At 34.4% G+C, this 71,936-nt stretch overlaps 2 protein-coding genes across 2 annotated transcripts in view; one reads left to right on the plus strand and one right to left on the minus strand.

Annotated features, from left to right (window-relative positions):
- LOC130241083 (G protein-regulated inducer of neurite outgrowth 1) overlaps positions 1–497 on the plus strand; it is a 2,788-nt gene extending 2,291 nt beyond the window's left edge. Inside the window, exon 2 of the mRNA XM_056472806.1 lies at positions 1–497. This exon is cut by the window's left edge and continues 1,446 nt beyond it. Coding sequence (XP_056328781.1) covers positions 1–221 — 221 coding nt within the window. The 3' untranslated portion in view covers positions 222–497.
- Positions 498–9,246: 8,749 nt separating this feature from the next.
- cdhr2 (cadherin related family member 2) lies at positions 9,247–60,441 on the minus strand. The gene is made up of 31 exons (XM_056472732.1): positions 60,407–60,441; positions 54,450–54,515; positions 51,109–51,177; positions 50,887–51,026; positions 49,142–49,195; positions 48,976–49,065; positions 47,593–47,682; positions 47,393–47,512; positions 47,113–47,256; positions 46,656–46,731; positions 45,334–45,452; positions 42,174–42,392; positions 41,932–42,087; positions 37,197–37,364; positions 37,052–37,113; positions 34,282–34,525; positions 32,443–32,685; positions 29,331–29,403; positions 28,666–29,250; positions 25,455–25,526; positions 24,885–24,934; positions 21,761–21,918; positions 21,202–21,295; positions 19,520–19,608; positions 18,613–18,681; positions 17,896–18,043; positions 17,636–17,757; positions 16,362–16,475; positions 14,333–14,416; positions 12,341–12,404; positions 9,247–9,888 (listed from the first exon to the last, which is right to left on the minus strand). Exons 2-31 carry the CDS (start codon positions 54,490–54,492, stop codon positions 9,733–9,735), a joined length of 3,915 nt encoding a protein of 1,304 aa, XP_056328707.1. The 5' UTR covers positions 54,493–54,515; positions 60,407–60,441; the 3' UTR covers positions 9,247–9,732.
- Between the last annotated feature and the right edge of the window lie 11,495 nt (positions 60,442–71,936).

Here is a 71,936-nt window from a genome sequence, read left to right on the forward strand (position 1 = left end):
GTCCGATTGATGTCCCGTCTGTGGATCTGAGCGAAATTTCCACGCCGATGCCTTCCAGTCCTCCTCCAATTTCAGATTCTGCTGAAAACATCCAGGATAAAGGAGAAAGTGAGGAGAAGCCAGTGCAGATCAAAAGACGTCGACAGAATCATGTCCGTCAGTGGTTTAGGAGCATCCGGAGGCCGAGTTGTTGCTCAAGACCACGTCAAGAGGAGGAATAAAACTAAAAACATCAGTCGAAACTATTGTAATAGTCCAAACCAGACAATCTCTACTAGTCTTGAGCAGCTTTGTCTAATGAGACGCACCTTTAACATTCTTAAAGGGACAGTTTACACAATTTTTTATTTCCTCATCATTTGCTTACGATGGTGACATCCATAACAGGAATAAAAACACTATGGAAGTCAATGGCTGTTTTTATCCAGCATTCTTCAGTATATCTTTCTTCAGCAGAACAAGAAGCTCAAACAGGTCTGGAACAGGTTGAGGATGAAAGAAAGACAGAATTTTCATTGTTTTATTGAACTGTCTCATTAACACATTGAAAATGACCCCAGAATCGTCATTATTGATTGTTTTTTGGCTTGATTTTATATACATTTGGACAATCACAATTCAATCAGAAACACCTGGACACACACCTTTCTCCAGGTGAAGAAGCAGAAGATACAGCCTGCTCCAGTTGATGTCCCATCTGTGGATCTGACCAAAATATCAACTTCGATGCCTTCCAGTGCTCCTCCAATGTCAGATTCTGGTGAAAAAAATGTCAAGGATAAAGGAGAAGTGAGGAAAAGATGGTCCGCCATTGCTTTAGGAACATCCGGAGGCTGAGTTGTTGCTCAAGACTGCGTTAAGATGAGGAATAAAACTAAAAACATTAATCGAAACTGTTTTAATAGTGCAAACCAGACAATCTATCCCAATTTTAAAGAGTTTTGTTTAATTTTACGCCCCTTTAACATTCTTAAAGTGACAAGTTTACACAATTTTTTATTTCCTCACCATTTACTTACACTGTTGACATCTACAGTATAAAAACACTATGGAAGTCAATGGTGAGTTTTTTTAATCCAGCATTCTTGAGTATATCTTTTTTCAGCAAAAATAGAAGCTTGAATAAGTGTGGAACAAGTTGAGGATGAATGAAGGACAGAATTTGCATTGTTCGGTGAACTATCCCTTTAGAAATTACTTGAGATCAACTTTGATGTGCTCCTGCAATGTCAGATTCTTGGGAAAACATCCAGGATAAAGGAGAAAGTGAGGAAAATATGGTGCAGAGCAAATGATGTCGACAGAATCAAGTCTGCCTGTGGTTCAGGAGCATCCGGCGGCTGAGTTGTTGCTCAAGACCACGTCAAAATGAGGAGTACAACTAAAAACATCAGTAGAAACTATTGTAATAGTCCAAACCAGACAATCTCCCTCAGTTTTGAGACGTTTGTTTAATTTTATGCCCCTTTAACATTCTTAAAGTGACAGTTTACTCTTGTTTTTATTTGCCCACCATTTACTTTCCTTGTTAACATCTATAAGAATAAAAACACTGTGGAAGTCAATAGCTGTTTTTCTATCCAGCATTCTTCAGTATATCTTTTTTCAGCAGAAAAATAAGCTCAAACAGGTCTGGAACAGGTTGAGGATGAAAGAAAGACAGAATTTATATTGCTTCATTGAACTGTCCCATTAACACATTGAAAATGACCTTAAAACCCTCTTTATTGATAGTTTTTTGGTTGATTTCATATACTTTGGACAATTACAATTCATTCACATGGAGAAACAGGTGAAGCAGAAGATACAGCCTGCTCTGATTGATGTCCCATCTGTGGATCTGACCAAAATATCAACTTCGATGCCTTCCCGTGCTCCTCTAATGTCAGATTCTGGTGGAAAAAGTCCAGGATAAAGGAGAAAGTGAGGAGAAGATGTCGACAGAATCATGTCCGTAAGTGGTTTGGGAGCATCCAGAGGTCAAGTTGTTGCTCAAGACCACGTCAAGATGAGGAATAAAACTAAAAACATCAGTCGAAACTATTGTAATAGTCCAAACCAGACAATCTCTACTAGTCTTGAGCAGCTTTGTCTAATGAGATGCACCTTGAACATTCTTAAAGGGACAGTTTACACAATTTTTTATTTCCTCACCATTTACTTACGATGGTGACATCCATAACAGGAATAAAAACACTATGGAAGTCAATGGCTGTTTTTATCCAGCATTCTTCAGTATATCTTTCTTCAGCAGAACTAGAAGCTCAAACAGGTCTGGAACAGGTTGAGGATGGGCGAAAGTCATTGTTTCATTGTTTTATTGAACTGTCCCATTAACACATTGAAAATGACATTAGAAACCTCATTATTGATTGTTTTTTTGGTTTGATTTTATATACTTCGGAAACACCTGCAGAAACAGGTGAAGAAGCAGAAGATACAGTCTGCTCCGATTGATGTCCCGTCTGTGGATCTGAGCGAAATTTCCACGCCGATGCCTTCCAGTCCTCCTCCAATATCAGATTCTGCTGAAAACATTCAGGATAAAGGAGAAAGTGAGGAGAAGACGGTGCAGAGCAAAAGATGTCAAAAGAATCATGTCCGCCAGTGGTTTAGGAGCATCCGGAGGCCGAGTCGTTGTCCAAGACCACGTCAAGATGAGGAATAAATCTGTTAATTTATAAGGTTCATTGAAACCATTGTAATATTTCAAACCAGACAATTTCTACGAGTATTGAGCAGCTTTGTCAAATGAGACGCACCTTTTACATTCTTAAAGTGACAGTTCACTCAAAATGTTTATTTTCTCACTATTTACTTACCCTATTGACATATATCCACAATAGGAATAAAACACTATGGAAGTCAATGGCAGGTTTTTTATACAGAATTGAGTATATCTTTATTTCAGCAGAAAAAGAAGCTTGAATAAGTGTGGAACAAGTTGAGGATGAATGGAGGGCAGAATTGTCATTGTTTGGTGAACTATCCCTTTAAGACATTAGAATTGACTTGAGAATCCCCTATAGTTTCATTTATGTTTTGATTTGGTATACGTCTGACAATTACAGTCCATTCAGAAACTCCTGGAGAAACAGGTCAAAAGCAGAAGATACAGCCTGCTCCGACTGATGTCCCATCTGTGGATTTTTGAGTGAACTGTTCCTTTAAGACAGTTCTAATGACTCAAGAACCCACTTTGTCATTTGTTTTGTTTTGGTATACTTCATACAAATACTGTCAGAAACTCCAATTGATGTCTCCAAATGAAGTCAGTGAATCTGACCAAAATATCAACTCCGATGCCTTCCAGTCCTCCAATTTCAGATTCAGGTGAAAATGTCCAGGATGAAGGGGAAAGTGAGGAGAAGATGGTGAGGAGCAAAAGACGTTGACAGAATCACGTCCGCCAGTGGTTTAGGAGCATCCGGAACTAATAACATCAGTCGAAAACCAGACAATGTCTCCCAGTTTTAAGGAGTTTTGTTTAATTTCACGCCTCTTTAACATTCTTAAAGGGACAGTTCTCCCAAAATTGAAAGTTTCCTCATCATTTAGAACCACTTGGTTGTGATTAAATGAGGGCAGAATTTGAATTTTTGGGTGAACTGTCCCTTTAAGACAGTTCAAATGACTCAAGAATCCCCTTTATCAATTGTTTTGATTTGGTATACTCCATAAGAATACAGACCAGTCAGTGGATCTGAGCAAAATTTCCACTCCGATGCCTTCCAGTCCTTCTTCAATTCAGTCCAAATCAGATTCTGGTGAAAACATCCAGGAGAAAGTGAGAATAAGACGGTGCAGAGCAAAAGACATCGACAGAATCATGTCCGTCAGTATTTTAGGAACATTCAGTGACCAAGTTGTTGATCAAGACCATGTCAAGATGAGGAATGAAATTAAAAACATCAGTAGAAACTATTGTAATAGTCCAAAGAGGACAATCTCTACTAGTTTTGAGGAGCTTTGTTTAATGATACACCCCTTAAACATTCTTGAGGGACAGTTCTCCCAAAACTGAAAGTTTCCTCATCATTTACTTGGAGGGATGTAACTTTTAATTGAGGAATAAAACGGAAAACATCAGTCATCATACCCCAGTTTTGAGGACCTTTATTTAATGAGACAGCCCTTTAACATACTTAAAGGCATAGTTTTCACAAAAATGAGTTTCCTCACACTCACGTGGTCCTAAACTTGAATACGTTTCTTTCTTTTTGATCACAAAACAAGACATTCTGAAGACAATTGTCATTTTGGGGAAACTACCCTTTAATACGTTCAAAAATGACTTGGAAATCCCCTAATTCTCTTTATTTTTTATTTTTATTTTTTTTTATTTGTTTGGTTGTTTTATTTGATGCACTTTGGACAAATACAATCCAGTCAGAAACTCTGATTGATTATTCAGTGGATCTATAAATATCGACTCTGATGCCTTCCAGTCCTCCTCTGACATGAAACTGCCAACCATGTCCTGGCTTAAAGGACAAAACTTGGAAAAGAGCAACAGACATCGGGAGATTATTGTTTTGGGGATGTCCGAAGGCCGAGTTGTTGTTCAAGATCATGTCAAGATGAGGAATAAAACTAAAAACATCAGTCAAAACCATTGTAATACTTCAAACAACATAATCTCTCCCAGTTTTGAGGAGCTTTGTTTAATGATACACCCCTTTAACATTCTTAAGACATTGGAAATGACTCGAAAATCCCCTATAATTGTTTTTGGTTTGGTCTGATGTACTTCGAACCAGGGGCAGTTCCAGATGCTTTTTTATTATTTCAATGATTTAAATAAATATAAAATGAACTTGAAAATATATGATTGTAAAGATTTTGTTAATGAAATTAAATAATGAATGAATGAAAATCGATGAGAAAAACTGTTAACTTTGTTTTGCTGTTCTGCGCATGCGTGGTAATTCAGGCGCGATTGTTTGTTGTGCTGCTGCGTCAGCTAAGAGGCCACTTGACGTGAAATTCACCCTAATTGACGTCTTTTTTTTAGGTTAGTAAATGTATTTATTTCTAACACTTATTTGACTTGTTTAGCCGTCCTTAATGCATTCATTTTATAGCAACAACATCAGCATCTGATGAAACACCCACGAAATCCTTATAAATGGTCGTGATTTGCATATGTTTATTAATCTTTCTCTTTGAGGTGTTTACAAATCGGCATTTGACCCACAGAGAGGTTCAGTTTTAAGTAACGTTAACGTTATTTTCATCGAGTATTTTAATTTCTGAGTTACAAACTATCAAATTGTCACAGAAGTTTTGGAAAAACTGATTATAGTTGAGATTAATTACCGTTCAAAATCAACACGATATTCCAAATTAATGTAGAAATTACATTGTTTAGCCAATAAGTGGCGACATTCAACCATCAAAAACATTGAGTAATTAATTAAAAATGATTAATCTAGTAATTAAACATAAAGTTTTGAGTAAATTATTGATAAATAAATATAACTAATATATATAAAAAATATATATAATGTTTTTTTTCAAGATTATTAAGCTAAATTTTGAACGTAAATTTACATTATTTACTCTAGAGCTGCCCTTGCTTCGTACAACAGTCGTCTTGATTTATTGCTCTTGAAAAATTCTAAACCAGCTTTATTGCTATGTGTTTTTTGCTTGCTTTTGTCAAGATTGTGTTATCCTGATGTTGTGGTCAGTGAGGATCACTTTTTTAAAGTGCCCTTTTACACAGATGATTTTACTTCTAATATTTATACATTTCAAACATGTAAATAAGAGTTTGTCATGTACTTTAGGGAGTGTTAGAAAACATTTATAGAGTGGCAGTACCAAGATAAAAAAAACACTAGAAATTCTTGGTGTTTCAGACAACAAGTAATAATTATGTCTCTTTTTAACAGTGAAATATTTGGTGTTCTTTGAGTTTCAGATTCATCTTTTTCTATCGGCTTTTTGTATAACCCCAAAATACTAAATGGTTTTGTCTTGTATCTTCAGTTCAGCAATCCTGTAACAAACACAAACTTACAAGTCTTATGTTCCCTGTGATGTTTTGTGAATTGTGAGAGCTGTATAGTGAGTTTTTGACATTAAATCATGTGTACAAAGGAAAAGCAAACGCTCGATTTCTCAGTCATTTTGATGACGAGATCAGTTTTATTTAATTGCAAAAAATTGCATATCCACAAAACACGTTATCATACAATTGCACTTAAAATATATCAAAACAACAGATATAGACAGTTCATATTATATACATCCTGGCCACCAATCTGGCTTAGCAAGATGTGAGATTTTCTTGCTTTGATCAAACCTGAAGTAAGCAGCTAGTGCCAGGTAATATTTGGCAGGGTACACACACAGAGACACACACAATAATGTGAAGCGTTAGTTTCTGTATATGCTTTTGTTCAGAGACAGAGAATAATACAAAAATAATTAGTTAAAGATTCCAAAAGAGCAGAATTTAAAAGGAGAAAATGACAGATGATAGAAAATAACAATGCCGAATAAAATTAGGCATCAAAGACTATTTGAATTGCCTCATATAGAAATATAATATATAGAAACATATGCAAATTACATATGACAAGCATAACAAATATAAAATATGTCATATGTGCAATATGGATTTCAAAATATTGCACAAATGTGTTTACACATTGTTTTCAACTATTTAAATTACAAATATGTTCAAATATAATAGATATAATTATATATATGGCTATAGATCTACACATATTGAAATTATGGACCATTTTGAGAAATGTAAACAGTAGTAATGATCCTAACTTATTTCCTGTTTTACATTTTTAATTTTCATAGCTTCTGAAAATCAAATAAGGTCCACATATTGATAAATAATGTTATGAAAGCTGTTTTAACTTGAAGATATGATCAAATTACCACAGTTAAGATATAGTATGATAAGAAGCAGGCCAATGACATGACCACATTGAAATGGTTATAGTTATATATTAGAACATGTATGTTAGAGCTCCACGATTCTGGCTAAAGTGAGAATCACGATATTTTTTGCTTATAATCAAGATCACGTTTTTCTCACGGTTCTGTAGATGTAAAATAAAGGTTAATATGAGCAGGCTATTATTATTGTTATTTCTCAAAAATATAGTTAAACAGCAATAATAGTAATACTAATAGGCCTATGTAGGTCTACTATTGGTTATAAGACTTCATTTTATATAGATTTTGAATATGTCCTGATTGTTAATTAAGTGATGCATCAGAATACAGAAATATTCATAATTCTGAAGTTTATTATGTTTGAGACATGTGCTTGTCATTTGTCATTGACAACATTATTATACTATTTTTTCCACTAATAAAATGAGACATTTGTCATTATCAGATTCAACATTTGCACCATATTCAACATTATATAGGCTAGAGTAGTTATACTGACCCAGTAAACATTTATTTTCATGCACAACTCTTTGTGTTCGCTATGAAAGAAAAAATATATCAAATGCTTACTGTAATCATAACTCTAAAATGCGATATGATCATTTAGTGAGGTGCGCGCTTTCGGTTTCACTTTAACTGGCGAGTGCGGCTCATGTCATGGCTGCCGTGGCGCATCCTCTCAGTAGTAAACAAACAGTGCGTCAGCTCATGTGGGATTTTGCGGCTGCGAATGCATCATAACATTAAGCAAAAATGACAATTTTGGGTGAATTATACCTTTATAAATGCAGTATGTGAGTGCATTTGGAGGTGTCCATGTTGCTGAGCAAGGAATATAAAACAACGTGAAGACTTCACATGGGCCGGTATAAGATTCTAAAGGTATGATAACCTTGGATAAAAATATCACAGTTTCGCAGTATTGTGATTACTGCTCTAAAATAAATTCTTTTTAAATGTCAGGATAAAAAACTAAAACTTGTTTCCTTTCTGAATACAGTATATTTTATTTGGGAAACATTTCAAATAATTTGGAACAGTAAACGTGTCAGGCTAAATGAATTGACTTCTGCTGTCTTCATTTGTTTCAGATTTTCTTTACAATTTCACACGACATCTTTTCTGTTGTATATATTGTTGTCCTAAAAAACTAACAAAAAAAAAATCTTACACACACCTTAGGAACGATATTGCAGAAAATTTTGATGGTTTTAAAACCTTGCCTTTTCCAAACCGCAGTATACCTTAAAACGGTTATCATCCCATGGCTACTTGTGTGACCACCTTTACACTTCTCTCCTGACCTTGAGTATATAATTGGCTGAATTGTAGAAAAAGTCTTTTATGATTAATCGTGCAGCCCTAACATGGCTATAAATCTACACATAAATAAATTATATGTAATATATTTGAACATGTATGTACATAATTGTAAATCTAATGGTTAAAAATTATATGTAAACAGATTTATTCACATTTATATTTGTATTTTAGCTATATTTAGACATAAATTACATTTTATAAACTTCATGATTTTTGTAAACTACACAGTATTTAACTGTAACATAAGATGTATTTTACTGTAGTAAAGTTATGCAGTATGTTACTGTATTTTAAAGTTGCATTGTGGAAATTTTACAGTAGGGCTGTGCGATTTGGGGATAATATCTAATTGTGATTTTTATTTTATTTTTTGACAGATATTGCGATATGATTTACGATTTAATTCAAGCGAATTTTAGTTTAATTCAAGCTTCAGCTCAATAATCTGAAAGCAGTGGAAACAATTCTGTAACAGCGCCTAAAAATTACCTGTTTTTGTTCGGTGTCTGTACTTTGAAACCAAAATATTCCCATATTACAAATGCTGTTTTTCTTTGACATTAATTCGTCTATTAATGCTTCTGAAGCATAATCCTACTCAGTGCTTTCCTGTTTGTTTTCTTTTTTAATTATGGGTGTAGTTCAGTTGCGCAGTTCCAATTGGGCAGAATGAAAGTGTGCTCACTCAATTGTCTAGTTATAAAACCCCGTCAGATCACACGATTTCTGCATGATTTTCTTGACGTAGGGTGTTGTCCGAGTCGCAAACGACAAATGGACGTTGTGACTTTCGTGTAATGTGCCATAGTTCACGACAACCGATACCATGTCTGCGATTCCTCACGAAACCATCGCAGAAAGTCTAGCATGTTTAATTTTCTGAAGCATAGCGCACTGGTTTTGAAGATTGTTCACTATTTTTGTTTACACATATATATATATATATATATATATATATATATATATATATATATATATATATATATATATATATATATATATATATATATATATATAATATTGCAGCCTCTTGCGATTAACTAATCGCAATGTTTCAAATTGCATTTTGATTTCGATTAATCGCACAGCCCTAGTTTAGAGTAAAATTTTACAATGCTGTAAATACATATAGAGCAAGATCAATTGTGCTGTAAATGTAAATAGTGTTTTTGCTGTCTGTGAGTTACTGGCGAACTGCTGCCGGTAAGTTATTGTAGATTCTTCAGAAAATTGTTAACAGTGTTTGTAAAATCCAAATATGAACTGGTATATCATATATGTAATTTGCATATCAGCCTTACATTAGATTTCTATATGAGGTTGCTTGCTTTTAGTGCATTCGCCAAATCATTGTGTGTGTTTTTTCTTCACATTTGATAGTGCAGGTATTATTGTTCAGAGTTTTCTGTCTCTTTTCTTTTGGCAGGAGCACATACATGTGACTTGGCAGACAGGTGGAGGTGGGAGTGATTGATTTGCTGAATGTTAGAGGTCAGTGGTGTCTACTGAATGGTTTGTAAAAGTGAGACCGGGACCGTCTGCTCCTCTTTTCTTCTCTCGCTGAGCCAAAGCGGCACCCAGAGGCTCGATGTACGGAGATTCGCTCCTCTCTTCATCCTCTTCTTCTTCCTCCTGAATCACCTGCAGAACAGCAGAAAACACACACTCAAAACAGATGCCACAGGTATATTGGGTATTATTATATATTTGTTTAATTGAGAAAAACTTTTTTTCAATACGTTTATGAACATATTAGTTTTAATAACTCATTTCTGATAACTGATTTCTTTTCTCTTTGCCATGATGACAGTAAATAATATTTGACTAGATATTGTTTAAGTTACTAGTATTCAGCTTAACGTGACATTTAAAGACTTAACTAGGTTAATTAGAGTAAAGTTAGGGTAATTAGGCAAGTCATTGTATAATAGTAGTTTGTTCTGTAGACCAGTGTTTCCCAACCCTGTTCCTGGAGGTACTCTAGGTTTTGGAGTCTCTTCTAATGTTCTGATTAGTTGTTTCAGGTGTGTTTGATAAGGGAGAGGATGAAAATGTGTACTGTTGGCGTGCCTTCAGGAACAGGGTTGGGAAACTCTGCTGTAGACTATCCAAAACAAATATTGCTTATTGAACTTAAAAAGGTTTTAAAAAATTTTAAAAACTGCTTTCATTCTAGCCGAAATAAAAAAGTAAGACTTTCTCCAGAAGAAAAAATATTATAGGAAATACTGTGAAATATTTTTTTGAATCTATTAAATATCACTTGAGAAATATTTGATGAAGAATAAATATTGCACATGAAGGTAAATTTGTCCCCAATTGTATATGTACATCTTTTTCGATTTAAAGATTAACAAAACGAAACAAATAACATTTATTTTCTTCAGTGCATTAATTTAGCATGGATTAATTGTTCACTTTAATACTGCAATAGTAAAATATACTTTGTTTATTTTGATTTCATGCGGATTTAATGCAGATACATCTCTTGTTGATTTTGACTAGTAGTCTTGAGTTTTATGCACTCAAAGAAATGTTGCTGCTTGTTCAAACTAATTTAAAATCAGTTGAAACAACACAAGTCTTAGATATTTTTGGGACAACTTATTGTTTTGGTTAATCCATATAAATTTGTGAAAACAATTAAGTTAACTTAATCGATTTGTGTTGGAACAACATAAAGAACTTGTGTGGAAGCCAACATTTATGCTCAAAAGAAGTTTTTTTTGCTGCTTGTTCAAATTACCTATTTAAAATAAGCTGAATCAACACTATTGTTGAGTTTTTAAAGGGGACAACTTGTTTGTTTTATGTTTAATACACTTAAATTTGTAAAAATATAAAAATCTTAATCTTACATTTACATTTTACATTTAGTCATTTAGCAGACGCTTTTATCCAAAGCGACTTACAAATGAGGACAAGGAAGCAATTTACTCAACTATAAGAGCAGCAGTGAACAAGTGCTACAGACAAGTTTCAGGTGTGTAAAGTCTAAGAAGCTTAAATTTTGTAGTGGGACTATTTTGTGTAGATTGTGTGGAATCCAGCATTTTTACAGTGTAGAGCAATTCCATGCAAATGTCAACCTTGCCCAGAGGCGCAAAAAGGGGGTATGCAGTATATGCATCACATAGGGGCGCTTCACATGGGGGGCGCCATTGTGCCAAAACGATTTTCGAAATTATCCTTATTAAAAGTTTCAAATAACAAAAATAAATAAATATGTTTTGTTAAAAATGTTTTATTTTGCATTTTATGCGAGTATAATATTGTATTTTATTAAATAAAAAATTATACCATGAGTTGCATACGTTGGCACACACGTTTTAATTCAAAATCATTTAACACAATAACATGCAGTCACACAGCCAAGTTTTAAGTGCTCATGTAGACGTAACTGTTTAGATTTTTTACATTTTTATAAACTGAAATAAACTGTCAAATCATACATACAGTCCAATTTGAACTTGAACCCACATACCCCTCAGTAAATGTGTAGTTGCACCCCTGACCTTGCCATGAAAAAAAATAAGTTTTCACCAAAATAGTGAAACCCTTTCTAGGTTTTTTGTGTACATTTTTACAGTACTTGAAAAATACTCTAAAATATCTCTGTCAATTTTTTACAAATTATTATATTTGATTTACCAAAGTCACACAAGTGCCAATATCACATCTGTCTCATCCATAATGAAGCTTTTTCCTCATAAATGCAACAATATAAAATAAAATCAATCATTTTGTTATCTATACAGAGCTGACTCCTCTCCTTTTGATTAGCATTATTTATTTGGGTTGTGCAGTTTAATTCACAGAATTTCTACAAAGTATATTGTGTACTGCAAACTCGCATACTTTTCAGTCACATCCATAATGCATGTTTATTTTCCTCATTTAAAATATGTTTACAGATTGATCTGATTTCATAACCTTGTAGTTAGTTGTTTTGTAAAATATAAGCAGATGTTTCAATATAATGTTAACATATACTTTCTGTGTGAGTTTATTGTTTGAGGTTTTACTGCAAATGTCACATGCATAACGCTGAGATTGCTCTGTAACATCATCTTCATTTTAATAATGCATTTACCATCATGGGCATATTGTCTTTCTCTGCCATGGCCATGTCAATGTTGTAGTCCAGGGAATTAAGGCTAAAAGAGAAGAGAAACAGCACACAAATACAAATTCAGAAACACACAAAGCTAATCTACTGAAGACATACAAGACATTATGAAAAACGAGTTACCAGGAGAGAAATTTTCCACCAGTTACGCAGCTTGAAAGAAATCCATAAAACCATAATGTTTCATTTGCTGTACTTTAGGGTGATTATGATATATTAGAATAAATATACATTATTTATTTATTTATATATATATATATATATATATATATATATATATATATATATATATATATATATATATATATATATATATATATATATATATATTACACACACACACATAAGTTTAGTCAGTACTAAAGCCAAAGCTTGAGCTAATGTAACAAAATAACTGAAGAACACAGTCCAAATTACTGCACCCAAATTAATATGTTGGGGAAAAATATTAAATAACATTTAAAAAACAGGAAAAATCAAGAAAAACATAAAAAAAACATCGAATTTAGTTGAAATAATGTAGTTTGAATTGTTTTTTCAATAACTTAAATGTAAATGTATTATTTTTCTATTCCTGAAGATGTTTGGTGACCAAACCCTTTTTTTAATGCATGTTACTGTTTAATAAAATGATTTTGTTTAAATGCACTACAAATTATTGGTTAAATTCACTGAGAGAGGCAAAGAAATGGTGATTTTCAAAAGTGTGTACTTGTTTATGCAGAGCCCTGTATGTAGAATTGCTGATTTCACAATTTAAACTATTAATAGTGAACAAATATCACCAGTCTTTTCAACTTGTGTTATGATTTCAGAGTTACAAAGAATCAAATAGACACAGAACTACCAGGAGGACAGTTTAGCTCAAATACAAACACTGAATTTTTTAGATTCAAATCATATTTAAATCATGAATTTAAAGCATGATGCTCCAAATGAAGCTGAAAAGCATCTGCTAAAATGCTTTAATGTAAAAATAAAGGATGTAGCAATTACATAATGTACACATTACATAATATCAGTGTGTTTACAGTATTGAGTGTGAAATGCAGCCTTGATTTCATTTCTATCACAAGCATACAATATTTTTACTAATCTACAAACTGTAATACAGTGGTGCTTGCTCTTACAATACTTTAACAGCCCAATTAATGAGGTAATGGGTAATTAAGTGCAAACTGAATGAAAATGACTAGATGAAAAGTCTAAATCAGCAATTTTTTTGCAAGATGTGAAATAAGTCTAATGTCCCTAGCGTGTATGTATGACGTTTCGGCTTAAAATACCACACAAATATAATACAGATTTTTTTCTAACTCACTGAAACTGACCTTTTTAGACTTCAATCCAATGTGTGTCATTCTGGTGACTGTCGCTTTAAATTCAAATGAGATTTTAAAAAGAGGGTGGAGCTACAAATGTCTATGCATCACCATGGCAGCAGATTCAAAACAGGACTAACGTTATCAGTGTGAAAAACTGAAAGAGTCAAAAGCAGTGGCTCAGAAGACACCTATAAAGCTCCACATCTATAATCCTCTTAGTCTATGCTGACATTATCTTCAGTATCTCAAACACTCTGATGGCTGATGGACAGACGGCTGCTTCTCACTCAGGGCTGCTGTTTATGCTAATGAGGGAGAGATGGCCACTAGTGGGCGGGGCGTTCCCCCTCTGATGACATGTACAAATGGAGAATGTCAATCAAAGTGTTTTTGCAAGTCTGATTATAAAAAAAATACGACTAAAGCATTTTTACCATCAGAAGCGGGTTATATTCTCACACTGCTGCCTCACAACTGTGTTAAAACCCCTTATAAAAGTGATTAATGCATAACAGGTAACCTCTAATGGACTTTTTCAATAATGAAAGCATTCTTCTTTTCTCTCTCTTTTCTAATGCATTCAAAGCAATCTCCAGCACTGATGTCTATGGTGTGTGCTGTAAAGATGTACCTCTCTCTGTCTGCACTGGATCCGTCTTCATCAAAGCCCAGGTCTGTGGCCGTATCAATATTCATATTCAGCACTGGGTTTGCTCTGTGGATCAAATCAGACAGAATCACTCACTTTCCATAGCACAAAGTGTTTCATGCTTTCTCTGGGGTCTGATTTAAAAACGTTGTGTAGAAACCTTCCTAAAAGTGAACGTACACCTGAATAAAATTGAATTAATGGCTCACATGATGATTTAAAGTGGTTAAATTAAGTCATATTAAGTTAAATACTCATGTTAAGTTAAATACTCAGAGTTTATTTACAGCTTTATAACACATTCTCTGGGCAAGTTTGTTGTTTATATATAGTAACTTTTGTGGAAAGTGCCGTTTTTTTTTTTTTTTTTTTTGGGGGGGGGGGGGGGGGGGGGGGGGGGGGGGTGGGGGGTTGGGGGTCTTTGTAAAGGAGACCCCTAGTGTGACAAAAGTAATTACTAAATACATCTTTCAAATTGTAATTAAATTACTTTTCTAATTACTTTATTTGAAGTAAGGTAAAACTCACATAAATATCAGTGCATAGAAAATAAACTCCTAATTTAAAAAATGTTAATCAAACAAGACCATTTAGATTTGTTTAAAACAAAAATCTGGGTTTCCGCAGGGTCTTAAAAAGTCTGAAATTAGACAAATTAAAGTCTTAAAGTCTTAAATTGGCTGTTCTAGATCTTAAATATTTTTGCACAGGTCTTATTTTTCCGATGTCCACGTAATGATACATCTAATGCTCATTTAAATAATTTTTTGTTGCTGTTTCTTGGTTTTTATGGTGTTGTAGTTCTTTATTTTACTAGTCCTAATGTAATTCAAACACTGGGAGAACATGCAAATTCCACACAGAAACGCCAACTGACCCAGCCGAGGCTCGAACCAGTGACCTACTAGCTGTGAGGCAAGATCGCTACCCACTGCGCCACCCCGTCGCCCAACTTTGTAAGCATGAATTTGTTTTAAAATATTGAACCGTATTAATGATATGACGTAGTTCTGGAAACTTCCTACTGTTTATTAATTTGACTTTTTTGTTTGTTTTCCTGTAGTTCAATAGTGCATCTAACATGTCTTTAGCACTGTTCAATTAGAATCATCTTATTTTACCACAAATTTTGTGATTTTGCATTTTCTCTCGTGTGTGTGATATAGGTCTTAAATTTAGTACTTAATGGTCTTGTGATATAGGTTGTAATATAGGTCTTAAATTTAATACTTAATGGTCTTGTGATATAGGTTGTGATATAGGTCTTAAATTTAATACTTAATGGTCTTGTGATATAGGTTGTGATAGAGGTCTTAAATTTAATACTTAATGGTCTTGTGATATAGGTTGTGATATAGGTCTTAAATTTAATACTTAATGGTCTTGTGATATAGGTCTTAAATATAGGTCTTAAATATATATATATATATTTGTATCAAAACAGAACATATCAAATGAATGAGATGTCATTTGACCAAACGGTTGACTATGTTTTTACTGTTTTAAATAATGTTAAAGTCATTTAAAGAATGACTGTTTTAAATAATGGTTTACAGCATTGTTGGTTTACAAAAGAAATTAAACTAACATAATCCTGTTGCGCTACTGCACTTGATTTTGGCTTTATTGTAAAAAAAAAACAAGAAAACATGATAAACGAGAATCTGAAATATTTTATGGCATACTTAAAAAAAATAAAGATGATTTAGAATTCCAAAAAGTTTTATTTTGAATATTTATTTTAATAAGTTGGTCTTACACTTCATATTTTCAGATTTTTCATAGTATATGTATTAATTCCAGTACTTTTACCACAAACCGACATATCAACCATTTGGTAGAGTATTTTAGAAATGATGGGATATTGAGTGTGTTAACTAGCAACATTAGGAGTTAAATGCAATCCAAACATTTTCTTTTCTCTGTGGGGTAGTTAAAGGGTTATAATAGTTATAATTTATAATTACCTAAAGATAAAAGTCATCTCTTAAAGTACATTTCAGTTTCTCACCCTTCTTTGGTGTATTTGTTGGTTCCAGGAACGACGGGTCCGCTCTTCTGGTTCTGGATGACCACCGTGGCTGCAGAGTTCATGGCTTTGGAGGCTTTCAGTTTCCTCTTGTAACTGAAGTGGGAAAACAGGTGGAAATTCAGCTGAGCAGGTGTGTGATTGTGTACATGTGTGTGTGAATACACTGGGTAGTTAATGAAAATTTGTTGTTAGTAATATAATCTTTTATAGACCATTCACACAGAAAGTGGCTTTGCATCCTAAAAAACTAGTGATTGCAGAAACAAAGCTTTTTAATGCGTTGAAACAATTGAACCGATTACTTTACCAAATGATTCACTGTTTCGAAGTGTTTGAAAAAGCAAATGCTAGGGACACCTGCTGGTCAAAACGGTGCAACAAAAACTCAGGCAAAACATGCATTAGAACTGACTTTTTCAAACATATTGTGAAGATCGGTATCGGCCGATAATCACATTCATGACTTGATCAGTACTCCCCAATCTGGCCTATCATGAACCGATCGCAGGTCACACAGCTGTCAAGTGAGTTTTGACGAAGAAAAACAATGGAAAAGCAGCACACGGAATGGAAACACTTTCAGTTCAGTGTGATCGGCCCCTTAGATCACACACATATGAAATTGTAATCTGATTACTTTTGGATTACATTTAGATTACTTTTGTGCCAATCTTTATTTGATATCACATATTCAAGTAGGATAATCTACTTGTACTTGTGGCCTCAACAGCTTCATCCGATGGTTATTTTTGGTATAACACCTATCAAATTGAAGGAAACTCAATTTTTTGTGATATCAAACTTAAATTTGAAGAACAGCTTGATTTAGATGTATGACTTTGATTTTATTGCCATTTTTAGATCCACATAATTTTGTATGATAAAGATGTTATGTAAAATAAAGGTTTAGTACTGTACATTTGCGTTAGAATTTAAGAAATATAGTTTTTGCACTTATTTTTTTGAATGTAGTGATAATCTGCTGACTTTTCCTCAAAATCCATTTTATTTTTTTCTCAAATTCTGTTTTTGTTTTGTTTTTTTGTTAATTTTTTTTTGCATTTAATTGTTTTCTGTTTCAATTTTCTGCGTTCCATTTTAATGGTTAAATTAAATTTTAGTAATCAAAAAACTGCAAGGCTGGACTCTCTGTAAAAACAATTGTTTTATAAATCATGTCTTCAAGTTAAAAAAGTTTAATAAACGAGATCGGAGATCAGTGCAAGCAGAAAGAGTAATTCAATAGTCCTTACTTTCTTCTGATGCACACCAGCGATGTGGTCATTACAACTAGAACGATGGCCAGCGCAGCCATCAGACCGATCATGATGTACACCTCAGCCTTCACACCAGTCGGATCTTCACCGGTTGTCGACTGTTAATAAAAATAAATATTTAATGTGGTGAAAATAACATCTTGATAATACCAGATACAGAGAAAAGCTTCAACAATTATTCGACACCATCAGAAGCCTAGACTTGAAAAATTATCATTTGTGCATTGTTTGCTTACAATGCCAGTAAATCCGAGCTGTGCTAGCTGCTGTCCAAACTCCTTATAGACCTCTTCAGAGTTGAGGATGGAGGTCACTGCGTCATAATCCAGCGCAGAGCCATTCGGGAACACAAAATACGCCTCTAGAATCGTCTTCTCTTCAGCTCTGCAAAAATAATTCTGCTTTTACTGGATGTTTATTATTTACATGCTGTATTAATTCATATTTTGAATCTGCATATTCATATTTTCGGATTATATGCAACATTTTAATCAGAAAAAGAAATCTTAGCTTTTTTTTCTACAGTAAGTCATTGGCTAGTAAAAACATACCCAATATTCCCTCTGTAAAACCTTTGACTAATGAGTCAAACAAGTTAAAAGTGAATGTTAAACCTGATTTTATGCGATGTCTTTTTAGATTTAAAAGCAAAACTTTATGCAAATTAGCATGTATGTAATGAAACAATTCCTTAATGGCAAACTTATGCAATTTATAAATTCTTGTGTTTAATGGAATCAATTAATAGTGAAAGTCTGGTTATATAAATTACTTTATTAATTACCAGAATAGTGTAATTACAGTAGCACCGTCTAAAAAAAGTCCTAAAAAGACTTGTTTTCTACATTATTTTATGACATAAACGCCACCTGCTGGATCACATGATCACAGCACAGGGACAAACTCTTGAGTTTGGTGTGATTCAGTGTGTTTTTTTCTCTCTCCAGTCTTACCGCTGAATCCCCGAATCGCTGAACACGTTAAAGATTTCCACCATTGCTTTTGTGGCACTCTGCAGAATGCTGTAAGAGAAATATCACACATTGAAATAATAAATAACCATGAATCATATTCATCAGCAACTCCTCCAAATACACCAGTACATTGAGGAGTGCATTCAAGAGGAAAAACTATTGAAACCATCATAGAATTTGTAATGGTTTAGTGTAAAATATTGATGGTTAAATTGAGACTGCACTAGTCCTCTGGGTCTCTATAGGTCTTTTGTTTGTCTTCTATTGGTAAAAAATATATATTTTCTATTGAATATATGCCAATACACCCTAGAAACCAGTATTGATATCATTTATTACATTTACATTTAGTCATTTATGACAATATTGTCATAAATATTGATAATATTATGATAGATAGATAGATGATATATAGATGATAGATAAAATTATTAATATTTGATTGTTTGTACAGTTTTTAATGGTATTTGTAGTGAAAACCAGTGTTGGAGAAAATAACTTTCAAATGCAGTACAATCTTGCAGGCATTATTTTACTTTTGGACTTGCTTATTTGTCATAACACTTTTTAAATGTCTGCTTATGACAAATGTAAAGCCTGTTTACACCAGAAGTGAAATATGAATGCTGATTTCTCTCTGCATGGACAGGGGAATAAATGTCAGTCAATGCAGGAAAAACAAAGTAACCAGAGACTTTTAAAAATGTTCTTGGATATAAAAATGAATGCATTACTTTAGTAGTTGCTTAAATTGATCTGATTACATAACATGTTATGTGTAATGCATCACACACACACACACCCCTCCTCAACACTGGTTGTAAACATTGTGATCTTCTATGATGATTTCTGTAGTTTTTCTTTTGTTTTAACTGTGATTTCTTACCCTCTGACCTGCGGCAACGCCTCGTTTACTTCAGCAACAGTCTTATCAAACCTGAGACTGACCCTGAAGGAGCTGTCCACCGTCAGGAGCTGCAAAACAATGCAGTAGAGAATGAGCAAAACAATCCTAAGTGAGTGAATAAATGAATTGAGTGAGTGATTGAATTTTGTGAACAAGTGAGTGATTGAACTGAATGAATGAATGACTGAGTGAGTGAACTCAGTGAGTGATTGAACTGAGTGAACGAGTGAGTGAATAAATGAATGAATGACTGAGTGAACAGAGTGAGTGATTGAACAAGTGAGTGAGTGAATGAATGAGTGAGTGATTGAATGAACGAGTGAGTGAATGAATGAATGACTGAGTGAACAGAGTGAGTGATTGAACTGATTGAATGAGTGAGTGAGTGAATGAGTGAGTGATTGAATGAATAAGTGAGTGATTGATTGAATGACTAAGTGAGTGAACTGAGTGATTGATTGAACTGAGTGAACGAGTGAGTGAGTGAATGAATGAATGACTGAGTGAGTGAACAGAGTGAGTGATTGAACTGATTGAACGAGTGAGTGAGTGAACGAGTGAGTGATTGAGTGAATGACTGAGTAAATGAGTGAGTGAACTGAGTGAGGGATTGAACTGAGTGAGTGAGTGAGGTAATGAATGAGTGAGTGATTGAATGAACAAGTGAGTGAATGATTGAATGACTAAGTGAGTGAACTGAGTGATTGATTGAACTGAGTGAACGAGTGAGTGAGTGAATGAATGAATGACTGAGTGAGTGAACAGAGTGAGTGATTGAACTGATTGAACGAGTGAGTGAGTGAACGAGTGAGTGATTGAGTGAATGACTGAGTAAATGAGTGAGTGAACTGAGTGAGGGATTGAACTGAGTGAGTGAGTGAGGTAATGAATGAGTGAGTGATTGAATGAACAAGTGAGTGAATGATTGAATGACTAAGTGAGTGAACTGAGTGATTGATTGAACTGAGTGAACGAGTGAGTGAGTGAGTGAATGAATGAATGACTGAGTGAGTGAGTGAACAGAGTAAGTGATTGAACTGATTGAACGAATGAGTGAGTGATTGAGTGAATGACTGAGTAAATGAGTGAGTGAACTGAGTGAGGGATTGAACTGAGTGAGTGAGTGAATGAATGAGTGAGTGATTGAATGAACGAGTGAGTGAATGATTGAATGACTAAGGGAGTGAACTGAGTGAGTGAGTAAATGAATGAATGAATAAATGAGTGAGTGAGTAAACGAATGAGTGAGTGAGTGAGTGAATGAATGAATGAGCGGGTGAACGAACGAATGAATGACCGGGTGAATGAGTGAGTCAGTTAACAAATGGACGGGTGAGTGCCTAAATGAGTGAAGGAGTGAGTGAATAAATTGATTGAGTAAATGAATGAGTGAGTGAGTGCCTGAATGAGTGAACTGAGGGAATGAATAAATAAATAAATGAGTGAGTGAGTAAATGAATAAGTGAGTGAAATAATGAGGGAGTGAATGAGTGAGGGAGGGAGTGAGTGATTTAATTTGAGTGAGTCAGGGAATGAGTGAGTGAATGAATTAATAAATGAATGAATTGAGTGAGGGAATAATTGAGTGAATGAACGAGGAAGTGGGTGAATGAATTAATGAGTGAGTCAATGAATGATGTTTAATGATGGAAATGCTTTACCTCGACCACACCTGTGGTGCTGAGTTTACCATTAACGGCCTCCACCTCCACCATAAACTTCCCTCTTTTATTATTATCCATTGCCTTCTGAGACCTGGAAATTACAAAGAGGTTGGAGACAAGATTATTAGCCCTCCTATGAAATGTAAAGTCTTTTTCAGAGATTTCCCAAGTGCTGTTTAACAAATAAAAAATAAATAAATTATAAACATTTCTAATAATAATGTAATTAAGGGCGTGGGGGGTTATAGTTATGCTAAAACAGCACTATATGTGTTTTTCTACCAACCCGTAGACCCTTATAAAAAACATGCACCATAACACCCCAATACACAGTGAACAGATTTAATGAATAGTGCATCATTTGAGACACAACTATTGTCTTTTAGTCACACTTGAATGTGTTTACTAACATGAACAAACAATGAACAAAACATTTATTACAGTATCTATTCATCTTTGTTAACATTAGTAGATGAAAATAAAGTCATTCATAGTTCATGTTAACTCACGTTTCCTCATCGCACCACATGATTTAAAAACAAACAGCTTTTCTCACCGTATATATGCGGTGTATCTTCCTTCAGCATCTTCCTGATCAAAGTTATCAGCGTAGAGAAACAGACTCTCGGTTTTATTCCCTTCACTGTCGATAAAGGTAATTTTGTTGACTTGAAATTTGATTTTCTTGTTTTCTCCTGTGTCTCTGTCAGTGGCCTTAAAAGGGGGAAAATTAATACACAAATTAATAAATACTATTCAAAGACATTACGTTTTGACATTTTAAATAGTTGATTCAAGCATATTATAGTATAAGAAATAATGGATTTTTCGTGACATGTTAATTCAAAATGATCAGGTTGAATGTGCAATGTGCTTTTAAAAAATACAGTCAATTAAAAGCTCGTATTAAAAACATTGTGAGATGGTTTACAGTCCAAAAATGGACTACAATGACAGATCGTGAACAATAATAACAAATAAATTAACGAATAATTAGGGATGTAACGATTCACCGTGAGTCGGTTGAAAATTGATTAAAATATGTGATGATTCAAATAATGTTTTGAACAGAGGGGGCGCTGTGTTTACAAGCGCAAACTCACTTTACCGCAGCGCAATGGCCTAGTTAGTGCGCTGATATGTGGTGCAGTAGCACGTCAGGGCGTCCCGAGTTCGAATCCCGGCTCCAGGACATTTCCCTACCCTACCCCCCTTTCTCTATCTCCAACTTCGCTTCTTGTCTCAATACTGTCCCAGCTAATACAGCCAAAAAGGCCAAAAATAAATCTTTAAATAAAAAAAAAAGCTCGCTTTACCTGCACATCAGTGGCGAGCAAGAGGTGGTGCGGAGGAGTACAATGACAGCGGTGGTGTGCGCCAGACAAACGCAAACTGTGTGCAAATACTGCAAAAAGATGTTTACTAACAGAACAACGAATATGATGCTCGTATACCATCAGCACAGTGAAAATCTACTGTCACAGACATCTATACGCAAAAAAAACTGATATTATAATATCACACTGGTATTATACTTATTAATTATACTAGCAGGGCTTGACATTAACACTCCCCAAATGGCGGGTAGATTTTAGTATGTTTTATATTGAGGTTGAAAATAATTTTTAAATTGTAGTTTTCTTATTGTGTTCGACAATAAGGATGGGCCAATATTCATGCAAATGTGATCTTAGAATCGAGAAGCAACACGACTGACAAAAATAACTGTGTTCGCGCGAGCAAAAGAAAGCAGCTGAATATCGAATGAGAAGATGATCACTCGTTGCGCACAGGTGGTGTGATGCGCGAGACTGTTAAAAAGCGCGCGTGCCCCCGTTTACTTGCGCGAAGCAACCTGCCTAGAGGAAACGCAACTGGTGCTTTTAAGAGCTCAAGATTAAAAATAATAATTATATATATATATAATTATTATTAATAATATATATTTTAACATAACTATAACCCCCCACCCCCTTAATTACATTATTATTAGAAATGTTTATAATTAATTTATTTTTTATTTGTTAAACAGCACTTGGGAAATCTCTGAAAAAGACTTTACATTTCATAGGAGGGCTAATAATCTTGTCTCCAACCTCTTTGTAATTTCCAGGTCTCAGAAGGCAATGGATAATAATAAAAGAGGGAAGTTTATGGTGGAGGTGGAGGCCGTTAATGGTAAACTCAGCACCACAGGTGTGGTCGAGGTAAAGCATTTCCATCATTAAAAATCAGCATATTATTAATAATAATTATATACATATATACATATATATACATATATACATATACATATATACATATATACATTTTGTAAGCAACAGCGGTCACTGCTTTAATTTTAATTATTCTTTGAACAGATTATTAACAGGCCTAACGATAACTGTGTGCACGTAATCATCCTTTCATTAACACTCACTGTATGTTTTTTTTTTTACCTGCTTTCTTTTGCTTGGTTAATATAGTTAATATAGTTTAATTATCTTTTTTTACATCAAAATTGCTTTAATATGAGATTAACTCCCCATTTATGTGTAGTAACTGCTGATCTGGGACCTTCAGCCAGGACAGATTACTGTGCATATATCAAAAGATTTGTTGAATTAAAAAGTGCATGTATGCAGCTATATTTTCCTTGTTTTGACACATTTAAAACTTGTGGCTAAGAAATAATTGTTTATTTTTGGTGTGGTCAGAGATAAATTTGGTAAATCCTTAATTTTGAGCCCTGAAAAGTAATGTGAAATAAAAACTAAGTGCAATGCGACACAACCCATTTGCTCATGCACATTGAGCAAGCTTACACACGACAGGCAAAATGAATGAGGTGAAATGAATGAGGCGTAATCAAGTAATTTTAGCATGCCAAAGTCAAATTTATGTATATAAAATATATTTTCCCAACAACAAAATTGTGGCTAGTGAAAATAGCGAGTGGCTAGTGATGTTGGAAATATGTTGGAATGTTGGAATAGCCACAGTGGCTGGTGATCAAAAAAGTTAATGTCAAGCCCTGTATACTAGTGATATTAATTTTTCAGCTTCATAATCATGTTCAACTCCTGTCTCTATCCTACTATATAATTAGTCATTTTGTAATCAGTATTTTATGTCAGTGGCATGGATCAGAGGGCCTATTGACCACCTCAGTACAGACTGCTCTCTGGTTTAGGAATAGCTTTCCTCTCCACACCAGCCATCTCACCCCCCAATGAAAGACTTTTATCATCAGCAGGGGACATTGTAAATCTACCAAAATCTCAGCTTATGCCAGAAAACAGAGATATGCTGATAATTCCTTTTAAAAATGTAAAATCTCAGCACAGTCACAGTTGTAGTTTGTTTACATTAATGAGTCTTTAGTTTCAATTATTGTTTTTCTTTTTATTTGTTTTTAAAATAGCAATTTAGTTATGGCAAAAAATATATTATTTTGCAAAACAAAATGTGCAGTGTTTAAGAAAAAAAATTAAAGGGCTCTTCAACTTTGTTTCAAATAATTTTGTTAAAAAATCGTGACTAAATCGTGCGATTAGTATCGTGAATCGTATCTAATCACGAGTCAGGTGAATCGTTACATCCCTACTAATAATTTAACAACAAATTAGTAAGTAAATAGTAGTCAAATTAATTAATTAATTTTTAGAAATCAACAAATTATACTCAAATGTAACACTTACATAAACTCTGGCGACAGATGTGCCGGTGTCGACCTTTTCAATCACCACAACTAGAGATAATTAAAGAAATATGCATGTTTTTATTCACTTAAAAACAAGTTCAAGATTAGGGCTGCACAATATATCATTTGAGTATCTATGTTTCTATCCGCAATAGTCACATCACAGGATTAGATTATATATTAAAGACTACAAAAATAAATCATTCGTACAATGATGACCATGTTATTTTATGTTTGTTCAATTTCTACACCTAAACACTGGTAGACTCTCCAGAAAACCATAAAGCGCAGATTATTTCACTTTTATTTTGCTCTGTTTGATTTATTTATGCTTGTAATTTATTATAGTTTATACAAACACACTGCATAGAAAAAGACTTGATCATCCCAATCCATCCAAATGAAGGAAATCTTTTGAAACGGCTGTTCAATTCATCTGGTGAAATTATATTCATATCGCAATATATGTTGTTGAAAAGCTAAATATGGCAACGTTAGATTTTTCCAATATCATGCAGCCCTAGTCAAGATGATGGTCATTCATATTTATCATCTGATTTTCCTTTACCATAGAAGTCCTGTAGGAAGACAAACTCAGGGGCGTTGTCGTTGATATCCACAATATTAATAGTGACGATTCCTGCAAGCATGCAAACAATATTTCATTAATATCTAAAGACCACAATCATTATGAAGGAGCTGGTCAGTGTGAGAAATATGGAAAACATATTGATGATTTCAGTAATGCAATAAACTTAACTTATCAAAATTAGTAGCTTTAATAGTGATGCATTTTTCTCAATTTGTTTCTTTTATTTATTTTTTGATGAATTAAAATAAAGTTTGACGGTTTTTTTAACATGTTAGATTTTATGGATGAAAACTCCAAGGCATTTGAAAAATGTGGAAACAATATTAAAATGCCTTTATTCACATGGCCTTAAAACCGTCTCTGCAAACACTTGCCTTCATCAGGATAACAGAAATGAGGTGCATCTGGAGTTTCTTTTAAACCCTGTGGTCTCATGACTCATTAGAATATCTAAATAATATATTGATCTCTGTTACCCTGATGAAGGCAAGTGCTTGCCTAAATGCACAGGTGCAGTTTTAAGGAATAACCATGTCAATAAAGGCTTTTTCAAGAGTTCACACTTAGCTGATGATTAATTATAAGCTTGTTTGGCATGCTGTCCCGGGAGAGAGCCCTGAGCTCAGAAGATCCTCGAGCCCGGGGCTCCCTCCCATTGCAAGGCGAGAGGGGAGTTTGAGCTCAGGTAGATCTCGAGAACTCCCCTGCTGTAGTAGCTAATGAACAGATAGTGGATGCTCTTAAGAGATAACTACTTACTAGGAGCATGTCTATGGTGCTGATTTTTATTAGTCAATTAACTTAAGTTGCATGTTTTGGGACGGTGGGAGGAAACCGGGGAACCCACGTGAGCACGGGGAGAAAGTGCAAACTCCCCACAGAAACGTCTGTTGGTTTGGTAAAGCCTGGAACCAGAGACGTTCTTGCTTTGAGGCAACAGTGCTAAGCACTGGGCCACCGTGTCATCCATCTAGGAAGAAGGAGGAGTAGGGGTGGATGGGGGATTCTTCAAAACGAAGATAGCGGTGGTACGTCACCCAGGGTATTTGTAGTGGCTTAGGAGTCGTCTGATTGGTGCATTGAGAATTGGATAATGCGGATCCAGCCGCTAGTAATCATAAGCACGTGATCCTCTTGAAATTAGTTTATAAATAAACTTCACTTAATATTTTTTCCAGTGCCTTGGACTGTTTATTTTACTGTTTATTCTGATGAATCCCTTACCCAAAGAGTACCAACACATTAATTAATAGACCCCACAGCATTTATTGTTTGATTTTGAAAAATGACAATGTTTGAGATGTCTTTATGACAACTTGACATTATCAAAACAACATAGCCTGTCATAAATCTGTCATAAACATGAAGCCATTATAATAGTATCATGAATATTTTTATGGTCCCTTTATTCAGTGGAACAAACTGAATTAGTTGTTGACATTTCTCAATGTAAGTGTCAAATAATTTCAAAACAGCGTCATTAATATTTAAAGACATTTAATTACATTTTAATGACAAATTCAATTTGTACTGATGTAGTTGAGGTCAATATTAAAGATGCTGTTATAAAATTCCTGACACAATTATGCCCTCATGACAATCATGTTTATGACAGATTTATGACAAGTTATGTTGTCTTGGTAATGTCAAGTTGTCATAACAAAGACAGGTTATGATGTATTTGCAGTAACACCATAGTTTAACTACTAACTACTGGTTTATTATCTGCCTGTTATTAAGATATTAACTGTTCATTAGTTGTAAACTATTAGTAGTAGTTTTAAAGTATGACCTTATTTAATTCACTCATTAATTTTCCTCCGGCTTAGTGCCTTATTTCAAGAGTTCACACTTAGCTGATGATATAAGCTTGTTTGGCATGCTGTCCCGGGAGAGAGCCCTGAGCTCATAAGATCCTCGAGCCCGGGGCTCCCTCCCGTTGCAAGGCGAGAGGGGAGTTTGAGCTCAGGTAAGTCTCGAGAACTCCCCCGCTGTAATAACCAATGAACAGCCAGTGATTGCTCTTGAGAGATAACCATTTACTAGGAGCATGTCTATAGTGCCAGTTTGGATTAGTCAATTAACTTATGCTGCATGTTTTTTGGACGGTGGGAGGAAACCGGGGAACCCGGGGGAAACCCACGTGAGCACGGGGAGAAAATGCAAACTCCGCACAAAAATGTCTGCTGGTTTGGTAAAGCCTAGAACCAGAGACATTCTTGCTGTGAGGCAACAGTGCTCAGCACTGGGCCACCGTGTCACCCATCTAGGAAGGAGGAGGAGTAGGGGTGGACGGGGGTATTCTTCAAAATGAAGATAGCGGTGGTACATAACCCAGGGTATTTGTAGTAGCTTAGGAGTCGTCTGATTGGTGCATTGAGAATTGGATAATGCGTATCCAGCCGCTAGCAATCATAAGCACGTGATCCTCTCGAAATTTGTTTATAACTAAACTTCACTTATCACAGTGGAATGAAACACCAACTAATCTAACATAGGTTTTATGCAGCGGATGCCCTTTCAGCTGCAACCCAGTACTGGGAAACATCCATACACACTCATTCACACACACACTTACACACACGTACACTACAGCCAATTTAGTTCCTCAATTCTCCTATAGGGAATGTGTTTGGACTGTGGAGGAAACCAGAGCAACCAGAGGAAACACACACCAACCCGGGGAGAACATGCATACTCCACAAATAAATGCCAACTGACTCAGTCGGGACTCAAACCAGTGAGCTACTTGCTGTGAGGTGGCAGTGCTAACCACTGAGCCACCTATGACCTTATTTTACATCCCTAAATCGATTATTAATCTAACTATTAATAAACAGCTAATTAGGGGTTTATTAAGCTAGTAGTGTTAGTTAATGGTTTGCTAATACCGTGAATTGAGACTTCAAATAAAGTATTACCGTATTTGATTATGTCAAGTTGTCAAAGACATCTTAAACAGTGTCATCTTTGCATTTAAAATGACATAAATAAACTAATGACACTTAATGACAGTTGTCATAAGAATGCATAAAATGTGTCGTGTCATTGTTATGAATGTTTTATGACACCCTATTCAAGTAAAGTGTCATCAATTTTTATTTATTTATTTATTTTTTGCATGTACTATCACTTTAAAAGCAAAACATACTAACAAAAAACACAGGAGAGAGTGTAAGTAACGCACCTTCACTACTGTTACTCCCCACCTCGGTGTAAATATCCACCACTCTGGCTGTCAGGAACACTACGTCACATTTCTCATAGTCAATAACATACTCCGTGTTAGCTATGATGTTGCCGTTGCTCTCAACGATGAACCACTCTTCAGGACACAGCCCTGTTGTGCCATTGCACTGGCATTTTGTAGAAACCAACTCATAGATTAGACTGTGGTTGGTGTCCACATCTTTGCCTTTGATTGTGGCCACCGGTACTGGCAAGGTGGTGTTTTCTTCCGCTTTCAGAATCATGCCTGATGGAAATTCAGGTGGAGTGTCGTTTACATCCTCCACTATAATATTCACCTCAGCTTCATCAGATTTCTGACCCAAGTCTGACGCCTGCACCTTCAGTGTGTATTTTTTGCGTTCGCTTTCGTAGTCCAGCTCAACAGACGGATCCACTGTAATGTTGCCTCTGTATCCGTTACTCAAGGCCTCGGAATAGATTATGAAACTCCCGAAACTACCATCGGTGATGCTGAAGAAGATGCGGTTGTTAAAGTCTGTTTGGTCAGCATCGTGAGCGTGCACAGAGCCAACGTATATACCTGAAGTAGGGGAAGACGTGAAGTTAGTTCATGAAAAGAGAAATTTCGGTAAATGAAATGAGTTTAGAAAAAGCGCTTGCCTTTTACACTTTCCTTGACATGGAACTCATAGGGAGAAGGGTCCAGGTAGCGTGGAGCATTGTCATTGACATCCTGAGGAAAAAAATTTAAAGGAAATAATTTCAAATAATAGTAAAATCATTGCATCTACATAATAATGTCAATGTCAATTTTATTTATATAGCACTATTTAATACAACCAGAGGTTGACCAATGTGCTGCACAGTACAAATCAAGACAGATAAAAAACAAATGTATTTATAAAATTATTGCTAAAACAGACAATTTTCACTGATAAAATACCAAATCAAAGAGGTAAGTTTTTAACCTAGATTTAAAAACAGACAGGGATGAAACAGATCTGATACAGAGGGGCAGAGCATTCCACAGCCTAGGACCAGCTACTGCGAAAGCACGGTCACCTCTGCATTTCAGCCTTGACTTAGGTATGAATAACAGTCTCTGGTTAGATGACCGAAGAGACCGACCAGGCTGATGCTCAATTAAAATGTCTGACAGATAAGAAGGTGCCAGGCCATTTAGAGATTTAAAAACCAAGGGAAGCATTTTAAAAGTGACTCGATAGTGCACAGGCAGCCAGTGCAGAGAGCGTAAAACTAGTGTAATGTGCTCATGTTTCTTGGTCCCTGTTAAAAGCCTTGCAGCTGCATTTTGAACTAATTGTAACCGGGATAAGGTTTTCTGACTAATCCCAAAGTATAATGAGTTATAATAGTCCAATCTATTGGTAATAAAAGCATGGATTATTTTTTCTAATTTTTTTCTGGATAAAATAGATTTAACTGTTTTTAAAAGTCGAAGCTGAAAGAAGCAGGATTTGACCACTGCATTTATCTGTTTGTCAAAGCTCAAGCCATCATCTAGAATGACACCAAGATTTTTTTACCCAGGGCTTCATAGAAAAACTTAATAAATTCACACAAGTAAAATTGAGTTTATGCCATTATGAGAACCGTCATCTTTTACTTCTTTTACTCACACTCAAAATCAAGTCAAATGCATGATATTAAAGGCGCTGTATGTAAGTTTTTGACTCTTCTAAAGCATGAAAACACCATCAAATATTTGCAGATATTTAAGAAACATAATAAGTGAACATTTTTGTTTATCTGAAAAACAATGCTGAAGTCAGATATTCTGCTTTGAAAATGTGTGTTACATGCTGGAATGCCACTTTAGCTCATTTTATTTCAGCACCCCAGGTTGCCTTATTGGAAAACCGTGTATTTAATTCATTCATTAATTCCGAAAGGCTCTCAAATCATGCATCCGTGACTGAAATGCGACCTCCGGTAGACAGTAGCAGACTCCGAAATGAGTTACAGATTCAGAGTTCCACATGAGGGGGTTATTAATTAGCAAATAATATCAATATTATGAGCGTAAGCATTAGGTGAGCAGGTTAAATTGTAACCCCGTGTCCTAACAACACGCTACATGACGAGATTTGCAGTGATAAGCAATTTGGCTGTTTGCACCAGACAAACACGACAAATTTTTTAATATATATATATTTATACAACACTTCTTACTGGTTCTTGAATCTGATTGGCTGATAGCCGTGCGATATTTCGCCAGTAACATCACTCAAAGGCCTCTTCACCCTTCATCTCTGTGTATTACTCCGGCCAAATACAGCCAGCAACAACCAGAGAGATGCTACAGTTTGACAAATATTACTGTTGTTAGACAACAAAATGTACTTTTGAGGCTTTTTTAGTCGAGAATGTAGTTGTTTAGATTGCAACTATGCAGTTTATCTGTAGGAATAGTGCCTATTTTAAAATATTTGCAATATCTGAGAGAGCTCGTCGCTGGCCATTAGCCTGCCATAGTGAAGTAGACCAAAGATGGTTGACGTTTTCTATCCACAAGATGGCGACAGGACCGCATACTAAGTCCTTGCTTAGATTAAAACTGTTGTGCGTTTTCTTGAGGGCGAAGCTGAAAATCGGAAGTGTCACGGTTTTTAAGGTGGACCAAATAGAGTCAATAAGAAGCTGCGAATTAGAATCTGGATTCAGCCTCGTCCCTCTTATCGCAAACACAACAGCAGTCTGGTAGTGATTGCGCTGCTTTTTTCGAGGTTAATTATTGTGATATTATAACGGTCGTTTAATGTTTGATATGCATTGTGTATAAATATCCCCTTTAAGAGGACTTCTTCTGTGGTTGTTTTACCTTTGAGATGTAAGCACGCATGTATGGGAGCTCAGTTCAGTTCTGGCGAGCTCTGAGAAGTGGTCGCGCTACCGCTGTATCATTCTTTTATTTCAATAATGTAGCATTTTATTTAGCGACGGATGTTTGAGTGTCTTTTTCTTTTCCTTTTGCCTACTCGTTGTTGACTGGCATGTATGTAGTCGACAGCACTTGGGAGAAACGCATAAAGGCCGATAGAAAGAGCGAAATAGTTTCTGTCTCCTTTTTTTATACCTTAAATTCTCTGAGTAAACGCTGGGAGAGCTGGCACCCGTCACAATACCGACGGCAACAGAGAAATACTGTAGACTGTAATAGACTGTAGGGAGATATCTCTGTCGACGGATGGCATTTCATGTCACGTTCAGCCTTATAATCTTAAAATGTGAGCAAAATCAGCTGTTTTGTCATCACCTTAAGGGGGTCACACACATTACGCTATAGAGAATCATTCAAACACTAGCTCTAAAGTGACGTTGGTGAATTAGTAACGGCTTCTGCTGTTCTGACGTCAGCTGCAGATGTGAATGAATGGCGGAAGAAAGTAGTTCCTAATACAAAAGGGTTTTAGACTCTCCGTGTTTGATTTTCTTTTTTATATACACGATTATGCCGTCGAACTGTTGTATAAACGCAATATCACACTCGTAGCAGTGCGATATGGCCTGCGGCCTCGTGCCAACACACGCCTTCCACCAGTGCTGATATACAGCCACATCGCACTGCTACTCGTTTGATATTGCTCATATATAGCGTTCTCCTATCGGTACTATTGTTTTGCTATATATTATTTGTGAAATCTTGCTCCATATATGAAATAACCATTTATAAAAGCAAAATAAACATCGGTTGTGCAGTGATGCTTGTGTAAACTACATCTCTGTCTGCATATAAACAGATTTTTCTTACCCCGACACTGATGTTCACTTTGGCTGAGGAGGATAAGGATGGTGTGCCCTTGTCTGAAGCGATCACGATCAGCTGAATCACACCGTTCTGGCTAATATCAATAGCCTCACGGTCCAGTTCACCTTTGTTTGTGAGCAAGCCAGAGTCTAGGTCAATGGTGAAGTTACTACTGAAGGTGCTCTCCTCAGAGATGCGGTACTGGACTTTGTTGTTTTGTGTTTTTGGATCATCTCTGTCTGTAGCCTAATAACAAAAAGTAAAACATGCAGACACAGACAATCAATTGCAGACACTTTTTTTATATCTACAATGACAATGAATTCTGTGTGTGTGTGTGTATATTTGTGTTCGCGTGCGTGCGTGTGTGTGTGTGTGCGTATTGGTGCACTGTACACTATTGCACTCAGCCACTTAATATATGAACCCTTTACATTTATTTAGTCATTCAGTTTTGGTTATCAAAGCTTTGCCCCTGGTAAACAGCTAAAGTTAAATAAGGGTGTCATCCACATGTTTAAAGTGCACTTTTTTGTGGCATGTCTTACTCTGAGCACACAGTAAGCGGCACTAAACCAGCAAAAAATTGTTCACAAATAAAATGTTGTGAATCTTTGAAAATGAAGACATGGATGAGACACTAAAACTGTATAAAGTGAAAGCTTAAATATTAGGGGTGTCAAAATTAGTTGTTTCTTTGATGCACCACGATGCAGATGCTGACAATTCGGTATTGGGTTCAGTAATATATACTATGGCGAATGAGGTGAAGGCGAGTGAATAAAATGCTCCAACTAATTAATTGTGCACAATTCACTGACTTTGAAAATAGCCTACAGCAGAACCCAGGAGTCACTATTTCACTGCTAAGGAAAAAATAAAAGCTGTAAAACTCCATCTCTCTCTCTCTCTCTCTCTCTCTCTCTCTCTCTACTCTCTCTCTCTCTCTCTCTCTCTCTCTCTCTCTCTCTCTCTCTCTCTACTCTCTCTACTCTCTCTCTCTCTCTCTTACTTTGGAGCTTTGAACTGCTGGCATGTTTGTAAGGTAACTGTTCCTCCCCTCTGATACTTGTGGATCCAGACACGAGCATGTCTGTAGAATGAGTTTTCTCCACCGCGTCTATCACTAATCAGCTGTGATAACCGCGCATATTCTGCGAATTTATTCTTTAGTGTCTGAATCACTCATCGGTGAACATCGCTGACAGATTTAGAGCCAGTTGCAGCCATTTCTGTTGAACGTGTGAACACAATGACTAATCATATGCGATTAAGAACTCTATCAACAGCATTCAAAAAGCAAGCGGGATAATATTTACATTTCTTTATTTGCTAAAAAATGCTCATGTTGTTCTGTGCATGTACTTTAGTTTTGTTCGAAACATTCAAAAAGAGTGTTTTCTTTGAGGAGGTAAAGTTCATATATCTGACTGCTTTATTAAAGCACAAAGTTGTATTACAAATAATAAATAAATAATATAAAAATATATAATTGTGGATGAAAAGTGCACCGTGATGCACCGAGATATCGAATTGAACTGAATCAATGACAAGATAATCGTTCACTCCCCTATTAAATAAATGACTTCAACTTGTTATAACTAAAGAACATTATTCTTGTACCTTCATTTATTACAGTTTTTGGTTTTATAACGTTTTTTCAATTTATAAAGTTTTCACTTTTTGCACTTTTTATACTCAAATGTGAAGTAGATAGATTAGTTGTTGTTTTTTCGCTGTGTACTGGAGCATGTGGTGTTATATTTTTCATGATAGTTCACCATCAGTATCAGTTTTTTTTTTGTTAATCACACAAGCCCACTATTAGATAAATGAGGTCACCTGTATTAGAATCTTGAAATCTTCATTTTCCTGTACAAAGGCCTCATAAATGTCTCTGTTCATCTCCGGAGCATTATCATTAATATCCAGAATTGAGATCTCCACTACCGTGGTCCCGGTGTTGTTCCCTGAGTCAAAGGCCTGCAGGGTTAATGTGTAGGATTTGGTGATTTCCCAGTCAAGTTTGTCTCCATTTGTCACATAGATTGTTCCAGTCTTTTCATGGACATCAAATGTTGACCGTCTAAATGAAGTGGAAAAAAAAAATATATATATATATATATATATTGTTTTTATTTGCCAGTGCACCTGGAAAAATGCTTTTCTTACTTTTTGTCAAGAAGCAATGTCTGTCTTGTTTTAACATAACCCCAAATCAGGAAAAGTTGGGACAGTTCGGAAAATGCAAATAAAAAGTAGTGATTTCTAAATTTACTCTGACTTGTATTTCATTGCAGACAATACAACAAACATTATTTAATGTGTTCCTCATTATTTTTATTGTATTTTTTTTTTCAAAATAAACACGTATTCCAATTTTGGTTCTTGCAACACATTTCAAACAACAGTAAAGCAGTGAAATTGACCACTTTGTAATGTTGCCATTCCATTTCACAACACTTAAATGATGTTTAGGGACTGAAGACACCAAGTGATGAAGTGTTCCATGTGCAATTTTGTCCCATTCTTCCTGCAAACAAGTCTTAAGGTGGGCAACAGTACAGGCTCTTCGCTGTCGCATTTTGCGCTTTAAAATGCGCCACCCATTCTCTATTAGATACAGGTCGGGACTGCAGGCAGGCCAGTCCAGTATCTGTGTCCTCTTCCTCCGCAGCCAGGATTTTGTAATGTGTGCAGAATGTGATTTTGCAGTGTCTTGTTGAAAATTGCATGGGCATTGTTTTTTCTCACATATTTGTCGGCAAACTGGCGATCCTCAACCCATCTTTGCTCCTAAATGACTGGATGCTGCTTTTGTACCAAATCATAATTACAAATACCTGTTGACATCACCGGTTTCAAATCACATCATTATTTCACCAGTTTACCTGATTGCTAATCCTATACAGCTCCTGTCCCAACTTTTTTTGGAACGTGTTGCAAGTCTGAATGATGATAAAGGACGGATATTTACAAATGAAATGAAGTTGACCAGACAAAACATGAAATATTGAAATACAAGTCAAAGTAAATGTGGAAATCACTACTTTCGTTTGTTTGCGTTTTCCATACTGTCCAAACTTTGTAAATAATATTCCAAAATTAAGGCAGTTTTTCCTTAAAGCAAGCAAAATAGTCTGCCAGTGGGGAATATTCCAAAATTAAGGCAGTTTTTCCTTAAAGCAAGCAAAATAGTCTGCCAGTGGGGAAAGCAAAATAATCGTAAGTCAAAAGGCTGATTACTCTGCTTGTTTTGAGGAAAAACTCACTTAATGTTGGCACATTATTTCTTAAAGAGCACATAGTTGACCTCTTTTTTATGATTTAATATTAATATTATGGTTCTTCTGAGTGTGCCAGTTTAGGTTCAGTTTAAAACACAATTCAGATTTTTTTATTATAATGTGTTAAAAAGTGTCATGTTGGGGGCGTGTCCACAGCTCGCTGATTTAGGAGTGTGTTGCTTCACATGTAGATTAGTTTCGGCTTCCCGCCCAACGTAGCAAGGGGGCGGGGCCATGAGCCACTGAGAGGTTCAGCAATCAGTCGTACATGTACGACTCGGACACAGACCAAGCAGAGAGTACAAAATCATTTGTGTCTTTGTACAGTTTTACAGCCAACTGTGTGCTAGTTTCAAGTTCTGAGCTTTTACACAGAAACTAATAATCACGCACACTGAATTAACTTTGACTGAGGCACCGGATGCGCCGCTCGAAGCCGCGACACGGCACACCAGACACTCTCTGTGGCGCGGCAGAAACATGAAGTGTCCCGAATCGTCGCGCCACGCATTTTTGAATTCTAAACATAGGTTTCTGCAGCGGTCCGCGGCGCCCAGCCGTCGACTTGAGTGTATCCTGATAGAAACCGATGTTTAGATCTCTAAAACGCATGCTAGTTAAGATCACAGGGAGCTTCTGGGATCGCGAGAAATGCAAACGACTGAAGTATAAGGTAGACTCAATGAGAAGTACACATGTTTGCAAACCTACCTAAAGATACAACCAATAATTCCGATTAGAGCGATAATGTGGAGAATATTGCTCTTGTGTTGAGCCCAATGAGCCTTGCATCTAAAAATAGAGCTAGCGTGTTCCTTTAGTGATATCGCTTCGACTCACGCTGAAAATGGCGGACGTGAATCAACAAACTGAGGATATGATGACGCGCCTGTCAATCAATATTGGTGGGCGGGGGGACCGCTCTCCTACATAAAGTTGCGGTCGGTTTGAAAACCGCTCCAATTGGTCCACCGTTTTTTATGTTGTTAAATTGAAAAAAAAAAGCACTGGGTGTGTTTATATCACCCCAATGTGACGGTCTATACACCATACATGCACATATGTCTGTCCAAACAGCTTGAAAAGTAGATTTTTTACCATAGGTGCCCTTTAAAACGACTGTATTTTTTGCTTGTCTAGAAAATGCTTCTTGATTTAAGAGTTTTTAGATAGTTTGACTAGAAACAAGATATTAAATATAAGAAAGAAAAGCATTTTTTGCAGTATATAACTGAATTACTACTAATACTCTTGAGAAAAATATTGTTACACTTTTGTGAACTGAGTTGCCCAGCAAATGAGATCAGACTGAATATTAAACATACATGCTTTCTGGCATCAGTCTGTAGGTGATATTCCCCTCATCAAAAGCATCAGCATCTGTTGCCTGAGAACAAGAACATCAGTTATTAAAGCAGAAAATGAGTGTGTCTCGATCATCAGGACATGATAAACTAAAGATGCACTTACGGTAATAGTCGCCACAGTCGTTTCATTTTCACAGTGTTCATGAACCTCTTCTTTATAAAGTTCCTTCTCAAACTTAGGAAAGTTGTCATTTATGTCATTGAGGTGAATAGTGACCGTGGCTGTAGAGGTGTAGCCATCATCAGAAGGTGTGGCATCTACAACAACAATCTAGGAGATGAAATATTAAAAAGTGCATGTTATAATTATATTAAACATATTTCAGACTGGTAAAACCTATAGCACATAACAAAGTAAAACAGTTCTAAATTCACAACAGTAAAGTTTAGGTGCTGTGTAATGTCATTGCACTGTTGCAGTGATGATATGGCAGCTGAGTTTTTTGATTATTATGTCAGAGTGAGAGTATAGTTCCTAGTCATATCAGCATAGAAAATAACAACTAGCAACGGTATTACGCCCCATTCACACGGGGTGTCAGCTTCAATGTTTCCCTTTCACTTTGAATGGGTGACGTCAGGCGTTGCCGAACTGCATTGTGGATCCGTCGGCGCCGCTTCAGAGGCGTTGCTCGCTGCAGAAGTTGGGAATTACTCAACTTTTCAAGCGCCAACTGAAGCGTCAGCCAATCAGAGCGCTGTATGCAAATACACCAGCTCAGACAGTGGCCTATTGCTGAATAATTTCATTGGCTGATGCTGCTATGACGATCGCATCAGCCCCAACTTCAGACAAGCCCTCTGTCAAGCGTTGACGCTGAAGCCCTGTGTGAATGGGGCGTTACTACACAATGTAATGAGAAGATTCAAGCATTTAAATAGGAAGATTATCAAAACTCTGGTCATTTTTTCAGTGAGATGCTAATGATCTAATCTGATTTAATGATCTCGGCTAAGCTAAGCTAAAAGTGCTCCTGGAAATCATCTGAATACAGTCAAAAGTGTTAAAACTCAATTGTTTGACTTTAGGACAGGGGTTCCCAAACTTTTTAACTTGCGACCCCCCCAAAATAACAATGCCAGTGACTTGTGACCACCAATATACTCTTGAGGTGGTACTCATCAGATCATTTATTATTAGGGATGGGTACCGAAACTTGGTACTTTATCAGTATCTGTGCTACATTATTAAAGACCGAAGTATCGATAAGCTCGGACGTTAATGATTCTGCTATCGGTACTGGAGAATTATTGCTGAATAAACTTTACTTACAGTAGCATAATTTAACTGACCAACCTTTTCTAATTTACCAAATTTGATATTCGTCTGCACAGTCGGCAATCTCACATGAGAAATGCTCGTGTTTCCGGCGAGCGCATCAATTATAAAAGCCTTCATAGTTCCTGGCTGTGCGCACGCACTCAGCGGAGACTCGTGCTAATGCCAAGTTCAGACTGCATGATTTTAGCCCCGATTTTGACTCGCCGAAAAGGTTTTGAGAAATCGCCGACAAATGCCTGAAATCACAGGTAAATCGGTGCTCGTGCACGTGAGTGACAATCACACAGTATGAACTATCAAAGACACGATCTGAGAGAATTGCTGATGAGACGCAGATGCCTGTGAGATGTTTGGCATGCTAAATGTCTAGAGTTGTCTGCGATTCAAATCATGCCGTGTGAAATGAGTTTTGACCGCAAATAACATCGGCGATCGCCTACAGCCAATGAAAGAGCAGCATCCACTAGCGTGGGTACCTGCAGGGCAGCAGGAGGTTGGGGAAATTATTTGGACCCAAGAAATGGAGGAAAAACTATTGGAGGTTTGACAGGAGCACCCGTGTCTGCTTGACGTTTTATACAGAAAGTTAAAAAAGAAAGTTGAGGAGAAATTGCTAATTCCATTTAAACCCAGGTGAGCAAATATGTAAATTTTTTACCCCATTAAAGGCTTCTGTCTCGTTATGTAGTTAATAACAAAAGATATACTACGTGTTTTTGACTGTGAGACGTAGTTTGGACGAAGTTGTCAGCGATTCTTCCTGTTGTTGAGTCATGCAATGTGAAAGCCCCTGTTGCCGATCCATCTTGCAGTGTAAACAAAGCAGCGTAAAACGCTAGCCCAGATAGTCATGCAATGTGAAAACATCTGTGACACGACTACTTTGAAAATCATACAGTCTAAACTCTGCATAAGCGCACACACATAGCTTGTGACACAGACTCGCGCGCACACAGCTCGTAAGCTTGCGGAGTAAACCCAACAGGTTGTATTTCCAGAGTGCACAGCGACAATGCCCGTTGCAACAAACGCAACAAGTTGTTTTCTTGTATAAGCGGAAAACACAAGCTATCTGGCTAAGTGAAAGTATCTTTCAAAAGTGCATTAACTGCTGAAAGACAAATGAAAATGTTTTGACTGCCTAGCTACTATCGGTAACGTTACATCATTCACATTGTTATGCCAGCAGTCAATCACCAAAATAGCATAATATTAATAGTTTAATAAACACACACATTCGGTTGAAATGGAAACAGTATTTTTTCTGCAGTTTCCTAAATAAATCTTAAACATTAAAAATGCTTTTACGTCAGCTTTATTTACAAATATAGCCTATGTATAGCCTAATAATAAACTATGCTTATTAGGAAATTATAAAAAAAACTGCTTATTTTTACATTGCAAGATGCTCCAAAACTGTATTAAAGTTAACTCCCAAAACACTGTTAACTCATGTGAATGTGTTAATGAAAAATCATAAACGATTGTCATGATTACCAGGGATCTCTAACCACCAGAGGTCGCTGGTAAGCACTCACCCTCACAATAACTTATGGACTACTAATCCGCCATTCATGGACTACATTTTCATACATGCACTCCGTTCACAAACACACATGCTTCCTCATTTTGACTGATTACACTTACACCAGCTGAGAATTGTCAAAGACTGATTACACACACTATTTAAACATCACACACACTACCTGCCTTTGCCGAGTCTTGTTTACTGTATAGTGACTTTACAACGCGTTTCCTTAGTCTTGTTCCTCCGTGTATTTACCCTAGCCTTGTTTATTAAGTTATCCTTGTCTGCCGCCTGCCTTCCGACCTCTCGCCTGTGTTTTGACAACGATTCTGGACTGCCTTTACACATTTGTTTGCACCTGTGTTGACCATTGCCTCCCTGACATCGAATAAACCTGCACGTGGATCCTAACCTCAGTTGTCTGTGTCACTCCCCGTGTTACAACGATATCTCATTTAACTGCATTTTGCAACTAAAACAGGGTATTTTTAACTGCAGGGAGCACTATAAACCATGAAAGATCCTGACTTCTGTCAGAAAAGGCAAACATGTTGATCTTTCACCAGAAAAAGATTTTTCTCTATTCTTTTACAGGAGAAAAAAATGTTTTATTTGTTTTACAATTATTGGGTTCATTTTATTTTACATTGAAAACATAATAATAAAATTTAGTGTTGTTAATTCTGTTCAATTAGTTTTTTGTTTTTTCGTCACTACAAAAAAGTACCGAACCGATAAGTGGTATCGATAAAAGTAGTAATACCGTTAAAACCTTAACGATACCCATCACTATTTATTATACAATGCAAAATATGCATGCTTCTTAAAACGCAAATGAGCTTGTTCGCTTTTTTAAAATAAGTTTTAAACTTGTAAAACTCATTCCTGAGCTGCAGCTGATCACAGAGAGCTGAACAGATCTTTTAATTCCAGTTTCTTTACAAATCCTTTTCTGTGGACATGTTTAAACTACTGAGACAATACGCTACTGTTAATCATTTCGGTGGGCAGGGAAACCTCACTCCTACATCACGTTGCGGTGGGCCTCAAAATCACTGGGATTTGGATGCTGTTTTATCATGTCAAGAATTTTTTAAAAAGGGACTTGTGTTTATATCACTCTAATACAGGGGTGGGCAAACTCAGTCCTGGAGGGCTGGTGTCCTGCACAGTTTAGCTCCAACTCTAATCAAACACACCTGCTTATGGATTTCTAGATCTTGAAGACACTGATTAGCTTGTTCAGGTGTGTTTGATTAGTGTTGGAGCTAAACTGTGCAGGACACCGGCCCTCCAGGACCGAGTTTGCCCACCCCTGCTCTAATATGTCAGTGGACACTCTATACTAGTGTGGACACACAGCAAATAGCTCACAAAAGTTGATTTTTGCATCCTAGGTGCCTTTTAATGTACGTGAGTGCCATAAAGGTGTTAGAATGGTTAACCTGGTGCCATAATATCAGTCTGCTGCATCTGATGCTATTGTTATGTCTTTATTATAACGTAATCACCCCAGGGGTTGCAATCCAAAGGAAAAAACCTATATATATATTATTTGCATGTCATTTTAATCCAATTATTAACTACTATTTCTGTCTTTTGTAGGTTATAAATACAATATGGTAATTATAGTTAAATAGAATCAATATGATTTTTGAAAATCACCAAGTGACCACCCTCCCCCCACCTTTGTTGCTCGACCCCCACTTTGGGAACCACTGGTTTAGGAGAGCTACGAAATGAGAAAAAAAAAAGGTGGAGTGTTCCTTTAAGTTAACTAGTGCAGTTTTATGGCTGGTTGCTATCATGAAGTATAAAATAATCAAATATCTTCTGGTTTCCAGGTTGGTGTTATAGCCTCAAAGCAATAAAGAGCACACGCTGTAAGTGTCCAGCATTTGCACTTTGATATCTGTAATCGTTCTGAAAGTAACTGATCTTAATCAGGCAAAGCTTGGATCATTCTGGCAGTGGCCAAAGTACCATCTTATGTGGTTAACCTCCAGAGACACACCTTCAGATACATACCTGAACATGCATTGTTTTTTTGATCTCATAATCAACAGCTTGAGGATCTCTCACAAGCACTTGTACAGTACTTTCTCCCATCCCGGAGGTGGGACTGACTCTAAATGCATCTTTATCAGGCCCATCGAGATGGAGATGGAACCTGCTGTTTTCCCCCTGCATCAGAGATCAACACATTTATCATGAATAATCAGCATTTGAATGAAACTATCTAAAAACACTGAGCCATTTTAGCTACAGACCTCGTCTAGATCTTTGACTTTTATATTCAGTTCTGCTACGGCCAGTCCTGTAGATGAATGTTCATCAACTTTGCCTTCAAAGTTATTTTTCTTCATGCAGGTTTCATCTATGCACTCATAAAACTCTGGGCTGTTGTCGTTCACGTCTTTAATTGAAATCTGAAGGTCTGCTATTGTGCTTGCAATAACTTCATTCACATTAGGGTTTGTCTCACTTGCCTGTGGATAAGAATAAAAGAAAAGTCAAGCAAAAATCTATTACCTGCATGACTGTTAACTGTACATTTCTACATTTATGTTCCTCATCATAATCTGTAATAGCCACATTACTCTTAATTCAGGAGTTTTAGAAGGGCCGCAGCCCTACACAATCTTGTTCCAATCCTGCTTTAACACACTTTCCTGCGAGTTTCAAACAAGCCTGAAGGACTCAATTAGTACGATAAGGTGTGTTTGATTAGAGTTGGAACTAAACTGTGCAGAGCTGCAGCCCTCCTTGAGTTTGACAGTAGAAACATGCTCTGCTTCTACTTTGCAAATGATGATTGCAAAGTTGTATGTTTTGCATCATGATTTGCATAATTTGTATCATGAAAAGAGATATGCAAATTAGGGCTGCATTTTTCTTAAAATCAAGATCGCGATTTTCTCTTGATTCTGTAAATGTAAAATAAAGGTTAATATGATTAGCCTATTATTATTGTTAATTCTCAAACAGATGGTAAAACAACAATAATAATATTAGGCCTATGTGTAGCTCTACTGTTGCTCAAAATGCTAAATTTTGTATAGTCATTGTGGTGGACTTGAACAGACTCTCAATATGTCCTGTTTGTTAATTCACAGTAAAGTGATGATATCAGAACACAACAATTCATAATTATAAAGTTGATTTATTATGTTTAAGACATGTGCTTGTCATCTGTTATTGACAACATTATTATCCCTTTTGTTTTCACTGGTAAAATTAGAATTTTGTCATTATCAGATTCCTTCTTGCATTATATTCAACATTATATATAGGCTAGGGTTGTTATACTGACACAGTACACATTTATTTTCATGCACAACATTTTGTGTTCACAATGAAAGAAAAAAACATCAAATGTTTGTCGTAATCACAACTTAAAAGCGATATGATCATTTAAATGATGTGCGCACAGGTTTCACTTTCACTTCCGAGTGCGACCCATGGCTACGGTCACTGTGAGAAAAATCCCATACATGCAAACCAAACCTCCCGCACGGCCCTCAAACGATCACTGTGCAACAAACTAAACGTTATTTACAACTTCATTAACTTATTCACAGCCTATGCAGCTTCTGTTCGCTAGACGGGCACGCGCGGGTTCTCTGTAATGTTGCCAGATTGTAAAAAATGACATAGGCGGGTAGTGTAAAATTGGGCGGTTTTGTAACGGCGTGCCCGCCAGCCCTGGTCTTCACTTATAAACCTGTTATAATCCCCCAAAGAGGTGCCATAGCCCCCTTTCTCCAAATACAAACGCTTACAACAGTTGTGATCCCCCAACGAGACTACAGATTGTTGGGCGGTGCTTTTTAGTTTTCAGTGGGTTTTAGGCTGGAAACAGTCAGCTACATCTGGCAACTCAGGTTCTCGTAAACAAACAGCTGCCGGTCAGTTCATGTGTGATTTCGCGGCCGCGAATACATCATTACATGAAGACAGAAATGACATTTTTGGGTGAATTATACCTCATAAATACAGTATGTGACACTTTTAACAGCATTTGATGCTGTCAATGTTGCTGTGAAGACTTGTGCGCCTGCCTTCTCTCCTGACCTTGAAAATATAATTGGCTGAATCATAGAAAAAGTTCAACTAAGATTGTGTGTAGGGTCGAATCGAGATTGTGATCATTTTTCGATTAATCGTGCAGCCCTAATACAAATAGAAATAAAGTGCAGTTTACAGAAATCCAACTTCCGCTCAATTCAGAAATCTAATATAAGCAAATGAGCAAAATGAGCCTTTTTTCTTGAACAATGTTTGAACAAGTCTAGTTCACTCCCAGAAAGACTGCTTGTCATTGACTTCTGTTTCCCGATTGATGGTCACCTTTGACCTCAATAGTATTTTCTCCCTATTATAAAAGCCAATGGGGACCATCAACTACTCAGATACAAAAGTTGTTTTGAAATTCATACTGGTTTGCAAGTGAACTACTTGTTTAACAATGTACCAGGTAAGCTAACAAGCAAGTTGCCAGAAAAACCATAAATGTGATGCAAATGATAAAATGTATTTGTTTACAAATCATGCACAATGGTAAATATGTTCTGAAGTGAAAGCAATGCTGTTCAAGGAACCGTCTGAAATTTAGTGTAATCAGAATTGTTGTGAAAAATATATTAATTGTAAATATGTTTTTTTGGAAATGTGCAAAATATTAGTAGTCACGTTTAAGTCAGTCAGTCTTTATTTATTTCCCGAAGGCAATTTAGTCGCAGCATACAAGCATGTCACACATAATACAAAAAAACACATTGTACAACACAAATCTACACTAAATTTAAAAACTTCACAGCTGAGGGGGTGAATGAAAGTTTAAACTGATTTGTTTTACTAATAGGAGTTCTGTATCGAATACCAGAAGGGAGAGTATAAAACTCGTGGTGCATAGGTTGGGAATTATTTGACAGAATACTCTAAGCTTTACTCAAAACTTGTCTGTTATAACTGAGCCATGGTCATCTGTTTTCTCCCTGTTATTTTTTCTCCTATAGGTTCACAATTTTCTCCAAACAACTTATTTTTCACACTTAGAGAATTGAATTAACAAAGCAAATAAAAAGATAACTGACTAAATGTATGAACTGTAAAACATGCACATGAGTGATTTGTCTATATTAAAAGATCTTAATTTCTGTTAGCAGTATAGTCTTTGTTGCTCCTCCTTACACAAGATATTAGTATTAACAGAAAAGGACTAATTATTATCTAAAACAATTCCCAAATACCTATACTGATCAACACTCACAACACCCACTCCATTAATACTTGTTTGCTTACCCTTAATCAGTCTTCTTTTAGAAATAAAATCAATACCCAATCAATTCTGAATCCTAGCATATTATAGAGAGTGTTAATCACTTGATAATCACCTTGATAATTAAATTCAGCAGTCAGTGAACTCACCTTTATTTTCAGTAAGACAGTAGCACTTATATCCAGTAATTCTTCACGGTCAATGTCAGCGTTGACTGATACTATCCCAGTGTTTGTGTCAATATGGAACAGGTCTGGTGCATTAGTGTCTGTGCAGAAAGGACAGAGTGATAATAAAGACAACAAAGTCCTATAATAGCCTAGACAATGATGATTTTAGGACATGTCCAGCTTAAAGGTGCTGTATGTACGTTTTTGACTCTTCTAAAGCATAAAAACACCATAACATGTTGGCAGATATTTCAGAAACATGCCAAACATTCTTGTTTATCTGAAAAACCATGCTGAAGTCAGATATTCTGCTTTGAAAATGTGTGTTACATGTCAGAACGGCTGTCTTTGTTTTGGTTTCTTTAACCCGCCCAATGCCAGTTTAGCCAATTATATTTCAGCACTCAGGGTTGCCTCGGTGGAAAACCACATGTATGGACAGTAGCAGACTCTGAAATGAGACGCAAATTCAGAGTTTCACATGAGGTTATTAATTAGCAAATAATATAAATATTACCTGCATAAACATTAGGTGAGCAGGTTAAATTGTAACCCTGTGTCCTTACAACACGACAGAAATTTAAATGCAGCCGTTCAGAAGCACAGAATATGCATTTGCTCACAAAATGGTGAGGTTTATAATCGAATTAATACATATTAAACATTATTAAATGTAGATACTGAATCACTGATGTGTGTTGGTTTGCACTGAGTCTCAGTTCTGAAGTTCAATTTTAAACAGTTTGTTTTATTTTCCAGATCTGAGGTGAACTATCTGCTGCTTTCACTATATGGCAATAAATGTCATGTAAAATGGCATTCAGACTCACATTATTAATATTTAATACTAAATAAAGTACATGACCTGAGCTGATCATTGTCAGTTTTCTGTTGTTCAGCTGTGAGATATAAAAGACCTTTCTAATATATCAATTTCAGGTGTTGGTTTGATATTCCTTCTATCGCGTGGCGTTGCTTTTAGATAGAACATGATTTAAATCAGCCTTTAGGCTCAATCGTCAGACTCGATCGCTCCTGTTGGCCCTCAATCTGGCAACCTGCGCTTGCTTTGTTTTGATCCAGGAATGCAATACCTAGTTCATCATACATACTGCAACTTACATGCTGCAACACGTCTTACTATACATTAATCATGGCTAATTAGAGAATTTTTACATTTGAAGAGTTCAAACACAGTGACATGTTTATACATTTTTTTAATCATGCTCTTTTTGCTTATTAACTAACTTAATCCAGATACTAGATATAAAATGTAGGTGCATCTTTAAAATCAGACTTACCATCAATGCTGAAGGTGATCTTGTCATTGACGCCAGTGTCTGGATCTCTGGCTTTCACAGTAAAGACAGTCGTACCCTGAAATAAAGCGAACAGTGAGATGGACAAAGGTCAGAGGTCATTTCCATAATAAATCATTTCACTTGCAAAGCTACGCATGCAATCTGTTTGAACGGAATATATTTAATTTGCCCATTTATGTTAGGAAGAACCAAAATAAGTTGAATTGAATATTGCTTAATTGAACTAAAGTATGTAATGCCTGTAAAGATTTCATAATTCATACTGTAAATTTTACTGTAATTTTTTTACAGTGCACCTAATGACAGTAGTCTTAAGCATGCATAACATTTCATTCACATTCATTATATGATTATGATTATAAAGGTTTAAGCTTCATAGTGTAGTAGAGCATCACCGTATTAACTATAACATTACAAGAGTAAAACCAGCGCTCACCACTCCTTCATTTTCTTCAACAGCAGCATTGTTTGGTAAATTCAGAAACTGTGGGTCGATATCTGGCACATCTTTCACCGTAATAAAAGCGATTGCTGATGAGGATTGAACCACTTGTTCACCATACAATATCCCTCCGCCATCCTGACAAAACAGACACACAGCTTTAGGTAAATCTGGAGAAAAATGTTGAAATAATGTAATGTTTTCCTATACAGAAATATTTAACCCCATTCATTGAACTGATCACTTGTCTATAAATGAGAAAAGGAGCACTTACAGATGCGTTGATTCGGATCTGATAGAAAGGACTTTTCTCAGTAAAGTTCAAATTTCCCACCAGTGTGACGACTCCAGTGGTCGCAACTATTGAAAACATGTCTTTGTCGTCTGGGACCACCTACGACAAACATACTGAGTTATTAATGAAAACAGTCAATGTGAAGAAATGCAATCAGAGAGGCATGGGAAGAAATAAACCTCATCAATTTTGTAGGACACAATGCCTGCTTGGCCAAAATCCATGTCTGTGGCACTTGCTGTGAACAGTGTGGTGCCCACAGTAGTGTTCTGAAGGAGAGAGAATGATAATGAAAATAATATTAATTAATAATAATACTCAATAATGAGACATTAATAATAATAATTAATCATGATTAATCATAGCAACACATAATAATAATAATACATAATGATAATAATACATTATTAATAACAAAAGTTATAAAAATAATCAAAATTAATAATAATAATAACAAATCGATAATTGATAGTAATAATAATAAAAATAAGCAAATAATAACCAATAATAATTATATTAATAATCAATAATTACAATATATATTTATAATGATGCATTATTAAAATTAATAATAATACTCAGTAATAAATAATCAATAGTAAGACATTAATAATATTATAACACCACATTGATAAATGATAATAATAAATAATGATCAATAATATTGATACATTATTATTATTAATAATATTATTTATTATTAATAAATAATCAAATAATAATAATAACATCAATTATGATAATAGCATTAGTAATAGGAATAATAAGAACAATAATAATAGTAAGTAAATAATGATAATAGCAGCACATTGACAAAAATAATAATGATAATAATAATAATTATAACAAAACATTATTATAGCAATGCATTATTATTAATAGCAAGAATAATAGTATGAACATTATGATCTCATGACTCTCAAAAACATCTTATAAACACATAAAGCACCTTGAAAGACAGAACAGATGCATTAATTCTTCTGGAGGATCAGTCTGTGTTCAGATTAGACAGATTTAGCCCAGCTCAGATTCAAACCGGTCGGATCAACACCATCATGCCGCCTAAATCTTAATGCCTTTTAAACGATTAAAATTCACCTTCGTGTCAACTCTCAAACCCATTTGACTTGCTTTCTTTCACAGAATAATCTGCATAAAATCCAAAGAGATGCTACGACGGGTATAATAATAAGTGTGCTCAAATAAATGTTAATGTTGTATTTATTATTGGGTTATAGATTTAGATTTAGAAGACCCTTTTTATGTATTTCACGACATCAATCTCATTTACGCTGCTAAAAGGGATACAGCTCTAGCCTGAAGTTAATGAGAATTATTTAAATTATTTATTAGTAACCATTAATTGTATTTTATTAACTCGCAGTAATGTAAAAACCGCAATTATACAGAGTATTATTCATATTATTTATTAAATTAATCAATTGTATTTTTTAATGTCTACACCCAACCCTCGCAGTAATGTAAAACAGTAATTATTTACTTTAAAATAAACACATGAACTGATTTATGGATATTTTAACAGTGCTGGATGATGAACTCACCTCGGGAACATCCTCGTTGTACGGCAGACTATTGAAAATTGGTATGTTGTCATTAGCATCTTCAACATTAATGTAAATAGTTTTCCTCACCTGAATGAACAGAGCGATATGTTATATGAGTCAGGAAACTAAAGACGCATTTTTTGAACTGCTTTATCCAACTTACGTCTTCATAAACGCCATCATTCACCATTGCGTCAATGTTTAAGAACTCTTTTGTCTGAGGAAACAAAGCACAAGTCAACTTTCTCGTCAAGAGTTTTGTAATAAGAGCCTTCTATCTAGTGAATCTGGATCATTGTTGTTTTATTGCTAATGTACACTAAAAATGCTGAGTTGTCTTAACCCAACCTAATTAACTTTAAATTACACATACAATCCAGTGATTTACAACAGCAAACCATTTCAGAGTGTAGTGCTTATGTATTAAAATAAGCTGTGAATGTGTGTGTGTGTTCATATATATTCATATTATTTAATTACAGTTGAATTATTAGCCCCCCTTTTATTTAAGTGACTTAATCAGAAAAAATAGGAATATTGTTAAAAATTATTACAATTTAAATGGGCTTTATTCTACATAATACATTATAAAATGTCATGGATATCCGAGATGCAGTCTTCAGTGTTCGTGATCCTACAGAAATCACTATAGTATGAGCATTTGATGATCAAGAAACATCTCTGATTATTATAAACTACTTTATTTATATATTATTTTTACATTTTTCATTCTAAAAAATGCTGGGTTGACATTAACTCAGTGCTGGGTTATAAAGTTTAATTACAATTTTATCTAAAAATATGTACCCAACTTTGGGTTTGTTCATATTTGACCCAAAATTGGGCTACAACAACCCAGCATTCATTAGCGTGTACGCTAAAAAAAAAAACAGTTTATATGGGTTGAATTTAGACAAACAAATTAAATTGAGTATCGATCAACTTAATTTGTTTGTTTAAATTCAGCCCGAATAAATTGTTTACAACCACTTAACAACCATTTAATTTAGTAAATCCAATCCATATAATGCAAAAATGTATTTTACAAAAATGTAAAAGTATGCAAAAGCATTACTAAAATGCAGTTTTACAGCTGAGTTCAGAATTATTAGCCCCCTTTGAATTTTGTTTTCTTTTTTAAATATTTTCCAAATGATGTTTAACAGAGCAAGGAAATTTTCACAGTATGTCTGATAATATTTTTTCTTCTGGAGAAAGTCTTATTTGATTTATTTCGGCTAGAATAAAAGCAGTTTTTATTTTTTTTAAGGTCAATATTATTAGCCCCTTTAAGCTATATTTTATTCGATAATCTACAGAACAAACCATCGTTATACAATACCTTGCCTAATTACCCTAACCTGCCTAGTTACCTTAATTAACCTAGTTAAGCCTTTAAATGTCACTTTAAGCTGTATAGAAGTATCTTGAAGAATATCAAAATATATTTTATTATTTAATATATTTGTAAAATATTATTTACTGTCATCATGGCAAAGATAAAATAAATTAGTTATTAGAGATGAGTTATTAAAACTATCATGTTCAGAAATGTGTTTAAAAAATTGTCTCTCCGTTAAACAGAAGTTGGGGAAAAAATAAACAGGGGGCTAATAATTCTGACTTCAACTGTACATATACATAATTTATATTATACCATTGTGGACAAAATTATTGGCCCTTCTATAACATTTTCACTATTTTTCAATCATTTCCAAGAAATGTCTTACATTATTTTTCTTTTAGAGGATAATAATATTGACCTTAAAATGGGTTAAAAAAAATTAAACTGCTTTTATTCTAGCTGAAATAAAATAAATTAGAAAAACATTATCAAAAAATTATTAATAATAATTATTGTGCCCTCAACTGTACATCTATATATGGATAAACTCTTAAAGTGAATACCTCTCTGTCCAGCAGACTTCTGATGGTCACATTACCAGTGTGTTCTTCAACACTGAAAAAACCAGCATCTGTTCCACCGATTTTATATGTCAGAGGATCATCGTCTGGATCTGTTGCTACAATTTGAAATGCATATTCGCCTGTCGGATAAATAAAACAATTTAGAAATATTGCATTCGTGCATAAAAAGGTTGAAGTGTAACTGTTGAGGATAATACAGACCTAGTCTGATATCTTCTCTCAAAATGACCACAGATGTGGAGATCTCGGGGAGACTGTTTGTGCAGTACGCTGCACAAAACAAACACACACACACAACCACTCATGAGACACAAAATCTGACACATATTAAGTTAATTGAAGAATTGATCTTTGTACATTATTAACAATGCTCAGTTGTCATAATCATATAGTTTTGTCAAATATGGACTAATAAATCTGTAACCCAATGATTGGGCTTATATTGGTCCATATTTGGCCCAACATTAGATACAACAACCCAGCGATATTTAGTGTACATTCTTTGTAAATGTAAACAAAAATGGTGGGATATATTAACCCAATCCTGGGTCAGATACAAACAAAACCAGCAGATTATTTAAAAAAATAGAATTTAAATTTAATCCATGAATTTAAATAATTAATCCAATATCGGGTTTGTCCATATTTGGCCCAATGTTGGGTTAATATAACCCAGCTTCTTCAGTGTGATTAAGCATTTTCAGACTGATATCATCATTGATGATTTGGATTTTGAGCCAGTACTCTAAAAAATGCTGGGTTGTTGTAATCCAAAGATTTGGTCAAATATGAACAAACCCAACCGTTGGGTTAAAAAAGTGTATTTTAAACTTAGCTTTAAAAATGAATCAAAAGTATTTAAAAATATTTAACCCAATGATTGGGTTTGTCCATATTTGACCCAACATTAGGGAAAAAAGTGCCTTTTAAATATAATTTTCAAAATTAACCAAAAGTCTTTTTTTTTGCCCAGTTATTAGGTTTGTCCATATTTGACCCAACATTAGGAAAAAAAAGCGCCTTTTAAATATAATTTTCAAAATTAACCAAAAGTCCTTTTTTTTGCTCAATTATTGGGTTTGTCCATATTTAACCCAACATTAGGTAAAAAAGCGCCTTTTAAATATAATTTTCAAAATTAACCAAAAGTCTTTTTTTTGCCCAATTATTGGGTTTGTCCAATTTTGACCCAACATTAGGTAAAAAAGTGCCTTTTAAATATAATTTTCAAAATTAACCAAAAGTCCTTTTTTTGCCCAATTATTGGGTTTGTCCATATTTAACCCAACATTAGGTTAAAAAGTGCCTTTTAAATATAATTTTCAAAATTAACCAAAAGTCTTTTTTTGCCCAATGATTGGGTTTGTCCATATTTGACCCAACATTAGGTAAAAAAGTGCCTTTTAAATATAATTTTCAAAATTAACCAAAAGTCTTTTTTTTGCCCAATTATTGGGTTTGTCCAATTTTGACCCAACATTAGGTAAAAAAGTGCCTTTTAAATATAATTTTCAAAATTAACCAAAAGTCCTTTTTTTGCCCAATTATTGGGTTTGTCCATATTTGACCCAACATTAGGTAAAAAAGTGCCTTTTAAATATAATTTTCAAAATTAACCAAAAGTCTTTTTTTTGCCCAATTATTGAGTTTGTCCAATTTTGACCCAACATTAGGTAAAAAAGTGCCTTTTAAATATAATTTTCAAAATTAACCAAAAGTCCTTTTTTTGCCCAATTATTGGGTTTGTCCATATTTGACCCAACATTAGGTAAAAAAGCGCCTTTTAAATATAATTTTCAAAATTAACCAAAAGTCCTTTTTTTTTGCCCAATTATTGGGTTTGTCCATATTTGACCCAACATTAGGTAAAAAAGTGCCTTTTAAATATAATTTTCAAAATTAACCAAAAGTCCTTTTTTTGCCCAATTATTGGGTTTGTCCATATTTGACCCAACATTAGGTAAAAAAGCGCCTTTTAAATATAATTTTCAAAATTAACCAAAAGTCCTTTTTTTGCCCAATTATTGGGTTTGTCCATATTTGACCCAACATTAGGAAAAAAAGCGCCTTTTAAATATAATTTTCAAAATTAACCAAAAGTCCTTTTTTTGCCCAATTATTGGGTTTGTCCATATTTGACCCAACATTATGCTACAACAATCCAGAGATGTTTAAATTGTACGTTCTTCTTTGTAAATACACTAAAAATGGTGGGCTATATTAACCCAATGCTGGGTCAGATACAAACAAATCCAGCAGTTGGTTTTAAGAAATAAAATTTAAGTAAATAAATAAAAAAGAATCCAGCGTGGGGTTGTCAGTATTTGGCCCAACACTGGATTAATACAACTCTTTTTTTTTTTTTCATTGTGATCGTTTTTCCAGACTGATATCATCATTGAAAAAAATCTAGATTGCTGTAACCCAAACATTGGGTCAGATATGAACAAACTGAACCACTGGGATAAAATAAAATATAAAATATAATTTTCAAAATTAACCAAAAGTCTTTTTTTTTTTGCCCAATTATTGGGTTTGTCCATATGTGAGCCAACATTATGCTAAAACAATCCAGCGATATTTTGAGAGTACATTCTTCTTTGCCTCTAAAAATGGTGAGTTATATTAACCCAATGTTGGGTCAGATACAAACAAATCCAAAAAAAAAACATTTATTTAATTGAAACAATGAATCCAACGTGAGGTTGTCCATATTTGACCTAACTTTGGGTTAATATAACCCAGCTTCTTCAGTGTGATAAAGCATTTTCAGACTGATATCATCATTGATGATTTGGATTTTGAGCCAGTACTCTAAAAAATGCTTTTTTTTGTTATAATCCAAACATTAAGTCAAATATGAACAAACCCAACCATTGGGTTAAAAAAGTGTATTTTTAAATTTAGCTAGAATCAAAAGTATATATATATATATATATATATATATATATATATATATATATATATATATATATATATATATATATATATATATATATATATATATATGTTTAACCCAGTGATTGGGTTTGTCCATATCTGACCCAACATTACATTACAGCAACCCAGCAATATTTAGAGTACATTCTTCTTTGTAAACGCACTCTAAAAAATGGTGGGTTATATTAACCCAATGTTGGGCCAGATACAAACAAATCCAGCAGTTGGCTTTAAAAAAATTTAATTTCAATAAAAAAACAATTGAATCCAATGTGGGGTTGTTCATATCTGGCCCAACACTGGGTTAATACAACCCAGACTGATATCATCAGTGATGACTTGTATTCTGAGCCAGTACTCTAAAATGCTAGATTAAGCTTGACACTGCACTAAATGAAAACAATTGCTGGGTTGTTGTAACCCAAACATTGGGTCAAATATGAAGAAAACCCAACCGTTGTGTTAAAAAAAGGATCTTTTAAATTTAGTTTTAACAAAAAACCCAAAGTTGGGTTTGTTCATATTAGACCCAACATTGGGTTAAAACAACCCAGCAATTTTTTAGACTGGTGAAGTGTTTTGGACAGATTAAATTCACTCACCGGATGCCAAAAGAGAGAAAAGGAGAAGTAAAGGTTTCTCCATCTTCTCCAGCTCTGTCTGCGATCCTGAAATCAACACAAAATCAACATTAAGACTGTTTTACTCTAAATAAAATGGGTTATAATACAATATGGACAAACTCAACATTGGAGTGTTTTATTAATAAATTTAATTACATTTAAAATCCATATTGTCCATAATTGACCCAACTAAATTCAACCAAGCAAGACTTCAAAAACAGTGAATGACTTTTAGTTAGATTTTAGTTGTTTATTTTAATCCGAGACGCTGCAGGAAAAAACGTTTCTTCATACACTGCTCAACTGGTTTATTCAGTTTAATGGAAGGAAATCTTCCACTCTAATACACTCCTTTATCACACTCATTTCTGTCATCACTTTATCAGTCTGTAGACTTTAATCACAGATTTTTATGTAGACTTTAATCACAGATTTTTCAAGGCCGTTTTCTCTCCTGCACAGTCATAAATCTCCACCTCAGCTGCACTTCTGTTCACCACACTTTATGGTTATAGTTTTATTTATATCTATATTCTAAAGGCTTTTACAGAGGCATGTGTTCATACATAATTGGCAGATTTTATTGAACATCTTTTTCTATGAAAATATATTTTTATTTTAGAATAACTGAGAACGTTTCCTAAAAATAATATGACAAAATATATACTGTGCCTGACCCAAACTTGAGATTTTTGCACTAGAAATATATGCAAATAACTTGTGTCTGATTAAATAAAACCCAGCACTTTTACTGTATTGACACGTTTTGTTACTCTACTCTTTTATTCTTAAATACTCTGTTTTCCTCATTACCTTTGTAACTACACTCTACAAAATGCTGGGTTGTTGAAACCCAAAGTTGGGTTAAATATGGACAAACCCAACCAGTGCGTTAAAAGTGTCCTTTAAATTTAATCAAAAACTTTGTTGTGTTCGTTTAAATTTTACCCAACATTGAGTTACAACAACCCAGTATTTATTTAGAAAGTATTGGTTAATTTAAATACTAATTTTCTTACTCTATTTACCTTAAAACAGGGGTCCAAACTCGCTCCTGGAGGGCCGGTGTCCTGCATAATTTAGATACAACCCCAATTAAACACACCTGAACCAGCTAATCAAGCTCTTCCTTGGTTTACTAAAACTTCCAGGTAAGTGTGTTGAGGGAAGTTGGAGCTAAGCTATGCAGGACACCGGCCCTCCAGGACCGAGTTTGGACACCCCCAGCCTTAAAGGCTATAGAATGAGAGACCAGTTGGAAACGAATAATTCTAACTTTTTTAATCACTCTCAAAAAATGTTGGGTTGTTGTAACCCAACCTTTGGGTTAGGGTGTCATTTAAATTTAAATAAAAATAAATTAACCCAATGTTGGGTTACGAAATAGCATTATTTTTTGCTCTAGAAATATATAAATGAATACATATTTCATTAAATAATGTCAAATCTGTGAAAGTGTGTCAAAAACATGAGAAGAATGTTGATAACTACACTAAAAACATTGGGTTAAAAAGTGTAATCTAAATTGAATGTTGGAACCCAAATTAAATTACATTTTTTTATTTTTACAACAACCCAACATTTTTACTGCATTGCCACTTTTATTTACTCTCTTTACCTGAAAGGTTATGAAACAAGTGGAAAATGAGAGATCAATTCAGCATTACTACTAAGACCACACTACAAAATGCTGCGTTGTTGTAGCCCATTAATGGGTCAAATGTAGACGTCTAAACTTTTGAGTAAAAGTGTAAATTACCCAACGTTAGGTGTGACACTATTTGACCCAACATTGGGTTTAAACAACCCAGCATTTTTATTATATAGGCAAATTTTGTTACTCTGTTTACCTTTTTCTTAAATACCGTACTCCATTGTAACCAGTGGAAAATGAGGCATCAGTTCAGCTTTACCATTAAAACTACACTCTACAAAATGCTGGGTTATTGTAACAGTGTGGTCAACTATAGACAGCCCAACTGTTGAGTTAAAAAGTGCCATTTAAATTTAATATAAAACGACAACATTGGGTATGTCCATATTTGACCCAACATTAAGTTAAAACAACCCAGCACTTTTACTGTATTGACACGTTTTGTTACTCTACTCTTTTATTCTTAAATACTCTGTTTTCCTCATTACCTTTGTAACTACACTCTACAAAATGCTGGGTTGTTGTAACCCAGTGTTGGGTCAAATATAGACAACCTAACTGTTGAGTTAAAAAGTGTAATGCAATTTAAAAAAATTAATTACCCAATGTTAGGTGTGACCCTATTTGACCCAATGTTAGGTTAAAACAACCCAACATTTTTTTTACTATATTCGCATATTTCGTTATGCTATTTACTCTTTGTTTCTTAAATAACGTACTCTAATAACCTCAAAGGTTTTGGAACCGGTGTAAAATGAGGGATCAGTTCAGCTTCACCATTAAAACTCCACTCTACAAAAGGCTGGGTTGTGGTAACCCAGTGTTGGGTCAAATATAGACAACCCAACTGTTGAGTTAAAAAGTGTAATGCAATTTAAAAAAAAATAATTACCCAATGTTAGGTGTGACCCTATTTGACCCAATGTTAGGTTAAAACAACCCAACATTTTTTTTACTATATTGGCAAATTTCGTTATGCTATTTACTCTTTGTTTCTTAAATAACGTACTCTAATAACCTCAAAGGTTTTGAAACCGGTGTAAAATGAGGGATCAGTTCAGCTTCACCATTAAAACTCAGGGTTGTGGTAACCCAGTGTTGGGTCAAATATAGACAACCCAACTGTTGAGTTATAAAGTGTAATGTAATTGTTTTTAATTGCCCTATGTTAGGTGTGACCCTATTACACCCATTGGTAGGTTGAAACAATCCAGCGTTTTTTTTTTTTTTTTTACTTTATTGGTTTCTTAAATAATGTACTTTACTCTATTTACCAGTGTAAAATGAGGGATCAGTTCAGCTTTAACATCTATAAACTTTATTCTACAAAATGCTGGGTTGTTGACACAGTATTGGGTCAATTATAGACAAGCCAACTGTTGAGTTAAAAAGTGTTATTTACTTTTAATTCATAAAAAACAATGTTGGGTGTGACCATATTTAACACAAACATTGAGTTACAACAACCCAGCATTTCATACTGTTACGCACATTTTGTTACACTGTTTACCTTACGTTACCTTACTTTACCTTACCTTTTTTCTTAAATACTTATATATGTTTTTACTTTATTTTCCTCAAAGGTTATGAAATGAAAATGAGAGACCAGTTCACTGTTACCTAAAAAACTATCCTCAACAAAATGCTGGGTTGTTATAACCCATTATTGGGTCAAATAAAGACAATCCAACTGTTGAGTTGTGTCATTAAGACAGCAAGATTGGGTTTGTCCATATTTGACCCAACATTAGATTAAAACAACCCAGCATTTTTTACTGTATTGACATGTTTTGTTACTCTACTATTTTACATTGAAATACTCCATTTTCTTACTTTATTTACCTCAAAGGTTATGAAACGAATGGACAATGAGGGATCTGTTCATCATTACCATTAAAACTACAATCTACAAAAAGCTGGGTTGTTGTAACCCAGTGTTGGGTCAAATATAGATGACCCAACTGTTAAGTTAAAAAGTATAATATAATTTTAATTCAAACAATATCACAATGTTGGGTGTATCCACATTTGACCCAGCATTGGGTTAAAAATAACCCAACATTTTTTTCTGTATTGACACGTTTTGTTACTCTATTTTTTTCTTAAATATGTTACTCTATTTACATCAAAGGTTATGAAACGTGTGCAAAATGAGAGATCAATTCAATGTTACCATTAAAACTACGTTCTACAAAATGCTGGGTTGATGGGTCCAGTGATGGGTCAAATAAACACAACCCAAATGTAAAGTTAAAAAGTGTAGTTTAATTTTAATTTAAAAATAATTATAACCCAATGTTGAGCCTGTCCATATTTGAACCAACATTGGGTTACAACAACTAAGATTTTTTTTACTGTATTGGTACAATTTGTTACTCTATTTACTCTCTTTTTTTCTTAAACACTTATAAACTGTACTCTATTTACGTCAAAGGTTATGAAACGAGTGTAAAATAAGAGGTCAGTACAGTGTTAACATAAAAATATACCCTACAAATACCCTACCAGTGTTGGGTCAAATATAAACAACATAACCCAAGTTGAGTTAAAAAGCGTAATTTATTTTAAGAAAAATTACCCTATGTTAGGGGTTGTCTGCATTTTACCCAGCATTGGGTTACAACCCAACATTTACAGTTTTGACACATTTTACTACTACTCTTTTTTTTAAATACTCTACTTTATTTACCTCAAAGGTTATGAAGCGAGTGTAAAATGAGAGATCAGTTCAGTGTTGATATTATAACTACACTTTACAAAATGTGGTAACCCAGTGTTGGGTCAAATATAGACAACCCAACTGTTGACTTTATTTAGCCTAGTTTACAAATAAGCCAATGTTGGGTGTGTCCACATTTGACCCAACATTGGGTTACAACAACCCAGCATTTTTTTTTACTGTATTGGTACATTTTGTACATTTACTCTTTTATTTTTAAACACTCTATTGTACTCTATTTACCTCGGAGATTATGAAATGAGTGAGAAAAAAAAGCTTGGTTCCTTACCAGTTAAACTACACTTAACAAAATGCTGGGTTGTTGTAACCCAGTAATGGGTCAAATAAACACAACCCAAATGTAAAGTTAAAAAGTGTAGTTTAATTTTAATTTAAAAATAATTATAACCCAATGTTGAGCCTGTCCATATTTGATTGGGTTACAACATATTTGATTGGGAATTGGGTTACAACATCTAGGATTTTTTTTACTGTTTTTACTTGTTACTGTATTTATTCTCTTTTTTTTCTTAAACACTTATAAACTGTACTCTATTTACATCAAAGGTTATGAAACAAGTGTAAAATAAGAGGTCAGTTCAGTGTTAACATTAAAATATACTCTACAAAGGGCTGGGTTGTTGTAACCCAGTGTTGGGTCAAATATAAACAACATAACCCAAGTTGAGTTAAAAAGCGTAATTTATTTTAAGAAAAATTACCCTATGTTAGGGGTGTCTGCATTTTACCCAGCATTGGGTTACAACAACCCAACATTTTTTACAGATTTGACACATTTTACTACTACTCTTTTATTTCTAAATACTCTACTTTATTTACCTCAAAGGTTATGAAACGAGTTTAAAATGAGAGATCAATTCAGAGTTGATATAATAACTACACTCTACAAACTCCTGGGTTGTGGTAACCCAGTGTTGGGTCAAATAAAGACAACCCAACTGTTGACTTTATTTAGCCTAGTTTAAAAATAAGAAAATGTTGGGTGTGTCCACATTTGACCCAACATTGGGTTACAACAACCCAACATTTTTTTACTGTATTGGTACATTTTGTACATTTACTCTTTTATTCTAAAATACTCTATTGTACTCTATTTACCTCTGAGATTATGAAATGAGTGGAAAATAAAAGATTGGTTAAACTACACTCAACACAATGCTGGGTTGTTGTAAACAAGTGTTGAGTCAAATATAGACAACCCATATTTTGCCTAGCTTAAAAAATAACCCAATGTTGGGTGTGTCCATATTTGACCCAACATTGGGTTACAACAACCCAGCATTTTTATAGAGTGCAATAACTCAAACTTTTTATAATCATTCATTACTTCTTTTTAATCCATGGAAAAGTTTAAAATCATATTAAACATCCCATAAACACAAACTATTTCTTATTAACATCTGAATTATTCCTCAAGTCACCTGTTTACGTTTATCAAGATGCACAGTCTCTGATTAAAATGTGGAAACATCTCCGTTCATGAAAGAGTAGCATCACAGGACTAAGAATACTACTAATAATGCAGATGAAGCGTTGACTTACCGTCAGGAGTGAGTGTGTGTGTGTTGTGCTGTTGTTCAGATGAGCGGATGGTGTGTAATATACGAGACCTTTGGCTTTGGCATCAGTGCTGTGGCTGTAAATGTTAATCATTGACGCTGAATCTCCGTCTCTTCTTTTCTCTTCTGGCTCTCAGGCTGAGGATAAAGCTGCTTACGGCACCGCGCAATCAGATCGGGAAACAGCAGAGCAGAGACATCAGAAAACAAATGTCACTACAGATCACGTCCAGAGTAATCCAGCAGACTCGCAGACCATGGAGAAAACTGAGGGGACAATAATCATTCTAATTGGATTAATGGAAGGTTTGGGGGGGGGGGGGGGGTATATTTTTAATATTAATATTTAAAAAATTAAAGGAATGTTTTTAGTATTTCAATAAATTAAATGTAATTATATATATATATATATAATTTTCAGAATTAAATATACAATATTACTGGTATAAAAATATTAACGATAGACCTAAAGAAGCAAAACAAAATCAGGAATGGATTCGCATATACTATACTACATACATTATATACTACATATGCATTAAAATTACATTGTTTTTTTTTCTCATTCATTTTCCGTTGGCAGCCCCCTGATGAATAAAGGGATTAAGCCACAGCGAAATGAACCGCCAACTTATCCAGCATATGTTTTACACAGTGGATGCCCTTCCAGCTGCAAACCAGTAATGGAAAACATCCATGCATACTCATTCACTCCACAAAGAAATGCCAACTGACCCAGCTGAGACTTGAACCAGCGACCTTCTTGCTGTGAGGTGACAGTGCTAACCACTTTATACACATTTTTATAACAAACCTCTTTTTAATGCACATACTGTAATTGTTCAGTAAAAGTGTTTCCGTCATACTTTAGGCGCACCTTTTCTATTGAATAAAAGTTTATCCTACTCAGTTATGCGTGTTTTTATGCATATTTTCAAAAGTTATGTGCATCATGACGTTTCCATCAATCGTTTTTATGCGCATCTCCAAAATGAGCATTAAAATAGGCGAGTGGAAACGTAAGGCTAAGGCGAGAAATACCGCTTCATCTTTAAAAAAGGGAAGGAGACCGACAGAAACTGGGAGTTTAGAGAATAAAACCTGCTCCTGACCAGGTTAGGTTCAGAGAGTAAGTTACACAGTAACTGTCTGAGTTAAAGCTACCTCTCTTTCAGAAACAGGCTTGACTTACCCTGCTTTCTTCAGCTTGACAAACCTGCCATTTTGAAATGGAAAACCCAGAGTTTCTCTCATTTCAGGGTTAAAATACTCTGAGTTTTCACTTAACCTCCTTTCTGAAATGGGGCCAATATTATTTATTAATATTTAAATACTATTAAAGACTAGATCCATATATAATTATGGTTGAGAAAAGAAAAACATTCATTCATTCATTTTCTTTTGGCTTAGTCTCTTTATTCATCAGGGGTCGCCACATTGGAATGAACTGACAACTATTTCAGCATATGTTTTACACAACGGATGCCCAACCAGCTGCAACCCAGTACTGGGAAACACCCCTACACACTTATCCACACTCAAACACTACAGACAATTTAGTTTATCCAATTGACCTATAGCGCATGTGTTTGGACTGTGGGGAAACCAGAGCAACCAAAGGAAACCCACAACAACACGGGGAGAACAAGCAAACTCCTCATAGAAATGCTAACTGACCCAGCTGGGACTCGAACCAGCAACCTTCTTGCTGTGAGGCGACAGTGCTAACCACTGAGCCACCAAAAATAGTCATACCCACATAAATAAAAAATAAAATGTTCTTTAATCCTGATTAGATTTCCAGAGAAAAAAACAATAGTTACTACTGAATATATCTATAGATAGAATTATAGTTTATAATTAATTAAAATAAAAGATAAAATGTATACTATATATATTTATGTATATATATTATAGTATAACATATACTAAAAATCCATAGAGAGAAGTATGGTGTTTAAAAAATAAATTAAGGCAAGTTTATTCATAGGGTGGCTCAGTGGTTAGCACTGTCACCTCAAAGAAGGTCACTGGTTCGAGCCCTGGCTGGGTCAGTTGGCATTTCTGTGTGGAGTTTGCATGTTCTCCCTGTGTTGGTGTGGGTTTCCCCTACAGTCCAAACACATGTGCTATAGGGGAACTAATTAACTAAATTGGCTGTAGTGTATGAGTGTGTGTGAATGTGAGAGCGTATGGGTTTTTTCCAGTACTGGGTTGCAGCTGTAAGGGCATCCGCTGTGTAAAACATATGATGGATAAGTTGGCGGTTTATTCCGTGGTGGCGGCCCATAATAAAGGGACTAAGCCGAAAAGAAAATGAATGAATGTTTGACGATTTAAACAGCCCCTTGAAAAACAAAGGCTTCAGGTATATTAATCTTGATTAGATTTATGATGGATAAGTTGGCGGTTGGCGGACGTTGATTAATAAAGGAATTAACCCGAACAGAAAATGAATGGATGAATGAATTTTATTTCTATAGCACATTTCATACACAATGGTAATTCAAAATAAGCAAGAATAATAGGAACAAGTACAAAAAATAACAACAACAAAGAATAAAAATGATTAAATACATGTTAAAACAGGTTTTAAATCAATAAAGAAGAAAAGACATAATAGTGGGATCTGTTGTTTATAGCATTTAATAATCATAAATACATTTAAATGTAGATTATTTATAATAAGGGTTGACTAAAGCAGTGTTTCCCAACCCTGTTCCTGGAGGCACACCAACAGTACATATTTTGGATGTCTCCCTTACCTGACCCATTAACTTCAGGTGTTGGAGTCTCTTCTAATGTTATGATGAGTTGATTCAGGTGTGTTTGATTAGGGAGAGGTTGAACATGTGTACTGTTGGTGTGCCTTCAGGAACAGGGTTGGGAAACACTGGACTAAAGAATAGGAAATAGGATAATGCTTAAAATAAAAGAAGCACTAATGTTGCTTCAGCCTTATTGGTTGAGCTCATGAAGCATCGCTCACAGTAAAGTGTTTCTGACATGCACTTTTGTGTTCTTCTGCATCACCTCAGTCATCTGGACATAACGAGAGCTGAGAGATTCCAGAACAAATGAGTTCATCAGCTATTCAGGAGCTTAATGAGCTCGTAATTAACGAGAGAATCGCGCACAAACAATGAGACTCTCAGAAGAGCATCAGAATAACCCAGCGTCAGATGTAAACACATTTGTAATACACATTTGAACACATTTAAACACTATTTAAACATATAACTCTTTAAAAACAAACACTTTTTGAACATTTAAACACATTTATAATACACATTTAAACACTATTTGAACACAAACATTTGTTATATACATTTGAACAAACATAAACACCATATGAACACAAACACATTGGTAATACACATTTGAACACACGGTGCATCTGGAAAGTATTCATAGCTCTTTACTTTTTTCACATTTGTTCATGTTATAGCCTTATTCCAAAATGGATTAAATTCATTTATTTCTTCAACACACAATACCCCATATTGACAATGTGAAAAAAGAGTTTTTGTAATTGTTGCAAATTTATTAAAAATAAAAAACCTGTAAAATCGCATGTACATCAGTATTGACAGCCTTTGCTCAATACTTTGTTGACGCACCTTTGGCAGCGATTACAGCCTCAAGTCTTTTTGAATATGATGCCACAAGCTTGGCTCACCTGTCTTTGGGTCACCTGTCTTTTTTTGCCCATTCCTCTTTGCAGTACTTCTCAAGCTCTATCAGGCTGGATGGGAAGCGACGGTGTACAGCCATTTTCAGATCTCTCCAGAGATGTTCAATAGGATTTAGCTCTGGGCTCTGGCTGGGCCACCTAAGGACATTCACCGAGTTGTTGTGAAGCCACTCCACTGATTGGCGGTGTGCTTTGGGTCATTGTCCTGCTGAAAGATGAACCGTCGCCCTAGTGTGAGTTCAAGGATGTCTCTGTACATTGCTGCAGTCATCTCTTCTTCTATCCTGACTAGTCTTCCAGTTCCTGCTGCTGAAAAACATCCCCACAGCATGATGCTGCCACCACCATGCTTCACTGTCGGGATGGTATTAGCCTGGTGATGAGCGCTGCCTGGTTTTCTCCAAACGTAACGCCTGGCATTCACTCCAAAGATTTCAATTTGAGTCTCATCAGACCAGAGAATTTAGTTTCTTATGGTCTGAGAGTTCTTCAGATGCCTTTTGGCAAATTTCAGGCGGGGAGTGTTTTCCGTCTGGCCACTCTACCATACAGACCTGATTGGTGGATTGCTGCACAGATGGTTGTCCTTCTGTAAGGTTCTCCTCTCTACAGAAGAACGCTGGAGCTCAGACAGAGTGACCATCGGGTTATTGATCACCTCCCTGACTAAGGTCCTTCTCCCCGATCACTCAGCTTACATGGCGGGCCAGCACTAGGAAGAGTCCTGGTGGTTCAAACATCTTCCACTTATGGATGATGGAGGCCACTGTGCTCATTGGAACTTTCAGAGCAGCAGAAATGTTTCTGTAACCTTCCCCAGCCTTGTGCCTCGAGACAATCCTGCCTCTGTGTTCTACAGACAATTCCTTTGTCTTCATGCTTGGTTTGTGCTTTGGCATGCACTGTCAACCCTGGGACCTTATATAGACAGGTGTATTGCTTTTCAAATCATGTCTAATCCACTGAATTTACCACAGGTGAACTCCAATGAAGCGGCTGAAACATCTCAAGAATGATCAGTGGAAACAGAATGTAGCTGAGCTCAATTTAGAGCTTCATGCCAAAGGCTGTGAATACTGATGTACATGTGATCTTTCAGCTTTTTTATTTTTATTAAACTTACAACAATTTCAAAAACTCTTTTTTCACATTGTCATTATGGGGGATTGTGTGTAGAATGTTGAGGAAATAAATGAATTTAACTCATTTTGGAATAAGGCTGTAACATAAAGAAATGTGGAAAAAGTGAAGCGCTATGAATACTTTCCAGATACACCGTACACACTATTTGAACACAAAGACTTTGCTTACATATAAACTCATTTTAATACACATTTGAATACACATAAACTATTTGAACACATAAGCACTCTATTGTAACTTATAAATATTCTATTTGAACACACAAACACCCTATTTAAACATATAAGCATTTATATACATATTTTAATACATATAAACACTATGTGACCACATATAAACACATTTGTAATAAACACGCTATTTGAACATAAGCACTCCATTGTAACACATAAACACTCTATTTGGACATGTAAACACATTTAAAACACATTTGAATACACACAAACACTATTTGAACACACAAACACTCTATTTGAACATGTTAACACATTTATAACACACATAAACACTAATTGAACATGTAAACACATTTTCAACACACATTTGAACATGTAAACACATTTATAACACATATTTAAATACACAAACACTCTATTTGAACATGTAAACATATTTATAATACACATTTGAATACACAAACACTATTTGAACATGTAAACATATTTATAACACACATTTGAACACACAAACACTCTATTTGAACATGTAAACACATTTATAACACACATTTGAATACACAAACACTCTATTTGAACATGTAAACACATTTATAATACACATTTGAATACACAAACACTATTTGAACATGTAAACATATTTATAACACACATTTGAATACACAAACTCTATTTGAACATGTAAACTCATTTATAACACACATTTGAATACACAAACACTCTATTTGAACATGTAAACTCATTTATAACACACATTTGAATACACAAACACTATTTGAACATGTAAACACATTTATAATACACATTTGAATACACAAACACTATTTGAACATGTAAACACATTTATAACACACATTTGAACATGTAAACACATTTATAAAACACATTTGAACACACAAACACTATTTGAACATGTAAACACATTTATAACACACATTTGAACACACAAACACTATTTGAACATGTAAACACATTTATAACACACATTTGAACACACAAACACTATTTGAACATGTAAACACATTTATAACACAAATTTGAACACACAAACACTATTTGAACATGTAAACACATTTATAACACACATTTGAACACGCAAACACTCTATTTGAACATGTAAACATATTTATAATACACATTTGAATACACAAACACTATTTGAACATGTAAACACATTTATAATACACATTTGAATACACAAACACTCTATTTGAACATGTAAACACATTTATAACACACATTTGAACACACAAACACTATTTGAACATGTAAACACATTTATAACACACATTTGAACACGCAAACACTCTATTTGAACATGTAAACATATTTATAATACACATTTGAATACACAAACACTATTTGAACATGTAAACACATTTATAACACACATTTGAATACACAAACACTCTATTTGAACATGTAAACACATTTATAATACACATTTGAATACACAAACACTCTATTTGAACATGTAAACACATTTATAATACACATTTGAATACACAAACACTCTATTTGAACATGTAAACACATTTATAACACACATTTGAATACACAAACACTCTATTTGAACATGTAAACACATTTATAATACACATTTGAATACACAAACACTCTATTTGAACATGTAAACACATTTATAACACACATTTGAATACACAAACACTCTATTTGAACATGTAAACACATTTATAATACACATTTGAATACACAAACACTCTATTTGAACATGTAAACACATTTATAACACACATTTGAACATGTAAACACATTTATAAAACACATTTGAATACACAAACACTCTATTTGAACATGTAAACACATTTATAATACACATTTGAATACACAAACACTCTATTTGAACATGTAAACTCATTTATAACACACATTTGAATACACAAACACTATTTGAACATGTAAACACATTTATAACACACATTTGAATACACAAACACTCTATTTAAACATGTAAACACATTTATAACACACATTTGAATACACAAACACTCTATTTGAACATGTAAACACATTTATAACACACATTTGAACATGTAAACACATTTATAACACACATTTGAATACACAAACACTCTATTTGAACATGTAAACACATTTATAAAACACATTTGAACACACAAACACTATTTGAACATGTAAACTCATTTATAACACACATTTGAACACACAAACACTATTTGAACATGTAAACACATTTATAATACACATTTGAACACACAAACACTATTTGAACATGTAAACACATTTATAACACACATTTGAATACACAAACACTATTTGAACATGTAAACACATTTATAACACACATTTGAACACACAAACACTATTTGAACATGTAAACACATTTATAACACACATTTGAATACACAAACACTCTATTTGAACATGTAAACACATTTATAATACACATTTGAATACACAAACACTCTATTTGAACATGTAAACACATTTATAACACACATTTGAATACACAAACACTATTTGAACATGTAAACACATTTATAACACACATTTGAATACACAAACACTCTATTTGAACATGTAAACACATTTATAATACACATTTGAATACACAAACACTCTATTTGAACATGTAAACACATTTATAACACACATTTGAATACACAAACACTCTATTTGAACATGTAAACACATTTATAATACACATTTCAATACACAAACACTCTATTTGAACATGTAAACTCATTTATAACACACATTTGAATACACAAACACTCTATTTAAACATGTAAACACATTTATAACACACATTTGAATACACAAACACTCTATTTGAACATGTAAACACATTTATAACACACATTTGAACATGTAAACACATTTATAAAACACATTTGAATACACAAACACTCTATTTGAACATGTAAACACATTTATAACACACATTTGAATACACAAACACTCTATTTAAACATGTAAACACATTTATAACACACATTTGAACATGTAAACACATTTATAATACACATTTGAATACACAAACACTATTTGAACATGTAAACACATTTATAATACACATTTGAATACACAAACACTATTTGAACATGTAAACACATTTATAACACACATTTAAACATGTAAACACATTTATAACACACATTTGAATACACAAACACTCTATTTGAACATGTAAACACATTTATAACACACATTTGAACATGTAAACACATTTATAACACACATTTGAATACACAAACACTCTATTTGAACATGTAAACTCATTTATAACACACATTTGAACACACAAACACTATTTGAACATGTAAACACATTTATAATACACATTTGAATACACAAACACTATTTGAACATGTAAACACATTTATAACACACATTTGAATACACAAACACTCTATTTGAACATGTAAACACATTTATAACACACATTTGAATACACAAACACTCTATTTGAACATGTAAACATATTTATAATACACATTTGAATACACAAACACTCTATTTGAACATGTAAACACATTTATAACACACATTTGAACATGTAAACACATTTATAACACACATTTGAATACACAAACACTCTATTTGAACATGTAAACTCATTTATAACACACATTTGATCACACAAACACTATTTGAACATGTAAACACATTTATAACACACATTTGAATACACAAACACTCTATTTGAACATGTAAACACATTTATAACACACATTTGAATACACAAACACTCTATTTGAACATGTAAACACATTTATAACACACATTTGAATACACAAACACTCTATTTGAACATGTAAACACATTTATAACACACATTTGAATACACAAACACTCTATTTGAACATGTAAACACATTTATAACACACATTTGAATACACAAACACTCTATTTGAACATGTAAACACATTTATAACACACATTTGAATACACAAACACTCTATTTGAACATGTAAACACATTTATAACACACATTTGAATACACAAACACTCTATTTGAACATGTAAACATATTTATAATACACATTTGAATACACAAACACTATTTGAACATGTAAACACATTTATAACACACATTTGAACACACAAACACTATTTGAACATGTAAACACATTTATAACACACATTTGAACACACAAACACTATTTGAACATGTAAACTCATTTATAACACACATTTGAACACACAAACACTATTTGAACATGTAAACACATTTATAACACACATTTGAACACACAAACACTATTTGAACATGTAAACACATTTATAACACACATTTGAACACACAAACACTATTTGAACATGTAAACACATTTATAACACACATTTGAATACACAAACACTCTATTTGAACATGTAAACACATTTATAACACACATTTGAACACACAAACACTCTATTTGAACATGTAAACACATTTATAACACACATTTGATCACACAAACACTATTTGAACATGTAAACACATTTATAACACACATTTGAACACACAAACACTCTATTTGAACATGTAAACACATTTATAACACACATTTGAATACACAAACACTCTATTTGAACATGTAAAAACATTTATAATACACATTTGAATACACAAACACTATTTGAACATGTAAACACATTTATAACACACATGTGAATACACACAAACACTATTTGAACATGTAAACACATTTATAATACACATTTGAATACACAAACACTATTTGAACATGTAAACACATTTATAACACACATTTGATCACACAAACACTATTTGAACATGTAAACACATTTATAACACACATTTGAATACACAAACACTCTATTTGAACATGTAAACACATTTATAATACACATTTGAATACACAAACACTATTTGAACATGTAAACGCATTTATAACACACATTTGAACACACAAACACTCTATTTGAACATGTAAACACATTTATAACACACATTTGAACACACAAACACTCTATTTGAACATGTAAACACATTTATAACACACATTTGAATACACAAACACTCTATTTGAACATGTAAACACATTTATAACACACATTTGAACACACAAACACTCTATTTGAACATATAAACACATTTATAACACACATTTGAATACACAAACACTCTATTTGAACATGTAAACACATTTATAACACACATTTGAACACTTCAACTCTATATAAACACATTTGAATACACATAAACACTATTGTATAACACAAACGCTGTATTTGAACACACACACACCTTACATAATATACATTTGAACACATAAAGACGTTAATAATACTCATTTGAACACATGAACACATTAGTAATACTCATCTGAACATATAAACACTCTAGCTAACTATTCACGCTAATATTGGACATTTTGACAGTTCTCTCCTGAATGTAAAGAATGTGGGAGTGTGTGTATAATAATGCACACGTTTCTCATAAATGTGTTTACCGCTCCTCATACTGTAAAAAGCAATCTGTTTGTGCCACAATAAACAGTGCATTAATATGGCATCTTAATCTTATCGCTTTAGACTTGGGTTTATGATGCACATGAGCATCAGTCTGCAATGACATGTGCATTGTGTAATTATACTGGGAAGTGAAATAACATTTACGGGCATTCAGTTATAAATTTCATCGCAACAGCAGTATAAGTTTGACTGTTAAATTCGTGAACGTCTTAAGTTAATCATTAATGCAGCTAATAGCTCTCCATGGCAGTAATGTGTTTGTTGGTTTATTGCAGTCAACAGTGTAAATACGCACGTCACTAAGCAAAGGTTAGCAAATTATCAGCTAACACCCTATTCTTGGATCATCCTGGTGAAGAATAAACACTAATTAAACAAAATAAACACACACGGGCTTTCAAAAAGGTGGCAGTCTCGAGTGAATCGATTATAGTATAGGTGGAGCTTTCATGAAGCATATAGCGGAGACAGATTATAGCTGAAATATTTTACCCATCAGAGAATACATGCTTTAACTTTATAAGACCTTATTTTATAATCCTATTAAGTAATATGAAGGTATATTGTATGTGTTCGATTGACTATAATACTATAGTCATATATTGTTAATACTACAGCAATATAGTATATTTTACAACAGGGGTCACCAACCTTTTAGAAACCGAGAGCTACTTTTTGGGTAGCTATTCAAGTGAAGGGCTACTAGTTTGATACACAAAATTGCTCAATTTACTTTTAATTATATGTTATTGTTAATAATTAATGATATTCATCTATGTGAAGACACTGATCTTGTTAATGATTTCTCACAATAGTTGTCAACTAGGATTTGTAGGTATTTATGTTGATAAATATCAACATGCAACACTTTATTTCGATAAATCTCTGCAAGTATTTATGTTTTCAGATGATCACTTCTCCAATGTTTTCACAAGCCACTAATAATTTTTAATAAATCAAAAACAAATGACTTTATATCTCTTTTTTTTATATAATTCTGAGATAAAAAGTCGCAATAACCTTTTTTATTTTGT

Source organism: Danio aesculapii, chromosome 14 (assembly GCF_903798145.1).
Source record: "Danio aesculapii chromosome 14, fDanAes4.1, whole genome shotgun sequence".
Lineage (NCBI taxonomy): Eukaryota > Metazoa > Chordata > Actinopteri > Cypriniformes > Danionidae > Danio > Danio aesculapii.

Excerpts from the sequence above, each read along its gene's own strand:
- cdhr2 (XM_056472732.1), bottom strand. The coding sequence starts at position 54,492 with ATGGAGAAACCTTTACTTCTCCTTTTCTCTCTTTTGGCATCCG. Across the intron at positions 49,066-49,141 it reads ATGATGGCGTTTATGAAGAC|GTGAGGAAAACTATTTACAT; the intron begins GTAAGTTGGATA and ends CTGTTCATTCAG. Across the intron at positions 29,251-29,330 it reads TGTCAAGGAAAGTGTAAAAG|GTATATACGTTGGCTCTGTG; the intron begins GCAAGCGCTTTT and ends CCCCTACTTCAG.